Here is a 72,089-nt window from a genome sequence, read left to right on the forward strand (position 1 = left end):
AAGTCCGTATCCCGTAGGAATATCGGTATAAAAAGTGCCTATGTGTTATTTCAGTTGTCCAGCTATCTACGAAGCAAATTTCATTGCAATCGGTTCAGTAGTTTTTGCGTGAAAGAGTAACAGACGAACGCATACATATGCATCAATCCTCACAAACTTTCGCATTTATAGTATTATTATTCGCCAATAGATGTCAGGAAGAGTCATAATAAATTGGGACTACTCAAACGCCTCCTATTTGTTAAAAAAAGTAAGTTTAAGTCGATAAAACAACAATAAAACACGAAAATGACATTTTATAAAAAAATTCTAGATCGATTTATCGCCCCCGAAACCCCCTATATACTAAATTTCATGAAAATCGTTGGAGCCGATTCCGAGATTCCATTTATGTATATAGATGTATATATACAAGAATTGCTCGTTTAAAGATATAAGATATTGACTAAAATTGACAAAAATCTTATAAAATTAAATAAATTAAAATAAGTATTGCCAATATTTTATTATCGTATCGTTGTAACATTTCCTTGGCGTTCTCGATAATAGGTGATTGGTCAATCTAAAACAGATAATATAATACTATAATATCGTGGACTCCAACTCATAAAGTCCATCATTTTATTCAGTTACTAAGTTTAGGCCAGTGTGATTGTAAGCTTAAAATTTTTGAAATTGTTTCTGAATTTAGGCATGTTACACTAAACTTTTACAAATACTCTTTTATTAATTTCGTTAATGGATCAAATCTATTTAAAATTTCGTAATAGAAGGGCTAAACTTTATCTAATGATATAGATACATTGTATATAACTTAACTAGGTACATACATAGCATACTAAAGCTGGGAAGTGTCGTAAGTACATACTTACCTAAGTAAGGAATCTTACCAATTAAACATAAATTTGAAAACCACAAATTTGACAGGTACCCACATAGTTCAAAATGGTTTCTACACACCTTATTTAGTATTTACTAGTAGGTATAGTATTATGTTATATGTGGTTTTACGTTATTTGATATAATATTGATCATAACAACCTGAAACAACTTGTTACTCAACACTAAAACCTTACATCACAAATGTCAGCAGAAGCCGTATGACGCAACCTACTTATTCGGCGGCCCGAATGTATCCAATTGTAAGCCCACACGATGATGGGTGTAATCCAATTGGCATGTAGCTCATTGCTATTTTTTAAAACGTTAATATCCGCAGTAATTTGAAACTAACCTTAGCAGCTTAATAAAGCCCGTGACTTTAAGTATCTCTGTAAAACTATACTATGTTCTTATTCAGACTAGTATGTCTGTAGTCTGTACCAAATTTCATAAAGATCTTCTCACCAACTCTTGCGTGGGTAGAACAATCACCCATAATGTAGCAGAGTACTAAGATATATTCAGAGTATAATTTTCTATCTATTATTGTATATATTCCTCTAATATATTTGTCTGGACAGTATTATTGCATAAATGTTGACATTGGTCTTTCATCATAATAAATTTCGAGCAATCTATCAGTGTAGTCGATTTCAGCGAAACCGGTTCAGTATTTTTTGCGCGTTTGTTCAAACAATATCATCACAACCAAACAAACATTAGCTACTGAATTTAAAAATAATATCCGTTCTTATTAGCCTGTGCAGTACACCAAAGGTACCAAAACCAATCACGCTATAATTAATTCTAATTATTTATCAAACATACAGTGAGTCGTTCCGTTTTCAGTATTTTGCAACGATGTCCGGCTGCTTAGATCTTATTATTTCCCAACTGTGACCTAGATTTCTATTACATTTTGTTCTGAAAAAAACCTAGCGCCAATAAAGTTCAATGTCGCTGATGACCTGCGATTGCACTTTTATTTGACAATTTTGTGAGAAATAACGTGTTTATATATTTTTTACATGATCTAGGTCAGAAACGAAGAAGAAACCTGATGTATATCGTGATAATATACTTTATTTCAAAGGTCGTACACGGTTTATTTAGTTAGTATATATTTTTTTAAGAACCCGCTTATTTACAGAATTTATAACTACAAAACATTGATATTTTTATGCAAGGATAAGAAAAATGTTTATTTAGCTTGTTTGAACGCACTAATCTCGGGAACTACTGGTCCGACTTGAAAATTATTTCATTGTTAGATAGCCCGTTTATTGAGGAAGGTTATAGGCTATATATGTACTACGGGCGAAGCCGGGGCACACCGCTAGTTAATAATAAGTGATAACTCAACTTAGTGAACACACCATTTTTATTCGTTAGATTTATATATCAAAGTCATTGTTTAAAAAGTATAGGTTATTTAGTACTGTGGTAAAGGTATGTGTCTGAACGCTTTTGAACCAAATTAAAAAATATAATTATGATAAGACCCCTCTACGTTGACCATATATCAAATAAACACATACACTAAATAAGTAAAATGAAGAATATAATTTAACATACAAAATGACATTAGAGCATATATTTTTGTGTACTAAAAGGTGGCCTTTTTGATGAAAAGTAATCTTCTCCAGCGCCCCTCCAATTTATGGAACTTAACAAATGTTTGTGCGCTTTCTGTAAATTATTATCATATTTTTGACGGATAAGGGCACGTTTTAGGATTTGATGTGGTTCCTGAGATTGCGTTATCACAAATATAAATTAAATGGAATAACAAAAATACACTTGTAAGTAAATAATCTTGCTCCGACTATTAATTTCCGTAATACAAGATTTGACCTCTGACCATATTTGCGAAAAGGTTAATGAATTACTGTATTCAAAGCGGTATTGCCTTATACGATATTTTAAGGTTTCCTTCGAAACATTTATAAATACCTTAGTAGCGTTTTAGCTAAAATATGAACAAATATTTGAAATATTTAAAGGCTTATGACTGAATCTGCGCCAGGCGTTCGTTCGGTGCGTTTCAGCGTTTACTTTGTCATAACTTTTATCATTGTATATTTTTCGATTCAGATAAACATATAAAACTCCACAATTAATTATTTATAAGATGTAGATGCATTTCATATCTGATTCTGATTGTTTAATCACTTGTCCTATGTTCTGTCTATTGTGATTTTTTAAACCAACGACCAAAAAACGAAAGAATCACTTCGACTAGATGTAATTTTTGTTTTTGATTCGACAACCCCATGAGTTTTCAACTGATTGACGTGATTCATTTAGTATTTCTTAGGAAATAAGAATTTGGAGTGTTACTTCTCCTCTTCTCTAGGGACATCGGTGACCATTTTGTAGCAAAGGATTATGTCCCAATGGAGATTAAAATAATACGTTGGTTGTTCGCATCCTAGCAGGTCAAGAGGGGTCAGTTACCAAATCATATAATTATATAAAACACTCGTATTAAAGTATCCAGTACATAATCCGATGAAACTGTATTACTACGGTTGCGCAACGTGGGGTGAGTGGTCGCATAATCCCTCCCATTCGGCGAGGCTTCGCATTCTAGCTCAGGATACTGTACACCGGATCCGAGTAACTGAATACTGTGAATGTTTCATTGATCGATTTTCTCGGGCCGTATATTGAATACGATGGTGAAAGCATTACCTCACTTGGTATGTAATACTTCATAAGTATATATTTCATAGATAGTGTGCTTTCGATTGGACTATGATACAATGATGTGTAATAATATTATAATATTACAAGCCTCTACACTAGTAATAGTGTTATATTATCTGTGCCTCTAGTATTGTAAAATAAAATAAAAAAGTAGATCTTAGTCTGTGCTTGCTAAAGGAGGTCCGTTTGGCCAAAAAATGGGCACGATTTTCTGGGTAATTATTATTCTTGATTCGATCTCGGACAATATCAGCTTATATCAGACACGGAAAAATGGTCGTACGAATAATATAAAGCTGAAGAGTTTGTTTGAACGCGTTTCTCTCAGAAACAACTGGAGCGATTCTAATTTTCTCACCGTTGGATTTGTACGTAATCCCTGAGATATAATTATAGGCTGTATATGTAGGACAGGCGAAGCTGGACTGCGTATTCACGTATTTACTATGATAATTTTATATAAGAACAACTCTAGTGTAGATTTTATAGGGCTGCTTTTTCTATTATTACTTTAACAATATATATTATAATTTACTTGAAATCAGGCGACCATTCTGCGTGTCCAATACGATAAAAGAACATAATCCCACCCCACGTGCGTTTCCACGCATATTTTAAATAAAAACAATTATAAATTCCACTCAAATGACGTCGATACTTGCGTATGGCTTCTCTACTATAAGGTTGAAAAATTTAACCCAGTTGAAAGCAGCCTAGACATGACTATAAGACAATTAGAGAAGGCAATTTAGGTCTAACTATTGTCCTAGTTTTTTTTAATGCTTGAATAATATGTACATGAAAAAAAAATGTGGTTTTATGAAGATTTTTATACCCACAGATGGCGTACTGACGCCATCTGTAGGTATATTTATTTATACTGATAAATGTCTAATAATTATGTCATATTAATTACATATTTTCATTGTAAATAAGATTCATACAAGACGAGCTTGTATTATTATGTATTGATAGAAAACAAATAAAAAACCAAATCTTTTATACAAAAAAGGTCATAATAATTACTTCATTTTTCTTTATATCATAAGGCTTGCAGGTTATTAGTCTAATTAGCGACCGTAATCGTAAAAATTAAAATTTAACTGAGATGTCAATTACGATTGACACCAATGTCAATCAATAAATCAACTTCACGATCTGTATAATAATTGATTACAGCTATAAACAATAAGGTATATTTAATGTATACATTAATTATTAAAAATGTTTGTTTCATTGAACAAATAAAAAATTATGTAGAAGTAATAATGCTAAATAATTTCGAATGCATGGTTTTATCAGTGTTTACTTAGAATATTGTGTAATTCTTTAAATAAATCGTACATTTGATAAGAAATAAGAATTTACATAAAACGTATACACTTATTCCACACATATTTGCTATTTAATAGTCCTACTTGCTATATGCAGAGTGTTTATATTTTGTAATACTTATTGAATCTTACTTTAAAGTACCTTTAAAACATAAATGGACTGAAATGAACGAAGTAGCTACTTATTGCTCATAGTAAAAAATCATTCATGGAACAAGATATAGCTTTTTGCAATAGAATTTCTCATAGTATTAAACAGTTTATTATTGCTAAATTTAAAATCTACCTTGCGTTAATTCGAAGAGCTTGCTATGGCTTTAATGAATATAATATGAAATATAAAAATCCATGGAAAATTTGCCAGTAAAAAGCACAGGACAGTTATTTGGCATCATTATTGTTATAATAATATGCCGAATTAAATTAATAGCCGAATATAAAGTAATATTAGGATGATTTCAAAAAAAGGAACTGCAGTTCTTGCCGGCTATTCTTTGTAAAGTAACTGTTTTCCGGTCCAGAGAATGCAATGCAAATGGTTATAAATATTAATATGACGATGATTCAAAAGTTCTTTTAGGGACTGAGTACGCTGTAATATATTTTGTCCTTTACCCAACGTTTGTATACTAGTTTAAAGTTGCTGTTGTTAATTTTATCTCTGTTTTATAGTTTTGTAAGTGTGCAATAAAGAATAAATAAATGACTACTTTACTTTTACATATATCGATAGCGTTTTAAAGACAAGTCCAGATACTAAGTAAATCGTTTTAAAGTGATTTCCCGTGGTTGATTTATACTCATTTAGAGATTAAAGTTTACAACGACGCGTCGAATAAATCAATACTTGTAATCAGGTTTTGAAAAGGTACAAAAAATCTTCAATCGTCCAAAAAATTGGCAATAAAGTGAACAATACACCTGGATATTTTTGCTATGATCTCATAGCTCGTGAACTGAGCTGTCTATTACTCTATAGTCTATTTAAAATTCCACCATATCTCGCTGTTCTAAACGTTTGGGGTTTCATTATAGCATAAATTACTGATGTAACTAGCTGTACTATATAATTATCCTGAAAATCAGTATCATACGCACATAAAGACAAATGTTTTAAAAAATTAAAAAGTTGTCAACAGAGAGCGGAGGATTGTGAAAAAATATAAAAATACATCGGATGTGACGAAATGGTTACCGGGCAATAATTAATGCAAATTGATTAAATGACAAAACGTGAAACAATTTAAGGATAAATAACCGTATTATAAAACTGTACATTTTTTAGTATTGCAATAGAAAATTACCGATACTATTTAAACATCTTGATGAGTTACGTTTTTGGTTAACGATAACACGTTTAGAATCAAGTTCTCATTAAATATCTCTTCGCAATTGCACGATATTCGTGCACATATTCGGCTAATGATCTCAATTCGCGTGTTTATGTTTATAAATATTAGAATCTCAGGTGCGTGAGACCTCGGTTATTCAACAAAACAAACTCTGGCGGCATCGAACGCGATCCAAATCGCCAACACATGTTAAGTAATTAATGCACGCGTCGCGTAGTCTGCAATGTCATCTCACTTCTGGTTTCCGTGCGCCTTTTACCGTACATCCCTCCGATATTATAAAAGAGGCGACACCGCGCCGCGCGCCCGCAGTCCGATACGCGCTATCGAGTGAGTCACACGCTCCTCTAATGCAATAGTGGTACTTCCACGCGCTACAGAGATGGAGGGAACACCTCCTAGCCAGGGCGTGCCTGAGCCCGACGAAGGCATCGCTACCGACCGCCGTCCATCCACTGATGAAAATGCTGATCTTTCAGACTCCGCTTCAGAAGCCGGCTCCGGCGGCGGCAAAGATTCTGGCTGTGAAGTTGCTCCCGACACACAGGAACCCCCTTACACACCACCCGATGAAGAACTAGCTAACCGTATTGCCTCCCAAGTGGAATTTTATTTTTCGGATGCCAATATTACTAAGGATGCTTTCTTGTTAAAGCATGTGCGGCGGAACAAGGAAGGATACGTATCCCTAAAGTTGATATCGAGCTTCAAACGCGTCAAACATCTAACAAAGGATTGGCGAGTGGTTGCTGAAGCATTAAAGAAGTCAACAAAATTGGAAATAAATGAAGCCGGAACGAAATTACGCCGGATTGATCCTCTGCCGGCATATGATGAAACTACTCCGTCTAGGACTGTAGTAGCTGTCAGAATGCCCATAGATCGTCCCACAGTCGAAAACGTGTCAAGGTTATTTGCAAGTTGTGGTGAAATTGCATTAGTTAGAGTCTTGCGTCCCGGAAACCCAGTGCCAGCTGATGTTCGACAGTTCCTGAACAAGAATCCCAGTCTCGTGAATTGTGTGTGTGCTTTGGTGGAGTTCACCGAGTCTGAAGCGGCTAGAGGTGCTCTTAAACTTCAGAGCTCGGAAGAAGACGGTATGAAAGTTTATGAATTGAATGGAGTTCCGCGGGAACCGAAGAGAAAAACCCCGGTGCGTCGCCCGGCGCCCCGGCGTCATGAATGTGAATATTCTTCTTGCTGCAGCGGCTCGGAACCTGAATTTGAATATAGATACGCTGCACCGTTTTATAGAAGGAATTCTAGCGGATTTTTCACGCCGCGTTCCCCAGAAATTCAAACTTGGGTGCCTCGCCGGCAATCAACATGTAGCCACAGTTCTGATTCAGGAGTATCTTTGTTCTGTGGTTCGAGACGTGCGTCTCAGGCTAGCACTGGCAGTGCGAGCAGCGCTGAAGGGTGGTTAGCTCGAAGATTATCAGGGTGCTCGCTGTCGGGAACGGAATGTGGTGGTAGGAGGCTATCCTGTACTCCACGCTTTGAGCCGCGCACTCCAGTAGTTCCAGACGGTACGAGAGGATTCCACGCCGCCACTCGCCAACGTAGAATCTCGGATCTCGCGTTATACTCGCGCTAGAAAGCGCCCGCCAACCGTGACACCTTTCTAATCACGATGGATAACTACCTTTCACGTTTTGCCCACTAGGCTCAACAGGAAGTTATTCTCATTCGCGTGTTAGTTTTAAGTATAATATAAATGTATTTGTGAAGAGTTACCTACGTCGTTGTTCGACGATTGTGATCGAAGCTCATGTATATTTAAGATTAATTATAATTTTTAATTTATTAGTATTTATTACCGCGTATTTATTGCGGATAGGACGCGCGCTGTGGACGAGTTTTTCATCCATGTATGTCAGAGTTGTGAGCACAAAACCAAATAAACAAAGTCGACATCCAAGAGATGGTAGGCTCTATTGGGAATGTAAGATGCAGGGAAATAGACCGGCGCAGCATTTCGTAAACTATTGCGAGTAATGAATGCGTATTTACATAATACGTTGTAAAGATAAAATGTTGTGCCGTCTGAATTCGGTTTATTGGTGGCCACAAAGCGCATTGAACAACCGTCCATTAAAATAAGTCATTATTTAAGTCAGTCGCGCCATCATGATACTTTCATTTAATATTTTTTGTAATGTTATAAGTTTTGTTGTGATTTTATATGTAGTTATGTAATGGTAAGGGAAAGTTGTAACATTCGATACGAATTGCGAGTGAACGTAACGGACGTTATACTTTCTGCTATTTACGCTTTTTTATTTATTATCTTTTTTTGAGGAGGGTTTTTTTTATGTAAATTGGCTTTAGCACAATTTGATTTCTGGTGCTTCTTGCGTGCAGCCTCCTCTCAACTATTGTAAAATAAATAAGTTTTTTGAGAGTTGTTTTTTTATTGACCTTGCTATTGGAAAGCTGGCTCTTTCGACCCACGTTCGCCTTGACTGATCTCGATGACAAAATTTCTTGACAGATTTAATTGAGGAGTGGTCATAAGTCATGTTGCACTTTTCATTGATAAAACATAAAATTTCCTGTGCATTAAAAGAGTTCCATTATTTATATAGTAAGCAAATTGAAAATATATTTGTAAGGTTAATTGGGACATTAATGTGTTTGCAATATTCATTTCAGATTATTTACGGCAGTATTTACTGAAAGAAACAATATAAATAAAAAAAAAACAAAACAATTTTTACTATGCAAAAAAAAAAATAGTTAAGTACATTTTTATTGTAATTCAATAATAACTACATCACGTAAAGGTTTCATTATAGGTATATTAAATAGTATATTTTAGAAGGCGTATACATCATTCTTATTATTGATTAATATTTTACAACCTGTTAGGTATGAAGTGTACAATTACGCTAATTTTATATACAAATTATGCGATATAAATATTGGAACACACGTTAAACATAATATTAATTTATAATTTATTATGAGTCAATAAATTTATAATTATGAATATCGAGTAACTTTTACGACTGCTATTTTCTATTATATATTTATTGAATAAATATTGTATTTAGAATATTATAGCATACCTTCAATTCAGAAATAGATACCCATTCATAAACACTGCTTTTTTATCGCCGCGCTCACTTTTTAGAAATAATTTTTTTTTTTCACCAATTATGGTCTATATTACGAACAAAGATGTTTTGTAAGATTATCCAGCAATTATATTACAGAAATAATTAATTTAACAATCATCGGAATGAATATTTATGCGTTTAAAATTATTTGTAATTAATCTTTACTTCTTTTATGCCACTATCTGATTACTAAATTGTATTTAAAATTAATTCAAATAATTTTGCATATAGAGCATGGTTATATACTATCTATTACTTGTTTTTTCATCAAATAAACTATAAATAATATAGTTTGTATATGTATGTCTTGAAAAGTTAAAGTATCATACTTTTAATTCTTACATCGAACAATTCAGTCTTGCTTTAGTGAAAGCGTGGCAGATACACAATGTTGCGATTTTCAATGCTTATAAATTAAACTTTATAAATTACTAACGAATCAAAGGTATTGCATAGTGTTTGTTAACTTCAATAGTTTTTTGATGCTTCAACCGTGTAAATAATGCATAAATATGAATCAAAATAGTAACTAAAAATGTTTAATAGTCGCCGATGATTTGATTGTCTCTGAATTATATTGCCCGTACCGGTAAATATGATGTATTTTGAAGATTCAAACTTTTACTTGTAAGAAGACCATTTGAATGATTATGAATGTTGGAAACATACATTACATGGTTCCTAAGATAGAAATCCTGTTTTATGCCCGATCGTTTTTTATATAGAAACCAAAACGCAATTAGTCATATTTATCAGTGGCATAATTGCTGATAACAACTGACAACTGTTATCAAAGTGAATTTATGGGCTTCGTTATAGATTTTTATTTGCTAATATATTCGTGAGCTAGGGGACCTTGACATGATACTGTTTGATTAACTGCAGGTCATTAAGTGTACTTCAGGGTCTGTCACGAATTACCACTCGATTTTTTGGATACGAGTTGGTACTTAGAAGGTAGAGGTATGTAGTCGATACAATTGTCACATAGATAACTGTAAATAACACTGGACTTGACGAAGATCCTGTATTGGGTAAAGTCATAAACAAAAAGAAATAAATTAAGAAAAAGAAGATAACTGTTAAACGCTTCCTGTGGTATGACGATTCAAAGGCGCTTCTATGAAAGGTCTGAATGAATAAATAAATGTTTGAGATTGAGTTTGAGTTTAATTAACCCCTTGGACCTCGATCAGCTCAATTCTACTAATATTATAATTGCGACAGTTTGTAAGGATGTGTGTCTGTTTGTTGCTCTTTCACGCAAAAACTACAGAACCGATTGCAATGAAATTTGTTACGTAGATAGCTGGACAACTGGAATAACATAAAGGCTGATATTCCTACGGGATACCGACTTACGCGGGTGAAACCGCGGGGCGCAGCTAGTACGACATATATTTAATATGGAAGTCGACACGCTTCGAGACGAATTGGTTCAGATCGCACCGGGCAAGGTACGTACCACACCTCCACAGACCGTGAAAAAGGAGCATGCTTCTGTATTTTGTTCGGTGAGTGGAGGAGCCCGAGGTCCTTCCGTCTAATTTTTAGTTTTATATCATTGAAATGCTTTAAAATGAGAAATTTTGAAAGAATAGAAAAAATTTGCTACGGTTAGGCAAAAAATGCGGGTTCGAATCTCGCCTCGTGATCAATTTTTTTCTATCCTTTCAAAATTTCTCGTCCTTCGGTCTTTTTCCGTATCCTTCCCATTTCTTTCCTTCATGTCAATACTTTCTAAATTCCTTTCCAATTTAAAGTCATCGTCCTCTCTTTATCCCTTGCCCTTTTAAAGAGTGCAACGTTATTGCAGACGCAAATATTCACCTGCATAAAATATTACTTGATCAACGAATTAGTATAATATTAACTTTCTTTTAAAATATTATTATTTATTATTATAGAATACATGATAAATTAACACAGTAGCTAAAATAGCTTTCTAAATATAATATGTTTGCACGCAAAAAGACGAAGTATTGATAAATATTAAAGAGATACTCGTATATGTCTTGTTCGTGAAATAGAATAATTTAAGTAAATCCAATAAACAAAAGCAGCAAATGCTAGCAACTAGCCGTTAACAATTTCAAATAAATAATACAGATTATATGAAAGTTTTAAATCGCGAGGCACATTGAGCAGATAAAAGACAAATGAATGAATGAATAAATTAATATCATTTAGAACGATCAAATTATATGTTTTATTATTCTGTAATATTTACTATATACTTACCTGTACAAAATTACATAAAAGTACAAAATTATTAAGTTTTGCTCGCGGATTCGCACGCGTTAAATTCGGAATAAAACCTCTTTCCCCCTTTTTCTATTATATGAACCATCCTCTTGAATCTCTCTATCAATTAAAAATAATCCCATCGAAATATGTAGCGTAATAAATACACATAGACGGCGGACAGCGACTTTGTTTTATACTATGTAGTGATTAGTATTGGCACAGATTAGTAAATAGTTACAACGTTTGGATTTAGGTATCTATTATATTCTTTATTTACATCCAATTCTTAGTAAATTATGATTCTTTACATCTATATTCAAAACAATTTCTTTCTTCTGAATAAATCCATGAACACTGTGGGAACTGCATTGAAAGTAGGCGAATTATACAAAATAATAATAGCTGTGTATTTTCGCGTGACTGTAGCCTAGATAAAACGGTTTATTTTTAGTTTAAGAAAGACGACATTTTAGAAGTTTGTTTGAGCACTTTCTATGAAGCAAGTTTAGCTTCAACTGAAATATGTCTCAATAACTTTTGTATGACGTCATAGGCACAGTAATTAATACGTAATTTACAAAAAAAGCATGCTTATCGACGTTCGTTTAAAAGACACAGTGATGCTACCGATCTAAAATATATCAGTAGGCAAATAAAACCGAAATTTTAAATAACTTGCGAATTGTTGTTTTGGTTAGAAAAAATAAATAATCGCGTATAAAAAATCGGTTTTTCATAGGTCATACAACTCTGTTATGCCATACAAATTGTATTATTTTAATTAATTACTGCTATTCGATAAACTAACGACACGTATCGTTTCTGGTTTTGTATTTACTGAGCCGTGTCAAATTATTTAATCAACATTTTTGGAGTTACGTAAAATTTCATGTGTTATTTTCCTCACGAAGTGAATGCACTTAATTACAATAGAGCAGTTTGAATGAGTTTTGCCACAATTCAAATGCTTCTTTTTTTAGCAAACGTGTGGATTTCGTAGGCCTGATATTGCAACTAATGAGCTGATTTAGACTCTTAAAACTGTTTTAAAAGCCAGTTAACCTGCACTGCTTCGATTTACATACAGAGAAAATTGATATGGCCGTATGAATTTGCAAAAAAAGTTGATCGATCTTTATATAAAATATCATAATAAAAGGGTATAGTTACGCTTACATAAGCTTCACTTTACAAGCAACAACACTAATATTTGTAATTCTGTTCCTTGTTTACACTTTGTTAATTGTATTATATTTATATTAACGCTTAAAATCCATTCAAAATAGATAACACGGTAAAAATCAAACTTATGTTTTTATTATTTGATTATTTACAAAAAATGTTAAAAACAGATTAAATCACTCATCCAATAAATACTAAAAGGGTCGAAATACAACGGCTAATGGAGAAGTGTTCTTATTTGTAAACAACCTTTTTATTAAGGAAGCTGTATTACCTACTGATGATTACTACATTATTATAATATAAGATTGCCTTGAAAAGTATTGTTTTTTGTAAATTTTCGAATGAATGGAAACTCCTGTATTTTATTAGTTTTTGTCTCGCTGATTACACGACCAGTTTTTACGAACGTTATTTGAATAATTATCTCAATTTATACGAGATTTATTCATTCTATGTAATCTTTTAGATCATTTATGTGATGGTCTGATGTAAATTTTATAATTATAATATTTCCTGTAAAGAGTAACCATTAATAGTAAAAAAGCGTTCTTCTTGGTACGTATTACATTTTCGAAAACTTTTTTACACGAGCATTCTTAAATCGGATATTTTCTCCTCATATTATACAATTTGACTTTTAACTACATCGTAGGTTATCATTGTTATACTTATAATATTCTTAATGGTTTAACCTCGCCAAAAAAGAAGGAGGTTCTCAAATTGACCTGGAATTTTGCAACCGTATAGTTTTAATCTTTTTCTGTTTTATAGGAAATTGTTCTCATATTATCTCCCTCCCCGCTGGGTTGGTTGGTGACATCTTTTTTCTTGCTTTTCTTTTACCACGGTATGTAATAATGATCAATCCATCATATTGTGTAATTTAACGTGTTTGTTTATGTCTTTTTTAATTTTTCACGTTGCTCGTTCAAAATGTAACTCCTCATTAGTAAACAAAATTGAAATTTTCTTTGCTTTTTTAATTAACCAGATTACTGAAACAAACTGTTTCAACAGTTCTGCTTTATTGTTATTCTTAATATTTTATACTAAAACTAGCACTATAGTGTTTTCAAGTGACGAGGAAGTATTTTTAAGTCGGTCAGAGCATGTCAGATTATCTACTGATTCAGTATGCTGTGCCTTCTTTTTACACACGTCGCTTCGAAGAGATTTTTGGAGATAAACATATTTCTTAAATGAAACACGTGCTTGCCGTTTAACTCTCACTTTTGTGTGTCGTATTCAAGATTCATGCAAATGAAGTTAGAAATTTGATACAACTGGCATGTAGTAAGCATTAAATTTTCATCTAAATTTAATATCATGTGTAAGGTGGAAAGATTTCTTGTGTGTTTGTTTGTACCAAATAAGCTGTTATAGATTAACAAAGCAAATAGGTGTGACGTAAGGTGAATAAACCTCTAACTTTCAATTTATTAATATTCATCGAATTGCTTTTTAAAATTTAAGCAGTTTGAAAAAGGAACATTGTATTTTTTTGGCGCGAAGGCGTGTCATTCCAAGATTGGATGCAAATGGCGTCAAGTTAAGTAGCATTAGGTAAATAATACATAGATTGATAGATTTATGATCTTTAGGGTCCAATAGCTTTTATTAACAAGTCAAGGTTAATTCATGGTTCGGATAAGGCCATACGGAAGTGCAGAGGAAATAACAACTTGCAGTCATTATTTATTATCGTGTGTTAACTTTTAATATCTGAAAAGATTGTGTTTTATCATATGACATTAATTAAGCTTGTTTTTGATATACACAATATTTACAGATCGCTATAAGATAATAAGCAAATGTGTTATATTAATATGAAATAACTTCTTGTTTTATATTCTATCGCTCGAATTTACTAGTAAAATATAAATATGATTTGGTTTTTATAATATATTGCCACAAGAAATAATTACTGGGGTTATATTTTTATATTTACTTAATTGATAATTATAAGTTTGTTTAACAAATCTCAAAAAAAATAACCTAACTATTTTTAATATATTATTATATATTAATTCTAGGCATAAACCTCAAGTTTATAAAACAAAGGCTACACATCACAACAAGAAGCACTTTTGAATCGTCAATTTCCGCAAACTAGTTCGGAATACACTTTCTAGTGAAAAAACAACAAGAAGAAAACGTGATTGACTTACTGAATTGAATTAATTAAATAATAAATATTTTGAATGCTGTTGATAAATAGTTTAGATGCAACCTATACATTATTATCCATTATCGATTATGTACACGATATTAAGATATCTGCGGCAGAGCGGTCACGGCCGTGTCACGGACGCGTGGAGGTCAAAACGGAGGAAGTGTCGTTTAACGCATGTTGCATTTAAAATTTTCGGCAATTTATTCATTTTATTTCACTTTGTTCTTGAAGTTTTTAAGTACACTTTAATGGATGTTTAAGATTTAATTGATTTTGCAGTTGGCGTACGTAATGTTAAGCGTATTTTTTACTTACCGTACTCTTAAGGGGAAAAATAAAGCAAAAAATATTTAATGATGTCCGATTTACATGATTGTGTATTATGAATGTTAAAGAAAATGCTATATAAATAAAATGTAAATTTTTATAAATTTCATTTTTGCAACTTTTGAAGGTTTTATTTTGTAAGTAAATAGGTATAAGGTAGGTACTTTCATCGTTGTCGTAAGCAGCTGTGGTAACATACAATATAATACTATATTAACATTATTACTAGAATTTATGTCTTTATTTTTCACGTCAAAAACTATGTATCTAAAAAGCAATATGAAAATAAGAAAAAAAAAAACTCAATTATCATGGAATAAAATTACGTTTAGATAAGTATAAAGTTAATATAATAAAAGTTTTTCTTTTACTTATTTGTACACAAATAACAATTATCAGATAACAATTATAGTAAACAAATCGAATAAAAGTATCTTTAAACGACTTTGCCCTTACTGTTGACATTTAAATCCATTTAAAAGAGGATTTTCAAGCGGATTTCGTATATTGCAACAAAATTCACATTTAATAAAATGATAATTTTTTTTATAAATAGACAGTAATTGTTTATTTTACAAACCAAAACCTATTACATTTTATAATAACGCTGGCCACAATTTTTGTTTATTTATAGGAAGGACCACATTAACATTTTTGTATATAGTACCTCAGTAGGAAATTCCTGCTTGGCCAATCGATAATATTAGAAATCTATAAAAGTTGGTGCGTAGCTTCCTGTTTATTACAGACGTTTTCCTTGCAATGGCCCTCAATTTTTTCCTGAGACTTCGCGATTCGGGGTGAGCATACTAATGTTCATACATTAATATCTGACGCACGTCTATATTTACATATTTAAATAGTCATAATTTTAAAGTCAAAGAAAATACATTCATAATAGGATATAGCTTTTTTGTTCTTATCTCAAAAAATGGCGCCACTGCCAATTTTTTCTTTAGACGCTTTTTTTTTGAGATTAAAATTTCTTAGTTAAAGTCACATTTTTTTAAATAAATAAATCAAGTAAGTAGTATTTTTGCAATACCTTAGGTAACTTATACCTAAGTATTGTACTCTCTTGGTACTGTTATAATATATATAATATTTTCTGAGCATATCAAATGACCCAAAATTGTCGAAAAACATGAAAAACATTTATTTTTTTGACATTATTATATGAAATAATTCCGTAAGCCAGCTACATTGTTACTTTTTTTTTGAAATCAGCTTATTACCTCGTATCTATAATTGGGCTGATTATTGACGAATAAATGAAACATAGAATCGATTTGAGATTGTATATTACATAACCGTTATTTATAACATTCCGGTTACATAACGGTTCAACGATCTTTTTCTTTGTTGTAATGCTATTTTATTAGTATTTTAAGGCGACGTTTGATACATTTTTTTATTATTTTTGTTTGTTTTTAATTTTAGTAATGTGTAGGAACTTTCAAGTTTATAATTTACTAGCGGTCCGCCCCGGCTCACACGTGGTACATATTATAGCCTATAGCCTTCCTCAATAAATGGGTTATGTACCAGTGAAATAATTTTTCAAATCGGACCATGAGTTCCTGAGATTAGTGCGTTCAAACAAACAAACAAAACTCTTCAGCTTTATAATATTAGTATAGAGATATGAGAAATTTTTAATTTTTAGTTTTATGGCATTGAAATGCTTTATAATTATATATAATATAATATAATAGAGATATATTTAATTAAGAAAATTTTGAATATTTAACTGTTGCAAATATATATTTCTAAGTTAATCAACTTATTTCAATATATTTAACATGGAAATGAAATACAGAATTACAGAAAAATTCCTTCACATAGTTTGCAGTTATCAACGCACCACTACAAACATTAGCTGAATATTTACGATTTTATTAACTTTACTTATTGAGTACTTTATACATGCGCATGCGCATTGCTTTCACATTGATTACTACAAGGCATTCAGTCATTATGAAAGGGCATTCCGCATTCGCCTTAAGCACAGAAAGATTGGCTGTTGGGTGTTTGGTTCGAATGGTTAACTTTCACCACCAATGATCTACCCACCTATTTAAACATATTGCAGCAATTATAGAACAAGAACTTTAATAAACGGATACAAATTATTCCGATTTTTTTGTTGACTACTCCTTTTTTAAGTAAGGTAAGGATTAGGTACATTATAATGATAAGTACCTATAACCATATTGATATTAAATGGAGAATTTTCTACAAATCTGTCTGAAAAAAAAACTAATAAAGGTGAACGATTTGAATAGTTGCAATTTTTATATACAGAAGAGATATATATATAATCTGCATCTCTACTAACAATATCAATTTGAAGAGTTTATTTGTTTGAACGCGCTTATCTCAGGAACTGGGTCCATTTCATAATTTATTCCAGTGTTCGAAAATCCGTTTAAGGGAATAAATTGAAGATTATAGGCCATTCAATATCTTTTACAACTTGAGTGATAACATGGGGCGTAGCAAGTAATGGATAGGAGCTGCCTTAATCATACTTGTCTATGGTTTGCACATCCTATCCTATCCGATATTCCTTACGCGGGTGAAACCGCGGGGCGCAGGTAGTATTTTATATTACCCAAGTCGCTTTGGACTGCAAATTTATTATTATAAATTAAAATAATAGATAATGTGTCGACTAGAGTTTGATTATGATTTAGAAATTAAAGACTTTTTAGCGTATCTTTAATTTATAAATATATAATACTCGCGTAAATCAATCACAAGAAAATAATCCTAATAATAGGGGAATTTAGCTAATAAAATAAAATATATATATATATATATATAGTCTGTGTTCCCTGACGGGTGTAATGTGGGGGTCTTCAAAAGTAGAGTGAACAGGTACCTTCTAGGGAAGCGCGCTCCATCTTAGACTACATCTACGCTTACCAGCAGGTAGTCAAGCGCTTCCCTATCACAAAATCAAAGATTGAAACTGTCCGTATAAATATCGTCAGAATCGAATCTAAAACTAAAATCGGCTATATACGAAGATACAAACATACAGCTGAAGATAATACAAGCGTATTAAAGGTGCCTACTTTTTATGCAGCATATAGTAGATGAATCCGGTTCATTTATTTATAGACATGTAAATGCAGATGCATAGATTGCCCATAATATATTTTATCTTAGCTTATCTTTGTTTTCTTGACGAAGGTTTTATCAATAGTGTGTTTTGCTGCATTGTATACATGCAACGAGCATCGACGTCTCCATGCGGTCATCGCATGCATATTGATGCAAAGGAAAAGTTCATGATTACTCTATTACGATAGGTTTATAAATAAACAACTGCTTACGTATTTCTACAATCATCCATGCGTGCAAAGTGAAATTATTGTTGTAAAAGTATGTAGGTATATATACTCCACGTGTTTTTTGGCATAGCAATTAGAATACTGTAGAATTAAAAACTTATCATGACAAAGTGACAATGTATTACTTTACTTTTTAAATGATTGATTCTTAGAATCATTTAATTTAGAGCCATCTACCGTGAACTAGCAGTATTAATAAAGAATATTAGTTTTACTATTGCAATCGAGATGTCAGTGTACATATAGAAGGGGTACATATTTTTCAATCATATTGATAATGTTCTAATTTTATTAATCAATAATTATTTAGGTATACGTTATTTAAAAAAATAAGAAATACATATTTGAGAATCAACATTATTTTACTGATATTGTAATTTGCTATCTCTAAATTCTTTATCATGGTAACACGACTGTCATCTTTAGTTTATGTCGCAACCGCTGTATGACAGCTGTGCTGTGTTAGAAAAATTGGAAATTATGAAGTAGATTTATTTCTAAATTAGTGAGTTTAAATGACAGCTGGAAAAGAAACCATGGGGTAAGTTTAATGTTAATTTCACTACCAATAGTTCTAGAATAATGTACACCGTGAAATTATTGAGAAAATCGGGAAAATTGTATTTCCCTGATCCTAGATATTTTTAGGGAGGGGATGCAATTTACCCATGCAAAGGGATATTTTAGGCCCCATTTACCAAAAAATCATGAAGTTTTTCAACTTCAACCCAGCACGCTATTTTGATTTATGTTATTAACACATAACTTATAATTTTTGCAAAAATAACTTTCGCAACCCGCAATTCATACGAATGATTGCACTTTTGCATTGATTGTGTCCGATTGAGCGCTCTTACCTCGGTAATAAGGACGAGGGTGCGAGCTCTCTCGGCTATTTATAATTGTCTGGTATACTTAGAAGTTATAAGCACAGAGACTGAGAGTAAAATGCAAATGGAACAATTATTAAGTATCGCGTATATGTTGTCTAATTGAGTTGTTAAAACTATTTTGTTTGTTTATATTGATGATAAAGTAAAAAATGTCTTAGGAAAACATTACAATTGTATATAAATTTTCGAAGAGGGTTCTCTTGCCCTCAGTAAAAATATATGTATTTGAACTGTACTGGTATACAGTAGTAAATTTAGGTATAAATAATTCAGGTCATAAATATTTGTATTTGGTATGGATATACTTTTTATGACATATGGATTAAGAAACTCATTGAAGGTGTAAGTATTATAAGAAGCAAGTATGTATAGATGTTTTAACATTCTCTGTTGAAAGTTTGGGAAATCATTAAATATAAGATATTGTATCCAGGACACTAATTTGAGCCACATGAACACTACATAATATATGTTTTTAATGTTGAAAGGTTGAATACATTTTTTTGGAGAGAAAGAGTTAACAAAACTTAAATACATTTATTTATTTATGACTCCTTATTCTATTATCATATTCACAAAATTGAATATTGTTCTTAACTTCAGTATAGGCCTTAGTGCTAAAATCTCGACACTCACACAGTAAAAACATAGTAGGCTTAGTACCTAACCAGTATTATACAAAAAGTCTTAAATATTTAATTCATATAACCCATGTTTTATAGAAAAAAACATCACCGTAAATATATTGTCATTCACACATGTTACAATAATCCTAACTTATCTATTGGCTGTAATATTATTAAAAAGATGGTTAAATGCAGTGTTAGATAAAACACTTGATTCTGTCTTTGTATCATGGCAAAGACTTATCTAGTACGTGCCTCATATTTGTTTCGTAATATCTAACTATGACAGATTTATCAACATGAACTGCTCTCGACTCAACTGAATAGGATTTATCTAAGATATTTTATTTGAATTTGAGGAACTACAGTAGTGGAGTCTTGAAAAAAATATATATTAACAGTTGCATGCAATCGATCAAATCTATAACTCTATTTCAATTATATGAAACGAAAGAATTTGTTTGTTTGAATGAGGTTATCGCAGGAACAAATGGATTGATTTGTAACTGTGATTGATTGTTTGTTAGAATCGCATAAATTGTTCACCGATATTAAAAAATATATACTGCAGGTGAAGTTGGGATGGACTGCTAGTATTCATGTATTTTTTAATATTTTTAATCATTATGTCTGTATTTCTGTCTATAACTGACTCTGCATAAATGTTTTAATAAGAATAAGAGTTCTTGTCTACCACTAAGTGAAACTGGTTCAACATATAGGTTGGATGTAGATTATATATTTTGTCATATTTTTATTCAATTATTACACCTATTAGAGCTGAAGGCGGTTGGATAAAGGTCTCTTAAAAAAGAAGTTTACGCGCGTAATTAAACACGCAAAAACGCGTGAAATTCATGGTTGAAGCAGTGATGAAAAAGTTTCTGGAATAGATAATATATGATGTCTGAACCTGACTCATTAGGTGTGTTTTTTAATAATAAATAATTGTTCATTTTAATTTTTTTTTTTTGTATGAAATAATCAAACTGCGAGCAGCAAAGTTCATGAGGCTATAATATCTAAGCCATGTTTAATTTCCTGCCGGATTTCCGTAACACCATCATGCAAGTATTGTCAGATTCATATAAGTATGTATTCATATAAGCTAGCATCTTCTGTTCAGGTGTGATCCGATTTAGCTAGCACCATCAGTTAATATGGTCATTCAAACGTCTTGTCTGGTTTCCATAGCAACCGAAAAGATGACAAATGATCACCGACTTTGTACGAGGTCATATTTCATGCCAATTTGGTATTACTGAGGACATATTTTTGCACATTTGCATTCATCTACATAACGCGTGATCTGTATTGTGGGCGATAAAGTTTTAAGTTTAATTTTAATGTCTGTATGTCTGAGTGTACCTCAAAAACTTGCTATTTCATGAATTATCCGCTGCTGCGGTTAGATCCATTGAATCCTTAATAATTTATGAATAATTTTGTTTGGATTAGAATTAAATTTACGAATTATTCGCGGCTAACATCGAAACTTGTAAAATGAGATGAAATTCTTTATTGCCGTTTAAAATAAAAGCATGAAAGCAAACGATACGTTTAAAGAATGAGCAGAAGGCGGCCTTATCGCTAGGTAGCCATTTCCACTAGGTATTCCTTAATTGAAGGGAAAATACATGTAAAATAAGTACACCTACAATTTACTTTTTATAAAGCAGATTGTGGGTAAAATACATAACAACAATATAGCAACAATACTATAGTTGTTATGTATTTTTGTAACGGTGCCTGGACCTCAAAAGGTAGCAAACAACAATGCGTGTTATTGCAATTGTTTAAAACAAAGGATAAAGCATGTATAGAATTTCAACAAATGTGTGTTTTCGCGTGAAACTCATGTCATGTTAATACAGTTTAAAAGAAATCTTTATTAAAAGTATTTAACGAAATTGCATTTCAGTTGGAAACTAAATTTTTCTTCTTGTAATTAAGCAAAGCAGTTGTGATAAATAAGCAATAGACCACTTCAAGTTCCTCATCCTGAAACAATGCCATTATTTCATTCAGTTCTACGTCATATAACTTATAATCAATGTCACCAGAAGTTGCGATTCTTATAAAATTTACAAATCTCCAATCTCCAGGGAGCAGCCAATCTTCACGTGCAAAGCGCACGTGTTCCACATAGACCCGAAGACCAAACGATCGTGGATGTCGGCCAGCTCCGCGGCAGTGTCCGTCTCCTTCTTCTATGATTCATCGAGGAATCTCTACAGAATCATAAGCGTGGAGGGGACTAAGGTGAGTTATTCATCACGTCTAGTACACTTGTGTTGAGATGTCTCCACATCCGAAGACCTGTATCCCTTTTCAGTCAATTTGGTTATGTCCGTCATCAATCTTAGTCTTTTCTTATTTTCGCGTTTGCATTGGCCCTACAATTGTTTCGACTAACATTAGTAAAGTTGTACACAATTTTTTTATGAAAAAATTGTGTACAACTCTTTAGCCGAGGATGACTTTTTTTTTATATCATAGCGGACAACTGAGCTGGTGGTTCGCCTGATGGTAAACGATCACCACCGCCCATGAACATTCGCAGAGGCTTAGACCTCTGAAAATGCGCTGCCCGCTTATAAGGGATAAGGGATAAGGAAAGGATTGATGACTGGAAAGAAGGAATGGACTGGGAAGGGCTAGGAGAAGGAAATAGGCCTCCGGCTTCCCCACTCACCGTACGAAACACAATAGCAAGCTATTATTTCACGCCGGTTTTCTGTGGGGGTGTGGTACTTCCCCGGTGCGAGCTGGCCCAATTTGTGCCGAAGCGTGCTCGACTACCACATCCAGCTTACTTAAAAAGCATACCTAGAAGACGACCCACTTTTTATTAATGTGTATTATTACGACCTTATATTTCTAAAGGTTAGATTTTCTGTTGTAAACATACACGTTTTAATACACGTAAAATAAATCAAAGTATTCATATGATAAAGATATCAATAACAGGGGAAGCCGTATTTTAGGACGAATTGGGTCACATACTATCATCATCATATTTTATTCATTATTATTATTATCTCTAAGTTTCCTTCTATGTACAATCTTGTTGAAGAGTTAAATAAATAAATAAATATCATCGTATTGGTGATTAGTGTGGATTTACAATGTATCAAAAGAAGATAGGAACTGGATGTTATTAATTATATTATGTATTTATTTATTAGTTTATTGTTCATTGTTTTTTAAGTGAATTTACTTATTTTTAAAAGGCGGTAAGCCTTCTACTTATGTTCAAAATATTGTTTATTAGGACTATCTAAATGTTATACAACCCATTTATTGTTTACAAATAAACAGTACGAGCATATAAATTTACAACCATAGACGGGTATAATTTTAAGAGGAAAGTTCACCATTATTGCATCCCTACCATTTAAATACATTTTTTAAACGCACTTGATACAAGCGGTACAAAACTCTGGCGAAGGAAATCTCTATCATAATCTATCATAAAACTATGACTAGAATTGAAGTTTTTCATTTTCAAGCCAGAAGCATAAAGGAATTTCGCGCCTTTATTAAAAAACGCGTCCCCATACATCACTGGAGATGTTTGTCCTTTTCTGACACCAGAGGGGGCGACGAGCGCTCTTGGCACAATTCGTGAGTGCAGCACGTTGTTTTGTTTCCGCTGTCGGTGTTTATTCAAATAAAATATTGTCGCAAACTCTCCGGATTGTGGCATCGATGTTGTTGTACAATTTGTTCGAGTGTATTTCGAGACTTATTTCGTGGAGTCGAATTTTTTTTTTTTATGTAGTTACACGTTTGTTTTTTTTTTTTTTGATGATGAAATAAGCATTGCTTGTTTTTTTATCAATATATCAAGTATCATATCTATGGCTATAGCGTTTGTTTCGCGATTAAGGTCCCGGATATAAGTAGGTCAATATGAGTGGGTCGCTACTTAGCATAGTGTAAGCGTCATAATGAAGAAAATTAAAGGAAATAATGAGACTAGATATTGAAATTTTTTCTTTTGTATTTTCCTATAAACTAGGTATTTACAACTCTTCGTTAATGAATTTTTCTATTTGTAGTATTATTATATTAAGTACAAGTAGTGCACAGCTTTGACGCACCTTGCAGAATTTAGATTTGATTTAATATATTAGGCCCAACATGAAATGTAATTCGCTAACATAAATACACGTTCACACACACACACACACACACACACACACACACGCACGCACGCACGCACACGCACACACGCGCACACACGCGCTCGTACAAATACAAACACACCACGCCCATTTTTAATCCACCGATCGTTGACCTCGTCTAATAATTCCAATTTAACACTACATGCATACAATTTCCGCGCAATTTTCGAAAGTTCAGTTATATATATAAATAAATCTTCTATATATATAAAATTCTCGTGTCACAGTTTTCGTTGCCAAACTCCTCTGAAACGGCTTGATCGATTTTGATGAAATTTTTTGTGCGTGTCCGCTATCTATGAGAATCGGCCAACATCTATTTTTCATACCCCTAAAGGATAAGAGTAAGGCAGAACAGCGTTTGCCGGGTGCAGCTAGTATATTATAAAGGTTTAACAAGTGGTTAGCAACAAACAGATTAAGCTACGCATTTGGACTTCGGCATGTCAAACCTAAAATGGTTAAGTCTTAAGAAGCCCAATACATTTCGATCGCTATTTAATAGTTCTGTTTGATGTTGCTATCCCGATGATTATGGGCCATTTCACTTTACGTTCATCACATTATGTTTATATTATTATAGGTACATTTTAAATAAAAAGTAACACGTTTTAATTTATAAACATTGGGGTACCATGTCGTAAAGTATGACATTTAAACGTCGAAAATAAAGCCGAATTAAGAATCTTTTTTGGATTCATTAAACAATGAATACTATAAACAAATAGTTCTTTATCATCCAGTTGTCGTAGTTAAAAGATTTGTGCTTCGATACTTCCAGGCGGTGATCAACAGCACAATAACGGCGAACATGACATTCACCAAGACGTCACAGAAGTTCGGCCAGTGGAGCGACGTGCGGGCCAACACCGTCTACGGCCTGGGTTTCGCGTCCGAGGCGGAGTTGGGAAAGGTGAGCGATAAGCCGAATAGCAATGTGATGAATGAAGTTCAATGATAGGGATTAACGATATAATTTTTAAATTTTAGAGTTTTTAGAAAAATTATAATAAAATAGAGAGAATAGCAATAAGTACAGATGTACTTAATTTAAAAAATATAGATCAATCGACATGGGTAGAAGAGATTTGTCTTAATCCTTATTAGCCTAATTAATAAGTTCAATGATAATAAATAAGTTATATAAATTTAAGAGCAACTTTAAAAAAAAGTATTATAATTATTTTATATAAAGTTAATAAGCTTTACTTTGCCTTAATTTTAGTTTGTTTCGTCTAGAACTTTTCAAACACACTTGAAGGCAACTAAAAGTACGTGAGACTGTGTATGTAAACGTTGATGATAGACAAGTAACGTTATGTAACGTTATATGTCTGTTGCGTTGGCAGTTTATCGAGAAGTTCCAAGAGGTGAAGGAGGCGATCCAGGCGGCGCAGTGCGGCAAGCCCGCCAACGGCTCCGGCGCCGCCACGCCCGTCGCCTCCGCCACCGCCTCGCCGCTGCTCGCCGCGCGCGCCGCCGCCGACGAGCCGCCCGCGCAGCTCTCGCCCGCGCAGGTAATGAGCTCGCACGCCCGCGCCGCGCGCGCTGCGGGGGCGCCCGTACGCGTGCCGTACCATATCCGTATGCCGTACTGTATGTATATATACTATATATATAGTCCACAATCAACGATAAGTGCTCTCTCCATTCAGGGACGGATAGCACCATCCCTCAAGTATATCCAATCCTCTTTTTGAATGTTTTGATTTTTTTTTACAATATTAAAATTCATTTGATTTATTGTCCTTATAATAAAAATGTTTTAAGTGACTGTAAATTCTTTTCCCAATAAATAATTTATTTTTCAAGATTACTTGATTGTTGATTATTCAAAAGATATTGAAATGCTAATATAAAAAGTAATAATAATAATAAAATAATCTAATATGTTTCTCCTAAATATTTTTTGTTCATAACGAATTGACTCAAAAACTAGACTGTTTATATTTATTTGCAAATTTTTATTTATATGTCTTTGTTGCAGCCAAAAACAGATAATGACGAAATGATGGTTCATCAGCGGGCGCATTCAGTCTCATCCACTATTCAGGTATATGCATAAATATACAGTATTTATAATATAAACTGTCTTAGCAAAAAAGTACACATTTGTAAATATAGATAGCACTAATGAATAAATTTTGAACAGATTTTTTATTATACTTAATCACAAATTGTATACATTAATTGTTATTGTGAAATATTAAAACCATAAATAATAAAATGCTAATGCTTACTATTAATAAAAAGCTTCTTGTTCAGGCTCATACATGCAATTCAATAAAGCAAAATAGTTTATGTATTTTGCTTTATTGATTTGATTTACATAAAAAAATATTACGAGAAATACAATTTCAAACTTTCAAACTATCATATTCCTTTAAAAACAACAGGCAATTGCAATTAATGTTATAGTTATAAATAAAAAAAAAAACAAAAAAAAAGTAATAACTGAAGAATTATCATTTGACGGTGCATTTACACATTCGTGCGAATATTTAGGCGAATAATGAACACGCATATAAAATAGTATACCGTAAATAGTGGACTCGCTATTCGCTTTGAAATTTGCGCATTGGCGTTAAGAGCGGTATGTTGGTATGGCGGTACGGCGGTAGGGTGGTATGGCGGTATGGTGGTTTTAGTGGCTTTGAAAAGTTGTTCACGACGATACTCGCATACTAATGTTTTTGTCAAATGTATCGTTGAGTGTCGAGGTGAATCACACACACAAATGTGTGAATGCACCATGACAATTAGCGTAGAAGATATCTAATCGTTTAAACTTATCTGTAGATAACACGACACGCTATATTTAATCATTCTATACACAAAATGTCTAGTTAACATCCACACAAAGCCCAAGTAGGTTATATTTAGTGAAATGTATAAAATTTTTATCGTTGATATAACTAACAACACATCAAACAACGAAAGTTTTATTGACGAAATAGTTTGTTGAAATTGGTGAATTACTTACTTAATTACCATTTACACAAGAATAGTGTTTGTGAAAACCTTTTATTTGACTCTATATAGTGAATTTTCAGCGAATAACGTGGTTTTGTATTTGTTTAATGAAATTTTTTTGTGATAGAACACGTGACTTAAAGACTCTTTAACATTGTTTTTAGTCATAAGTTTTTCTTTTGTGAAAGAATACGAGATTTTATCGATTCTGTTGTGATTTTTGGTGAAAAAAAAAACGAAGACTTTATTTTCGATTTTTTGCTATTTCGCAAATGCAGGGCGGCTACGCGACGGTGGGGCGCGCGGGGCGCGGGGCGCTGGGCGCGGGCGGCGCGGGGGGCGCGGGCGGCGCGGGGGGCGAGCCGGCCGCGCCCGACACGGCCGACCAGCTGCGCTACGAGAACGACCGGCTCAAGCTTGCGCTTGCGCAGAGGTCAGTGGACTTTTGTACTCAACTCTGTGTTGCTACCGCTTTGCTATTTTATCTATTAGGATGGGACAGTATATATACAGAACATTAATACATAAACGTTTCATAAAACAACTGGTCTGGCACATGTACTGATTATAGCCGTTCACAACATTTTTAATATACTTAACGTTTGTCTACTTTGTTTTTACTTATAGCATAACAAATGAAAACGAGTCTGTCCAATTGACTCAGAACTTAAAACTTTTTTTTATATATCTTTAATTATTAACAATATTATATTTATAGATAACATTGATTGTGGGATCATGTTAAGTATTTTGTAGTTATATAAAATTCTCCCAAGTAACGTAAATATAGGTAACAATATATTTATATTTTTTTCTCTCCCTCTTTATTTCCCTCTTTATTTTATAATCGATACAATTTATATAATTGCAATAAATATTATTTTGGGCTTATCTTTATTTACAAACTGAGATACATACGCTTTTATATTTATAAGTATAATTGAATTCAGGTCGTCACTGGAGGAGGTGTGTCAATAAAAAGCAGAATATAAACAATAAAAAAAAGTTTATTACAAGATTTTTGTACAATACTTAATATCTACGAATTACAGTCTCATCAATCCAAGGGAATACAAAAATCACAAATAAATAACGTAACAAGAAATACTCATTTTCTACAATTGAGTCTACTCGTTCATATTTTTATCTTATAAAGAATTCATAAAATATATTCAACCGAAAGAGTAAAATAACTTTTTACTAATTTGGTCTTCGCAAACATTTTTTTTCATATTTTTGTGCTGTTTTTGGAAAACTTAACATATTAAACTTTAAGAAGAAATATAACAATTTTAACGTCGAATATCATTAACCATGAGTATAAAAATATATAAAATAAATCTGTCATTCATTTATGTGCAAGCAAACATTCTGTTTATAACGATGGTGGAAAACTTTCAGAATCGATCACGGCTACAATTAATTTCGACTTTATCATCTTATGTTAAGACTCAATATACCTTACACCCATAAGAGTGTCATATGAATGGATACTCATTTGCTTTACACTAACAACTTCTTTCTTTCTATCGTACTTCCCAATTTTCTAAAAAATTTACTCGCAATATATATGTGCCATCGCTTGTCATGCGAACAAAAGAAAGAGACAGTTAATGTAGTTACTATATTAGGAAACTTGGTTAATACAGTGTATTATGAGGTTATTTTGTTAATTTTTATCAAATGAGTTTATTATTGCTTTCCTTTCGTTCGGAAGTTCTGTAAAATAACTAAATATCTACAATATATAATATAAATGTTCAAGACTTTGATAAAAGTATTGTCGATCAAATTACGCAAATAATACTGGTTGTAATATAAGTAATCAGTTATTTCTAAAGCGTTTCAGCTTTAGCTTTATGACGCGGAAGTTGAATGGGGAGAAACAAAAGATCTTTTAATGTTCTTTGATACTAGAATGTTCTAGAATAGGTTTGTTTGACGGACACGAGTATTGGAATAAAGATGGATTAAAATGATTCCAATGTAAAAGGTATAATATTAAGAAAATCGACCTGTATACCTGTAGTAAAAAGTGATGTCCCATGTCCTCCATGTCCTTTATGGACAAGAAGGTGATCAGTCTTCTATGTCCAGCTAGACCGAGAATTTTTTTTTGTATCTACCGAGCATCGAATCCTGGGCCCCTCGGTTCTACACTCACGTGGTAACCACTTAATCAGGGAGGCGGTCCTGAATAGGTATTCAGGATTATTGGTATAGTAGAGAGATCTAAATAGATCTAGTTTTAAGATAGGTCTTTGCATTTTACCTACAAGAATATCCATTAGCTACTAACGAATATTATGTGTTACAATAATTAATAAACCAAAGTGTAAGAAGCACACATTAATAAATCTAACAGCTTTATCTTCAAGTACAGTACATTGATACTGTAAACACTTAAAGATGTAAGCAATACAATAAATCCCAACATTATAACTCATATCTATAAAAATTCAGAATGGCCAGTTTTATCTTCCTAAAGCCTACATGATCCCAACTTGTAATGCCTATCCAAGTCAACGTCCCCAGCCCACCATTCTAGTACCAAAGAACTGAGACGCAACTTAGTGTCTATGATCGTAACCGGTCATAGGGACGAACCCGCCCTCGTAGTGTTGTTGGAAATCCTCCTGATACTGCGGTTCATACACCGGCTTGGCGATGTTGAATTCTTCGTGTTCTATCTCCTGTTTGGGATGGCCAATCCTGTGGACGACTGCGTTGAAACCGTTCTTGTCGTCCGCCTCGTATTCCACTATGCGCTTCGTGCCGTCCGTCTCCATTAGTGTGTAGGAGCCTGAGGGTAGTTTGATATTTCTTATAGCCTTAATATCAAATTGGTAAACAAGTGACGAATAGACTTAATAGAATAATGAGGGTAGGGATACAATTCTTGATGCATTTATCATCAGGTGGGGGATTATCAACTAAGATTAGTTTTAAATGACATACTCCAGTTAAAGATATGGGTTTTTCTTTAATTACCTCTCACTTTGTCACCGTCTCTAGTCTCCCAATGTTCCTTTTCGTCTCCAGTGTGAGGGTCCTTGACCGAATAGTCGAACGAGTATTTTGGGTGTGCCTGGAATTATTATATACCGTATTTAGCACAGGTCTATATGTATACATTTATTATTTACAGTTCATATGTAATAACTAATGGTGGTGAAAATTTACAATGTATTTTATTGATTTGATGACAAAACCACATTCGGTAGGTCTGAGTTCGATATTAGAATAATTAATGTTTTATGTGAGACTTTGCGTAATTCTTTTGTCGAAGTGTTTTAGAATAACATTTATTATGCATTTAGCTTTATTAAACATAGAGGTAGTTATGGTTTTCTGTTATTGGTTCACTTTTAAACCAGATGGTAGTTCGGAACTAGATCGCCAAATTACCAGCAATATATCACTACATAGTGTAAAGCAAAGTGGCTTCCCCTTTCTGTCCCTATGTATGTATGCATGCATGCATGCATATGTATGCTTAGATCTTTAAAACTACACAACGGATTTTGATTGTTTTTTTTTATCTATTTAAATCAATTGTTTTATAATAACTGACACAATTACTCACATGATAATCCACATCATATTCGTCATGGTGCTCGTCTAACGCGTGGTGTACCAACGGCTTGTGGTAGTCCTCGTAGCCTTCCAGGCCGTACCCGCCGTATTGGGCGACAGCGGACGCTAGCACGGCGAATAGGGGCAATAGTTTCTGTGAAAGAATGGGTGTTTTTGTAGAATATTACGCTGCGTGTTGTGTACGAATAGGGCTCCTTGATATTTGGGAACTTAGTTAATTTAGACGATTTTATTTGCTTCACCTGTATGTATGTAGGTAACTGTTTCATTTAGACTGGATCTTGACCCACTTTATGTTTAAACGGACAGATTTAATTCAAACTTTATTAAATATACTATTTTCACGAGTTTTTTTTTTCACCTGATCAGGATTGCCAGGATGAAATAATTGAAGCATGGTTTTTATACAATAATTATGTTTTTTTTTTATCTGTATCAATTATTCAATTGAGTTGAAGTTGTGTGGACATACTTCGTTATTTTCGAGCTTTGTTTCTGTAGCAGACATTTTGGGTACAAATTATATTATTTCTAATACATTTAAAGGTATTTGCCGATTTTACAACAACAAAATTGTTTTTTTTTTCTATGCCACAGTCGGCAATGGAGCTGGTGGGACGCCTGATGGTAAGCGCTACCATCGCCCATGAACATTTAGAGAGGCATAACGTCCATGGCAGATCTTACGCCTCTACAAATGGATTGCCCACTGTAAATAGGGAAGGGTTTAAGAAAGGATCTATTGTTACTAGAAAATACATATATTTCTACGTCAATTTTTTTTTTCTTAATTTCATATTATTTTCATTAAGCAACCATCTAGTGTAACAGTAAGGCGAATTAGTATTTTAATATAAACAATTATAATTTATATTTATCATCATATAAAATACACACGGTATTTTCAACCGACGACGCAGAAACGAAGGAGTTTCTCACTTAGACTGTATTTTTTTGGCACTCAATAACGTGGGGTTTTGGCTGAAAGGGTTTTAATCGATCAACGTGATAATTTGTGATAGGGAAGTATCATGACTTGTTTTCATTTTAGCTTCGGTTGGTGCTCCTAAAATACTATTTATTAACTAAGGTTGAAGATCTTTTTTCGGTAAATGAAAAAAAAAAAAAAAGCAAATGAAAATCAGTACCGGAATTAATTTAATTGTAGCTCGATTAATTTTAATCGACTTGTCGTGACTCTCCTTTATGTCTCGATCATGTTCAATTAATTCCAAGCGAATTACTGTCATTACGCGCGTAACTGCCGTGACAAATATTCTGCGTTGATCTCGATTACATACGGTATTATTAGATTAATGAAATGTGTATAATGCTTTCGTGAATGCATATGATAATTGTTTTGATTCGTGTGCTATCATATTGTTTAATTAACCTGTTAATTAAATCATAATGGACTAAAAAGCTTTATGTATAATTCTAGCGGTCTTCGAGACATAATTATTGAACGACAATTGCTGTTTCTTTAGCAGTAGACCGTATAGATTTGACCATAAAAATGTGGCGACGATAATATAGATTTGATGATTTGCCGTGCTTGTCGAATGATCGAGCAATATTCATTATGACTGCGCAATTAAGCGTCGCACGAAAGTTAACGATTATACGCGAAATGAAATATGACATAATGCTGTTTGACGGTTACGTCTTTAATATTATGGCATGTGAAACGCCACATCATTGCGTGAACGCGACGCGTTCGCATAGATATAGGAATTTCATAAGAATTTCGATAAAATGCAATGGTAATTGGCGCGTTTTACGTATGAATGCGATATAGTTGGGATTGTTGAACTCATTGTGGCGTTTTAAACGTGCGTGGCTTTGTTTAGGTTTTAGCTATTGTTATTAGAAAATACGAATATTAAGGTTTAGGAAGGTATGTTTTTTTCCAGTTTTCAATTTGCAAAATATGATTTTTGTCAAAGCGTGTTTTTTAGTTTTTTAAACTATTATATTTTATTACACGCTTTTTATTAGCTTCACCTGTATGTTTGTTTGTAACCGACTTCTTTGGGCGCGATTTTGACCCACTTTAAACGGCCAGATTTCGTTCAAACTTTGTAGATTTATTGAGGACCGATGACAATACACTAATTTGATAAAATTATTGAGGGTGAAAGTCGACGCTTCGCCACGAATTAGGCCAGCTCGCACCGGGGAAGGTACCATATCCCCGTAGAAGGTCGGCGTGAAATAGTAGCATGCTGCTGTGTTTCGTTCGGTGCGTGGGGGAGCTTGAGCCCCGTATCCGTTTCTTCACCCTTCATAGGCCATATCTTTATTCCCGTCGCCGATCCTTTCCTTCTCCTCTACCCCTTTTACTCTTTAAGCGCCATCTTGCCTCTGCAAATGTTCTTAGGCTACACTTGTGGTCGCTTATTATCAGATGATTCTCTCCGTCTGTCTCTTCTTCACTTCTAAATCGCTGAACCGATTTGGATGAAGTTTGACTTTTAAATTTACAGACATCTTAAAAGTTTGAGAATTATTTTAAATGTTGTTTTTTGAATGCCAATTGCGTTTATTGTGCTAAAAGAAATGATATAAAATAACTTTAGAGAAAGAATCATAACTTTTAACAGAGTCCTGACTATTATAAAGCTATTACGCACAATTAAATTAAAAGCTTATTTCCTAATTCATTTAGGAAACATGTCTTGTCGATATAATATGGATCCTGCCGCAATGTCGTCGCGCTTAAATATAATTTAATAGCTTCCTCGATCGAAATGAACTGTATTTCCTATAAATCGCGTGCGGGGCTGTGTCTGTTACGCCTCGGCAAATAGAATTTCACTTGACATCTTTTAATTCGTCCGTTACATGTGATGTTATATCATGACGCGGTTTGCGATTAAATAATAAAATTGTTAATGCAACTAACTCTATACTGTTAATCGTTTGGTATGTCAATATGCGCTGTTTTGCATCCGCACCTACGTTTGCGGTCGTAAATAGTGATTGGTATTGTGTTTTGTTTTAGGTGCGATTCTGTTGTTTCAAAATTGTTAAGACGTACTTTGCGTAGTATATTCTTCTGTTTTTATGTTATGCCTTTTCTCTTTCAAAATTAGTCCAGCATGTGTAATTCTATGTAAGAGTCTTACTACTTATTTCAGGATCTATTTAGATACTAATAATTGTCCTAACCAAATTATGGCTGTTGGAGTCAATCAATATTGCGGATTAGCAAATTAGCGTGGTTGATCTATACATTATAGAGCACAAATCTTAATATATTTTATTAATTACGTGTCACGTTGTTTGTCCGCGATGGACTCCCCAAAACTACTCAACCGATTTTAATCAAATTTACGCACCATGTGCAGTTTGATCCACCTTAAAATATAGGATAGTTTATATTATTTCAATTGCGATAAGTGACTACCCGGGCGGAGCCAAGGTGTGCAGCTAGCTTTAAAAACAGTTTTTTCCGGGATCTAATGCGAAATAATTATTTTAAAGTCAGCAACAGCTCCACAAAAGCTACAACAGCTTTGTGAATGCTCATGGGCGGTGGCGTTGCCTCATGTGATCCACTAGCTCTGTCGCCCGCTCTGCTATAAAAGAAATGTTTAGAACGTAGCTTTTCTCGTTGTAATATCGGAAACACTTTATGCGCGTTTTGCACAAATTGGCGCGTCGTAGCGTGACCGACCGCCGGAATAAAGCGATTAATTTGCACGATCCATTGCCTGACATATTTATCTTGCTTCCGGCTATTGGTCATCATTTAGAATTCTTTTTTCTAAATATGTATCGATATGTAACACATAGGAATTTTCATAAAAGCGGTCTCGGCATTGAAATCCATACATCCATCCATTGATTTGTATTTTGACGAAAGATTAAAAATGTATGAATAATTTGTTCAGTTGGATTAAAATAGTTAATTGTTTAAAAAAATATTAATACGGCTAACAGTAACAAAATGCGGAAAATATACGTATGCAAATAAAAAAATTGTTCTTATTTTACGATCAGTGGATGTCTTGTGAGTTTAAACATTAATTTTATGAAACGAAAATAATTAGCTATTTTGTAATGATTTATTTCTACAAAAAACTCGCTAACGTCGCTGGGGGGGGCGGGAGGTTCCACTCCAAATTCTAAAATGGGCATGCCAACAATTCCCCATAAAACTCAAAAATAATCACGTAAATCAGAAGAAAACCCACGGAGTTATCAAGTAACGAATCCCAAAAACTGGTATTGAGAACCTCCTTTGTTTTTGTGACATCGGATGAAAATACTCCTGAGGAGACTTCCTCACCGACTAACCGACTCGTTAAATTATTAAAACAGTGTTAACACTTTTCGTAGCAGTTGCTGTAGTTTCTTTAGTACGATTTATTGTTTATGTTTATGTATAAACAATATATTTTATGTCAAATGTTTATTAATTTGCAGTCTACACTCTGATTGATTCACACGGACACACAAACAAAAGATTAGCGTTTTTTTTTTCAAATTTTCTAAAGTAGAAATCGTGTCTATTCAGTTTATAGAATTTCTCATATGACACGAATAAGATAACTAAATTTCTATGTCAGTAGAGATTCGCAGTGAGTTGACATTAGTTTCACATTATTCAGATATTCACTACATAATGACATCATTATGGTGTTCGGAATCCGAGTGAAATTTGTTTTCATTTACGTTTTTTTGGTAGCTATAAGAAACTATTTAAAAGTGCTTTATAGCGAAGTGTAGGTAGCAATTGGTTTGTATAATGAATTAATACAAGCAATTGACAAGAATTAATGAGGTTATACTAACTTATATTGAACAATTATCTATCTAGTGAAATTTACACAACTTTCAGATGATAGCTCTAATTTTAATTTTAATAAGGTAAATATTTTTGCGAGATACCATACACTTATAAAAAGTATAAATTGCTTAAAAATGTTGTTAAATAATTTCAAAAAGAATGAGTTTTCTCATTGTGTTTTGAATTCATTTATGTATCGTTGTTTTTCAGTGGCTTTTTGTCTTTATCAAAATTTGAGAATGGAAAAGCTTTTTGTATTGTAATATTCTAAATTGATTAAAGAATTACTCACATGAAACTCCATTGTTTTTGCACACACACTAATAAAGCACTTCTCAATATAATTTCACTAACGAAAGTAAATTATTTTCAACCCACTATCAACTTATACGCATGTATATGCTATCCCTACTTTTTATATGCGTTCTGGGGATTGATACTTGTAAATGTGTATAATCGACTCTACGCCCAATGGAATAGAAGTTAATTTTCATCGTTTATTCTCACGTGGCCATGTTTTGTGTTTTATTGATAAGGATTTCGCGATATTAGAACGGGGAAAGGATTGATGTATTGGTAAATGGCCGTGAATTTTATTGCTAACCCTTTTTCGGGAGGAAATTGAAAATCAATCTTGAATAATTGTCAACGTCATCAATCTTTGGAAGAGCCTATGGTTTTAAGTAGTAAGAGTATTTAGGATAGTGGAGGAATATCTATGGATCTTCTTTAAAAATAGTCAAAATATGGTTGGTAATGGTTAAAAAAATATTTTTCGAGGTATTAACGCGCTGTTTTGAATTTTAACCTGTAATAAGGTTTATGTCATTCACATATTCAATAGATTAATTACTGTATTTTTTTACCACATGACTCTCTAAATTTTTTTTCACATGATTATTTTTTATTTTTACTGGTAGTCAAAGTTAAATATAGACAGTTCGGGGTTTCCCCCGCAGAGTTCCATGCCCATTCACAGATCTCAAACTATCTCTGAACCAAATTAAAAATAATCGGTTTAGTGGTTAAGGTGTGAAGAACAGACATACAGACACACAAAGTTGCTTTCGCATTTCTAATATATGACAGATAATAGAAACGTCTGTTTTCTTCGCTATTATTTTATAATACAGCTTATTTTTACATTAATCAGGGTTGTTTGGCCATTCCTCAGCTTATTGCAATGTTATTGCGTAATATAGAGAATTTATTGTTCATCAACGTATAACGATCAACAAAGAAATATTATTTATAATAAAAACATTACAAAAAAAACGCATATAAAACAGTGCAACTATCACAACAATCAGATGTATCAATAACTAGACTATAAAGTTTTATAACTCGACCACAATGCGCGTTTATATTAATTGCACGAATTGCGAAAACTGCAAAGTATAGACTCGCGGTGCGCTTTGTTGGACGTTTTGCTATTGTAAGTCAGCAGGAAGCTGTAAATATTTAATTAACGACGATTGTGCGACATTAAAAAGCATCGATGTGTTTAATATGGCTGTGAAACTGTTAAACGCTTGTTGCGTCGCTGGTAACGGACTGCGATTGCCTATGTATTGGACGTTGTAGTGAACTACATGGCGAGTTTCGATATCGTAGCGATGTCATGGATGTATGCATATAGAAAGAAAGAAAGAAAGAAAGAAAAATAAATATTTTGACACAGATATACACACACAACAGATCACATATGTATAGTATAGGTTATTGTGTGAGGTCGTGATGGGGCAGCTTATTTAATACACACAAACGTATCGACTTCGATTATTTTGTTTTTATACAGTGTTATTGTCATTAACAAATCATTGCAAAGAATCATCATTAGCGCATACATTACCGGTCACTGAGAAATATATTTATTTATTTGTTTATGTTAGGTTCACCGACAGGTATTACATTAAGTGAATATAACAATTAAGTAAGACCTAAATGCACACATGGTAAACACAACATGCATATATATGGAAGAGCTTCTTAAAACTAGAAGAACATCTTAAAACTAAATTGTAAAAACAACATTGCAAATCTATATCATCCTATATAATCCTACTAATCCTACTATTCTACTAATATTATTAATGCGAAAGTTGTAAGGATGTGTGTGTGTTTTTAGCTCTTTCACGCAAAAACTACTGAACCGATTGCAATGAAATTTGGTACGTAGACAGATTGACAACTGGAATAAAATAAAGGCAACTTTTTCTAGCTTTTGCCCGCGGCTTCGCACGCGTTAAATTTGAAGTAGTTTAATAGATGTTATACATATAAACCTTAATATTGAACCACTCTATCTATTAAAAAAAACTTCATCAAATCCGCTGCTTAGTTTTAAATATTTAAGCATAAATAGTGACATAGGGACAGAGAAAGCGACTTTGTTGTATACTATGTAGATAAACCTCTGAGTTTATAATTAAACAACAATTGATTTATTTCGTGTGATCAAATTAGTGTAATATGTTTGTATCTTTTGCGACAACAATGAAGTAATTAATTTATTAAACAGCGTACATGTAGTACTTAATTTTTACATATATAAAAATGCGAAATTTGCTCTGTCTGTCTGTCTATCTCACCTCCACGGGTTCTAAAATTGTAAAGATAAGAAAACCACACGGAGCGTCGAGACACTCGCTGTTATTTCTTCATCTGAACAATAAATTATCGCACGAAATCCGACCGAAGAGAACATAAAGCAATTATCGCTAACTCCCCCTAATATTATTACAATCGCATGACCGCGTTCCTCGCTACGCATAATCCGTATACTAATTACATCCATAACATAGTGGGTGAGGAAATATTCCGGCATTATAATTTAATCGCTTCATCCATCATGACCGGTGCATGTAAGTTGGACTGGTGTTATGTGATATGGTTAAAGGATTACTCATTTGGAGTTTGCGCTGAACAGGCTGGGGTACTATTGGGGTTGTATATCTTACTGCGCTCAATGCTCTCATGAAGGATAACCCAGAATGTGATCTGTTTGCGGATAGATGGAGATCTTTGTTGTCGGCATGTCTGAGCTTCTGTGAAAGCTACATCTAATCGAATGTCTTTATTTTATATTGTTACTTGTAGCTGAATGTCATTAAAAAAAATATATACTTTTTTATAATTTTAATTAAAACGGTTTTACACTAATAACATTAATTATTAACTATAATTTTTTACATTATATAACATCTCATTTAAATTTATAAATAATATATATGAGACAATTACAATTAAATACATTACATAATTACAATTAATGACACACAGACAGACTTATTTCTTGTTTTCTCAAATGGTTCATTATCCATTTACCGAATTTCTTTTGTATCGCCTGTAGTCCAGACGCAGAATTTATTTTAATCATTTATATTATGTTAAGACGTACTTTTTGGTAGAGGGGAACGCTCTTTGTGGAAGTCTACCTGAAATAATACTTTTGCTAATAAAGATACAAATGTCTACAAAACAATGAAAATGAATATAGTCATATTACTTTCATAGATATGCGAAACGCGTAATGAAATATAATGTCGGGCATTCATTATTTCGTTTATAATTATTATGTGCTCTTTGGTAACTTGAAGCGTTCGAAAGTAATTAAAAAGTTTATGGGTATATTCGAATTTCGAACTTTATGGGACTGTAATACAAGATTGTTCTGCAGTTGCCATGGCAACGGAAATAATTAAGTAGGTACTGACGGAAGTTGTTCTTAATTACTGCTACATGTCTATTATCTATGCATTTGATATTATATTATTATTTTATTCGTTGTTGAGAGTTGTGTCCGACTTGTTACATAAAAACCCTTACAAATATATATGTTATACGTTAATTTTAAGTTCTCTCTTTATATTTACATGTACGAATAAATGTTTTATCTTCCTGTCTTTCTTTATCTTCATTATCGTAAAGGATATTAAATCGATCGGATTAGAAATTTGTTAAATAATAATCACTTACACATGGATAAATATTTGAATTCGCCACACGTCGTACTCCATAATAATTTACGTAATAGCACGCATAATGCCGCCGGGAAACTGTTCCATCTTCACGCTGGCTATTAAAATATCCGGAAAATTCGATCGTTTCGTTATGTCAGCCGTGCAATTATATTGTTTCATGTAACGCAAGTGTGTAATAATTCGTGCTATCAGTAATAGTTTATAACATGTGAGAGAATCGCTCTTATAAAATGCCAACTGCCCGGCCCCGGTTCCGCTCGGGTAGGCATTTTTTGGGGGTTTTAAAAATTTTCGTTATCCTGGCGGAGGCAAATCACACGAGCCAAAATTATTGAAAAGTCTTTCAGTTGTTCTTGAGTTAAGAGTGGGGTAATAAACACTACTTTCTTGTACACATTTAGAACCTAGCTGTACGCCCCGTCTTCGCCCGTGGTACATATAGTATTCAAATATCACGTATATACGTATGCACAGTCCAACAGTTTTTGCGTAAAAACATTACAAACATAAAAATACAAAAGTTTCTTCCCTATAATAATAGTGTAGATATAGAAATATGGATAGAACTTCATCATATGGCTTCGCTTTCGTAGTTTTGATATGTATGGTGGAACTCGTACATGAACCTTTTTATACCCACCAATCTGAAATGTCGCTTGTGTCTACCTGGAAAAATTGACAATCGTCGTGATTGATGTATTTGGTATGTGATCTATTGTAGGATATTCTGGTGAGTGAAATGTTTCACGGTATATATAAGCGTACAGATTTCAGATTGCATATAAAACGTAATAAGATCTAAGAACGATTATATTCAAGAAGGTATCTTGCTCAGATACACTTTGCACGTATGCATTTTATAAAAGTACGTATCTTTATAGTGAAATACAATTAAAAATTAATGTATGCTAACTTATTGTATTATGTAATATTCGTTTTTAAACATTTATAATTCAGTTACGTTTGTTGATTATAGAAGACATATTTGATAAAAAACCACGATGCGGAAATATTAAAAAATTTAACGAAATTTTATTTATATGCAATTTGAACTCAATTAACTGGGTTTATAATCTAGGTTGAGTTGCCTTCGCCACTTGTAAATGATAAAGTTGTTTAAACATAAGAGCCTTAGTACATTTTATTTTAATTCAAGGGTTGCTAATGGGTCATTCTTAAACGTATGGTGCCTTAAGTTATCACAGGAGACATAATATATCTAATAACGACTGATGTAGCTTAGCTTTTATTAGCTTCACCTGTGTGTTTCTACGTTTAGGTACATGTTTGTACGTAATTGACTTGATTTTGACAATTACAACGTACGTACGTACAAAGTACGATAATTTTATAGGGGTCATCTCATTATTCTGATTAGGATCGCCAAGATTCAATTCAAACTTCCCTACGTTTACTCTGTATAAGTCGGTCAGACAGTTTAGTTCTTTCTTCGTTTTTTTATCTAAATTTTCTTTCAGACCATCAGAACAAGATATATAATATTGTTATTTATATATATATATATATATATATATATATATATATATATATATATATATATATATATATGTTTTAAAACCGATGCAATATGAATGGCCGTATCAATTGCACGTACAGAGCAATTAGAGCAAATAGCGGGAATAATTCGAGATGTGCGCACACGCACTCGGCTCGAGTGAGCGATCGATGGCGTCATCACCTATTGATGTATCTATAGCCTGACTGTGATCATTCTTGTTGAGTGATGAAATACGAAGCGAAAGTCAATTTTGTTAAGTTTTGATGTTAGTAATAATATGGCGTAGAAATTGTCATTTTTGTTTCTTTGATACCTTTTTAGAGGCGCCTACGGTCAATTTTAATATTGGTGATAATTTTAATATACTCAATATAACATTTCGTCGGTATTTTTTTGGGGGCGTTAAAGAATAGTATTGTTAGATAATTAAAAAAAAATATGTTTCGTTCATAATACTGTTTCAAATAAATGTGACCGTATACGAGCGATGGAATTACGTCATGAGTATTGCGTTATAAATTAACTCAGATAATTTTAATATTTTCTACAATTATCATTTTAATAAAACGGAAGACAATTGAAAATGCCGTATATTCGCATAACATTAGACTCCATCTTGAATATGATTCGACATGGAGGAATTAATTAATTAGTTAATTCGGTCATCTAATGGTATCGTATGTTCTTTATACAATTATCAGATAAATAACTATGCAAAAGAAGATCGTAATTTAAAACTGACTATCGGTCCGCCTCGGCTTTGCCCGTGGTATATATATAGCCTGTGGCCTTCCTCAATAAATGGACTTTCTAACACTGAAACGATTTTTCAAATAGGAGCAGTAGTTCCTGAGATAAGTGCGTTCAAACATACATACAAACTCTTTATAACATTAGTATAGATGAATAACCAACCACTTTATGTTTTCTATAGCAGTCTAAAAAAGTCATACTTTTAATTCATGTTAAAATTAATAACAAACAGAGAGGGATTGATATATTTAAGGGTTCATAGAATTCCGTGTTTTATTGTGACTTTTTTTCTTTCACCAAGTATTTATGTTTAATATGAAACTGTTGCAATAAATACTTTAAAGTGTTCAAAGCACTTAGCAATGTTTAAATTTTAATTATCTATTTCCACAATGTAGGTACTTATTTTGCAATACATTACGCGTTTTAATAGCTCTTAAGTAATTAAGAATATTATAAAAGTAATGTAATTGTATGGTATAATGTAAAATAAGAAATATTTCGAACAAAATTTTATTCGTCGTTTTTATAGTGTGTATATTTTGAGAATTTAAATTTGTAGTAAGATTAAAAAAATTACGGTAAAAGTGCTATGTTTGTTACAATTATGTAATCTATATGTGTACCAAAGCAGAATCTAAATCGGTTTAGCTGTTTTGTGCTACATGGAGGCACAAAGCTTACGTATACAACATAAGTAAAATTTATCTCTATATTATTCACATATATTTTGTTCTCAAAACATCAATAATGGTTCCGCGCAATTCGCTTACGGTCCACAAACAAACATAGCTCAACTTGATACTTGCCAATCTAATATATAAAATTCTCGTGTCACAGTTTTCGTTGCCATACTCCTCCGAAACGGCTTGACCGATTTTGATGAAATTTTTTGTGCCTATTTTTCATACCCTTAAATGATAAGAGTAAGGCAGAACTGCGTTTGCCGGGTGCAGCTAGTTTTCTTTATAAACACTGCCGTATTTCCTTTCGGTAATTTATATAATAACACAACGTAATGACGTTTTAATTAAGCGTTTGTAGCCTATAATTTACTTCGAAATTCCTTGTGTAATTGATGAGACGGAAAACTGTCGTTAATAGCTCTATAAATGAGTAAGGATGTACTATATGCTTTATGGAATATATTAATATTGTCGGACCAATCGTTTTATACCACCTTTTGATACAATGTTCCCAAAAATTTAACTGTTTATTGTTTTAGTTTTGTTAGTCGACAACTGGGTGGGTTTTCAACGGAATCGATAGTACGCTTGGTTCTTTTTGTTAGAATTGGTCTTGTTTCTTTTTGTTAGAAGTGGTGCTATATGTGGTCCCATTTTAGAATCTGGAGGCTGGGGAGTAACTGAACTTTTTCTAAAGAATTTAAGTTTTAAAAATTATTTTTTTTCTATCGTATAAAATTTGTGGCATCCTATTTTCAACAGACTTTCAAATTAGCATATTTCCTGAAGTATATAGCACACTTTTCTATTATTTTAACTGCATTGTAAGATATACTTGATATGAGTTTGGTGTAATAACGAAATAAAAAAAAGACTTATTCGTTTGAAGGTCTATTAATCTATTAATGAAATATATTTCAAAGTAGAAATGTAAATATCGATGAAACACTTTCAGTACAAGCGATCAATCTTCAGTGCGCTGATAGTTCTCGTCTTTTTATTAGTCCCAATGGACATCCCCTCGTTTCCAATATCTCATTGAGAATTGGCTCTGTGTATTCGTTTATTGTTCCATTGGTTAATGTTATATATTAATGTGTGATGCTTTAATGTTAATGAAGTATTGATGAAATAAAAACACTGTTTATTTTTATTATAATCTAACTGTTTAATAACAAATCTGTGCTTTGTTATTTCGTTACCAGTTTCTAAAATGTCGATCAATTCAAAATTCAACCAAACAATTATCGAAAGTCTTGTTAAATATCAATTAAGTACACGTCGTTAGTTTGTCAATATTAACAATGAATATCCGACTGTTTATTAATTTCATTGATTAAATAAACTGCCCATTCACGAATTTAAATAGAATGACGGAAGAGTTTTTTTTTTCTTTTACGATGACAACCAACGTTATGGTTACGTGCAAAATAGCGCGAAGATTTGTTACGCAACGATAAGTATTGCCGCGCAATGAAAGTGTTCGCCGCTCACACTTGACCGTTTACATGTGTCCGTCATTGAGTTTTTATTTATGAAAAAAAAAAAAAAAGTAATAGTGATAATATAATAATGAGTTATAGAAAGTACATAATGAGAAAACTATTTTGTCTAAAATCATTATAAGCTATATTATATGCGGAAAATAGACAATACTTAACTAATTTTCTATTCGAAGCGCCTTCGTTTTTCAACCGACTTCAAAGAGGAGGTTCTTATTTCCACTTTATTTTTGTGTTTGTTACCTCAGAACTTTCGACGAGGTTACTGCATATTGATGATTATTTATTTTATTTTATTTGAATGCTAGTGCCTTACGTGTGGTCTCATTTAATTTTGGCCTAATTCTGACAATATGAGTTCGATTTAGATTTTTGTAAGTAAACTAAAAAGTTGCATATTTAATTCATAATAATATAAATATGTTACAACTGTAACACTTATTTATCCGGGGCTCATTTAAAAGAAAACAAACTGCATTATTCATTGTAATTTGTATGTAATATCTTTATAACCGATATTATAGGTATAAAGTGATAAGCCTATATCTTATTAATTAAGTATATAAAGGGAATAAAGATTGAAATACGCAGATGTATTGTAACACTGTGCTGACTGCATTTTCAGTTCTGCGAACGCGAAGAAGTGGGAGGTCGAACTGGCGACCCTCAAGAGCAACAACCTCCGGCTGACTGCTGCCCTGCAGGAGAGTACTGCCAACGTGGACGAGTGGAAGCGGCAGCTGCACCAGTATAGGGAGGAGGTGGCTCGCGCGAGACATTATGCTGGGAAGGGTGAGTCGCTAGTTTATAATGATTTGAGGATATAATCAACTAAGCAATAGAACTAAGAACAGCAACGTCAATGACCTTTATGTGTCAAATGTCATTTGAAAAATACTAAATATTTTATAATTGCCTTTGGTTTCTTGATGTATAGGAAACTTAGTTTTTTCTGCAAAGTAACAATCGTCACTAATATTATAAAGAGGAAACTTTCGTATTTTTGTATGTTTGTAACGTTTTCACGCAAAAACTGCTAGGCCGATTTCCAACATTTTTTCAACATTGGACAGCTGCAACTTCTTGGAGTTATGTAGTAAAGAGAGTAGTCGTCTGTTTGAGTATAATACTCGTAAAGTATCTGAATAAAAAGTCAATCACTGCATACCAAATTTAAGGCGAATTTCGTTCAGAAGGGGAGTGGCATGACATCTTAAAGCAGTACTAATTCCAGTGTCGGAAAGTGATGCCGATACATGACCTACTACGACTATAGCTCTGTCTTTCTCCCACATAAGAAATAGTTATGCTTTGCGTGAAGGAGTAGCAAACCATCCATTCCATTTCATTCCAACCATCGATTTAAACCTCACATTTATTATCGCTTTCAAAAGTAGTAGGACTTTGCGAAGATATACGTTTTCTTCTATCTCGGTCTTTTTCCTTTCTATTATATATTCATCGATAGGTGGTGACGCCAATGAAGTGGAACAACTGCGACAGCGCGTCGCCCAACTCGAGGCAGAGCTAGCGCAGAAGAACGAGGAATTGGCGCAAATCACCAAGTCCAAGAAGAGTGAACAGGTGAATTAATTCGTTGGTAAATAGGCGGTGGTGATAGCTTATCATCAGGTGAACCACCAGCTCATCTGCCAGCTTCGTGTGTCGAGAGTTTATTTGATTTAGTTTGTAAATTATTTTTCATTTATTTTCAAATATTATTAAAGATCCAGTGCTTTATACGTATTGATTCCCCGATCCCGAAGTGTAAATAGAAAATTTGTTGTATTTGCGAACTAAAGAAATATTTTTCTCTCTTAAGAGTAAACAAAGAAGGTCTCAATTTTATCATTTGGACGCGAAGTTCGAAAATTGCGCTGTATCCAGCTGTATCATATATGTAATGAATTTTCATACAATATCCAACCTTATCACCAGGACGCAGAGGCGAAAATGGCGCAGAGCCAGCTGGAGCTCGCGCTGGCGGCGCAGGACGGGCAGCGGCAGGTCATACAGGCGCTCAACGACCAGCTGGCGCGGCAGATCGATGAGCTGGTGAGCGAGGGTTTATGTTAATGTTTATATTAGATACTAGCTGTGCCCCGCGGTTTCAGCCGCGTAAGTCCGTATCCCGTAGGAATATCGGAATAAAAATGCCTTTTGCCTTTATGTTATTCCAGTTATCCAGCTGTCTACGTACCAAATTTCATGGCAATTGGTTCAGTAGTTTTTACGTGAAAGAGTCACAAACATCCATACATCCATACAAACTCTCGCATTTATAATATTAATAGGATTATTATATTTGATCTGAATTGAATCAGACCGGATCTGCACCAATTTTGTCATAAAATTGTTCAGTTCCTATATATCTCAATTATCTACTATTTTCCTATAAACATCACCTAAAGGCTTCTGCAATACCATTACTAGTGTTGAACGCTTAACGTCAGATAGTCCACAATCTCTGTCGCAAAGAAAAATGTATATATAGATATTGTAATTATATTATCATTAGTGTAGGTTTATAATATGTGCGTGTGTCCGCAGTCGACGATCCACCGCGAGATCAGCACGGCGCTGGCGACATGAGGCGCGGGGCGCGCGGGCGCGGGCGCGCTGCCGCTGCTGCTGCGCGCGCCGCTCGGCGCCCCCGCCGCGCCCGCGCCCGCGCCCGCCGCGCCCGAGCCGCACTACGTCGCGCTGCCGCCGCACTACTGAACTGAGCTATCGGTATTTCGCGTGCAGGACATGTTCTGAGTGACGTTCGAATTTTGAATTTTCGAATTGGAGCCGCTTTCTTTTTTCTTTTTTTTTTTAATTCCGTTGCGCGCGTCGTGCGTGGAGGTTTGGAGTGAGGAGGTTGGTGTTTTTTTTTTTTTTTTGGTGAGCTTGGGATGGTTGCGATTTGCGAGTTTTGTATGAAAAGGCGTTGTTCGTATCGTTTTAGGGACGTGGTTGCGTGGGTGTGATTGGGAATAATTTTGTTTGGCTTGAAAAATATATCACATTAAATTAATGTGATACATTTTTGGGAATGTTTTTAAGTAGGTTCAGAGAACGCGTTGTTACATATTTGGTGGTTGTTATGAGCTCTTATCATTTTATTATGCATTAAACGTGACTCGCTTAAAGAAATAACATTGAGGAAATCGCAATTGTTCCAATGCCCATGATTTTTATTTATAACACATATTTGTTTGAAAGTATTAAAAAGACATTTCTATACTTATATTCACTCAATCTAGTGAACTAACCGTGACAATTTAGACTTTCTCTTTATTAGATTTATATAGTTTTTTTTCTGATGTTTTTAATTATTCCTTGTAGATGTTTAATAATTTAGTTTCATAAGCTAAATTTAATTCTGAAATATGAACACTAATTTCTCTTTATAATTGTTTTATACTATCGATCAAAATAAGGAATTTCAATAACGATGGGCGACATTTTATTGCCTTTAAGTTTTCCATATTTGCACTGGTATTTTTATTTTTAAAAGGTGTTGCCATACGATATTGTCGTTCCTTATTTACATCAAGAATTTTAAGCAAACTGATGTTAAAAAGTGGTATGAATTTTAACATCTAAAAGTAAAGAAAAAATACATAAAAAAAGGATAATAAAATAATTTTATTGTCCTTTAAAAGTTATTGAAAAATAACTCTTCTATCTGAAGTTTAATCTTTATATTTCAGTTTTAGAATTAGATTTATTAAAGTTTTTCGTCAAAAAGTTTATATTGTATATTGTAGTGTTCTAGAGAATTTTTAATACGTATTTTTTTCTTATATTAGAAATGTTTAAATGTTTTACAACGTTGTAACCCACCTCTGTATTTGTAAATAGATTATTATTTTTTTTATTTATTCTTATCGTTATTTAAAATAATTGTAAGTTTTTTTTTTATGTAGGTATGTTACATGGAACCTGCATAGCGAAATATCGATATAACACTCCTATCCTTAGCAATTTATTAGTAACTTAAGTACTGTTAGCAAAATAACGAATTTAATTATCATAGGAAAATTAAAAGTAATGATTTATTTTTTGCACACAGTACACGCCAGATGCTTTGACGGCTCGGTATAGGGTATTTTCTTTGTTTTTATTTTAAACAATTTATAACTTGTGAACACTCTCGAAAAATGTTATGAAGCTTAGTTATTTTGCTAACTGTACATATTATCCTAAATTTATTGTCTTTATATTTCGCGATTGTGTTATTTGTTTTTTTTTTTTTAGTGCATCAGTTTATTTGAGTTTTCTTTATGTGAAGTTATTTTTTTCAATCGCGTATATAAATCAATAATATAAAATGTAATTTAATTTGACTTTATAGTTATTGTACCGTATGAAGTTTTAATGTAGATAATGAATGTAGATGATGTGACGAACATACTGTAAGATTATTATATATATTATTATACATTGCATATAGCTATTCCTCGAACTTTGATCTGTTTCAAGTTTCCTTGTAATGTTAAGTATCTGTTGATAATTATAGTGTACCTATTGAAATCTAACTCGAAATGTCTTAGTGAATTTAGCTATTTTTACGTATTTGGGACTATTTAAATTTATCCTTGTGGTATTAGATTGGATGTGAATAATGTTGGATGGAAAATTGGATGTTGAAAGAAGTTTGGGCGTTTTTTATGCATTCGAATTGTAGGATTAAAATGTTCTCTTGTTTATTCGAAATATTATGATACTGCTTTCGGTATCTTGGGAATTGCTATAATTGCAATGGTATGGTATGGTATTTAAAGAAATCTTGTCTGAAAAATAATAGTTTCGTTCTGAAACTTCTCAAACTTTCGGTCCGCGTGGATACATTTAAAGAGTCCTCGAATTTCCAATTCCTAGTCGTAAGTTAAAATGTCATCTGTATCCGTCTACCAGAGAAGATTATTTCTTACTTTGTTATGTTTTACTTTCTTTACAAGACCCTGTATCGAATAGATCCCTAGCAAATTAGAGTTTCGTACAGATAACACACGGCAGACAGCAGATAAAAAATGGCGCACGTTTTCCCGCCATATATTGTCTATGGTTAATCTCTATATTCTATGCGTCGATGCGTATGTTATCTGTGGCGGAGTGAATAATAACGAAAACAAACGATATCATTGAAAAAGGCTGAGGACAACAATTTTTTAAAATAAATAATATACAATGTCTTCTAAACAGGGTATTTCGTTTACTGTTTGTGCGTTTGATGAGACACGTTGTTATTCGATTATGAACTTGCACTAAAATTAACTTCCCTTCGCGCTTTGTGCTCGAGTCGTGGCCGGGTTGCGATACGATTTGTCGTTATCGTGTCTTTGAATAAAAATCTTTTGTTTCAACGTAAAATTTATAAATTTTTTTTTTTTTTATATTTTGAAATAATAACGATGAGACGGTAAGATTTAAAGAGATTCAATTCAATTCAATTTATTTCATACATACATACATACATTTTTGACATTTTTAAAATTACAATTTATAGCAATTACAATTTAGTTTATATAAACGGTTTGTCTTACATATATTTTTAAAGTTTACATATATCAAGCCGATGTTTCCCTAGCTAGATTGCAGGGCAACCTGTATTTAGGAGAAACAGCTTGCTTCTAAAAGATTTTATTTCTGTTTCTGATAAATTTATCCACATCTTTCTGTTTCTAACTTCGAACTCATAAAATATTGATTTCATTTATGACAAATACCATAACATTTTATTCTAAAAGATGTCTATAAAACCCGTACTCACGACTCGCGTCACAGCCCTACCGTTTAGGCGCTTCCTTCCACAGAGATTCGTATTGAAAGCTAAGTGCGTGTGTCGATTTCCTTAGTGCATCTTGTAGGTGTAAGTTTTGGTGCGGATGTGCGCGGTTGTTAAGTGCATAGATGTTACGGTGTATGCGAAGTGCGACAATTTAAATATAGTTAGTAAAAATCACTACATGTTCAAACGGAAAATAAAGAATTGTTATTTCCCTTCTGTTTTAAAGAAATAGTGACATCACTTGCAAGTGAGTAAATGTGTGAGTAAACGTCGTTCATAAATTTCTATAATGAAGGAAGAAAGGAAGGAAGGAAATATACGTTTGATAAATTTATTATAGCCCATATAGCCCAATTGAGCAGTGGCAATTTTGAATATATGCGTCTTTGTTGTCAGATAATTTTGAAAAGAGTTCCGCGATTAATAGCTTATCCATTGCATACTCTTTTAACATTATCAATTTTATAAAGAAATAAATGTAGAATCTATCATCTTGGGCTATAATACCATATATATAATCATGAATGAATGAAAGATCCATATATCCATACCTTATTTTGAATCTTGAAGAACATCCGTTTTCTTTAACTCGCTAAATAAACTTATTATGCTTCACTTACACATTCATGGCGAGGTTAAAAATGAACTCGCACATGTAAACAGCACACTCGCTATTCGTTTTGAGATTCGCGTATTCATGTTAAGAGCGGTTTTTCGGACGTAATCAAAGGGCATGAATATGCGGAAATGCATCATTATGAATATAATGTAGTGATAAATAAAACTAGTATTGTTTTTAAATTGCACGCACTTCAGTCTGACATCGTAACATAGTCACAAATAATTTAGTTGTGAAAAGTTTGTTGTTGGATTCGTATGTGTTGAGATTATAATATCGTGTCTGTTTGTATATTTGTACCTACTATTAAATTATATCACTTTGTTAAAGACAAGATTGTTTTTTGAGTATATGATGCCAATAAGCATTAGGTATTTATTGTATTTTAACCGCTTAGATTGATAAGGGAATAATGAACAGATCATCAGGTTTTTTTGAACTTAATTGGCAGCAAAACACACAAAAAATGTAAAACTGAAGTACGTGTCACGAATCCAACAATAAACAGTACTTTAAGATGGTGTACACTTATTTTTTCAATACTTTTAGTGGATATTTTATAACTCAATATAGAAAGTCAAATTTATCTCCAGACTCAAATCATTTTTTTCCCGTTACAAAGTGAAGGAAAGATAAACAAACGAACTCATTGCAAAAACATGTTAAATAAACATGTGACTTCTGAGATAATAGAAAAGTATTAAACAAATAAAGAATAAGTGGACACCCTCCTATAAAACACTTAGCTTAGAAAAATATATGTTCTTTATGTATTTCACTATTTATTTGTAAATGTATAACGTTTAACACATATTATTATTGATATAGCGAAGAAATTATGTAGACACGATTGATCTGTTGCTAATTGAAAGTGTATTTAATGTAATTTCGTAGTGTTTAAGTGTTGTTTTCGCACTTATGAAGGAGTGACGTAGTGAGAGGGTTTTTATGGGACTTAGTATGTTTAAATTGGTTCAGGAACGGTGCCGTTGCGTCTTAAAAAGGTGCCAATGCCAGTGTGAGAAAGAGACAGAGCTATACACACGTTGTATATTGCTGTCGCTTTCCCACACTGGAATTAGTAAACTGTGTGTAAGTATATGAGAAGAATGCAGAAATTTGTCGATTTGCAATAAAATTGCTTTGTTTTATGATGTAAGTATGTAACAGGAGTTAGATATATAATTTTCCGTATTAGTTCTTTTTTTTGTCTGACTGTTTTTTTAATGTTTTTCCAGAAGAATAATGTAGATAAATTTTATGTACACTCCAATAATATAAAATTAAATAAACCTTTCACTTACGTCACTGTTTCATAAAGGAGGTACGTAGTTTGAAAAATGTAATCTGGCTGGGAGATGACATTTTTGTTATCGAGAATGATGAAATGAAAATTTAAACGATAAAGTTAATTGTGTACCAAAAGTATCGGCCCGTGGCCACCCACCGACGTGTATGTTTGCCTGTGCCAATACCGAAAACCGATAGCCCGGGTCGATGTTAACGGTGATTAGGATAAAATTTGTTGTATTGTAATCGCATTAGGGTATAATTCAATATTGTATTATGTGGTCTGCGTTGTTTAAAATAATATTAATAAATAACATCAAATAAACAAGTTCTGAATGTATTTATTTATATATAAACGTCTAGAAAGTATATAGATATGTGTTTTAAATTCAACACTTCCTATTTTAAATGTAGGTGATGTAAGAAGGTTGTAAGAACGCAATGCAGACTGTGTTTTACGTTAACTTCCATTAGATGCGTAGTCGCTGTGAGCTACCATGTGCGTATTAACAATAAATAAATGAATTAATATCAAATTATTGTGTGTAGTCTTATTTGAACCATATTTACTAAAATAGAAGAAATTCGTTCAGTGATTTCCCATGAGATATGCATTTTCCTCCGTATACCTTACTAGCTTAGAACCGCGGTTCCATTCGTGTTGTACTCGGGTAAAAAACGTATGGATAGTCTATGTGACCATCCACATTATGTCTAATCTATCTTTGTGCTAAACTTCAATATCATATTATTGTGTATAGTTTTATTTATACCGTCCATGTTGGTCCCTATTTATTATAAATGTGAAAGTAACCCTGTCTGTCTCTTCTTAACGCTTAAACCGATCTGGATGAAATTTGGCACATACATAGTTTGACACCTTAGAAAGGACAGGATAGTTCTTATATGAGAAATCTTAAGAGAACGGAAACTGCGTAGAAAACCCTGACTCTATCCATCTTAGATCTTTCTTCACTACGGGGCTGGAAAGCAATTTTCATCAAAGCTTAACTGATTTGAATGAAATTTGGATCGAAATTAGTTCTAGAAAAAGGGTCGATTATGGAATACCATTTCTTGGTATACCGTCTTCAAAAAACTACCCCTAAATGATGCCAGTTATGAAAGGTTTTGTCCGAACTGCAGGGCACAGCTATGTAGTTCGTTAACCCAGTCTCTAACCTGAATCCTCGATTTTTGCAGACCAAAACGTCTCTGTCAAGTTTGTTTGATAAAACATGACATTAGCTATGTCAAAAAATAACCCCTACTTTTTGTTAAGTCTGTATCATACGATATAAGCGAATATTAAAGCCTTGATACACTAATATTTTTAACCGACTTCCAAAAACCAAAAATAAAACCACCCCAAAACGCTACGTTTTGGGGCGGTTTTATTTATCAATAGCAATTCGAGGATTATTCGAGTTATTTATAAACAATTTTCCTATAGAATACAACTCTATACACAAATTTTGGACTTCGATATATTTTAAGTTCAGTGCTAATGACCAACGTGTATTTTCGCACACATGAACAATGATTGCCCATATCGTATCCCATACACATCCACATAGTTACATATATACGACACTTGATAAAAATCGTTCATTGTTTTACCTTGTGTCTGACTCATTGACGTCAAGTCCAAAATAATGGACCAATATGAACCTTATTTACTGACATAGAAAAACTTCGTTCTCTGATTTCCTATGAGATATGCGTTATCCTCCATATTTCTTACTAGCTCAGAACCGTAGTTTAACTAGAGTTGTAACCGGGTAAAAATAATATGGATAGTCTATGTGCTTTTCCATATTATAATTTACCTTTGTGCCAAGTTTCATACAGATAAGCTGTTTTTTTTCGCGAAAGAGTAACATCTATCCATCCTCATAAACTTTCGCGTAAATATGTACGTAAAAATATCACTTCTACTTTTATCATTATAATTTACGTATAACATATTTAGGTTTTACTTTATTTACAAAATACTTTATTTTTTAAATAATATGCCGTTAATAGCATATTATTTTTCCCAAAATAAAGTTAAACGTAGGTACAAAACTTATTGTTCATTCATATACAATGATTTTGTATCGAATGACGTCACAAATTCAAATAAGTATCTTATTTATACAATTTGTGTCATCGGCTCGTTAGCTCAGCGGTTAGAGCATCCGTTTAATTGAAAATAGAGAAGGTCGGGGGTTCAAATTCCTCTTTTTTATTTTTACATTTGAGATGTCAATCATGCTGTTAATATTTTTGTAAAAGTTAAATACATCATAGCCTGAATCACCAGATAGGCTATCTTTGTCGTAAGAGTCACGCGAGTGAAGCTGCGAACTCCAGCTAGCTTAAAAAATGCTTATCATCTCCTTGAGGTCGTCGTCGTTTTAAATCGAGGCGAATATTCCTAAATCAAAGTGATATATTATGATAAATATACCTAGTTAAAAAACTAATAAATCACGCTATGGTAGAATCAACTAAATTATCTTACTTGCTCTTTTTCATTGTTTGTTTTATATTTAAGTAAGTTATTTATCCTGGTCAGGACAAAAAGATAAAGTCATCAAATTAATAATACTACTAATATTATAAATGCGAAAGCTTGTAAGGATGTGTGTGTGTTTGTTGCTCATTCACGCAAAAGCTACTGAACCGATAGCAATGAAATTTGGTACGTAGACAGCTGGACAACTGGAATAACATATAGGCAACTTTTTATCCCGATATTCCTACGGGACACGGACATACGCGGGTGAAACCGCGGGGCGCAGTTAGTATTATTATAATTGTATTTTCACCGATCCTTGATAAACGTACAAAGTTTGAACTAAATCTGTCCGTTTAAAGTCCAAATGCACTCTAAAGAGTCAGTCGCATATAAACATACAGCTACTCAAGTGTGTAAAGAGTCCATCTAGTTAAATTTTGCAATACCGTGCTACAGCCGGGTGCAAGCTTTAAAAAATGCAATAAAAGTTTCCCAACGTAATTCACAGATGGCAGTGTAAAATAAACAGGTTATGAGTGACGTGCATGTGGTCACAAAGTGCATAATATGGTCCCTCAAATGTGCACGAGAGGCATCGGCTCGTTAGCTCAGCGGTTAGAGCATCCGTTTAAATGATAACAGAGAAGGTCGGGGGTAGTGTTGCCCAAATGCAAGAACAAGACGAGACTTAGCCAGTCTTGGTCTTGGTCTTGCGCCAATACACCTGATCTTGGTCTTGGTCTTGGTCTTGCGCTCCCAGTCTTGGTCTTGGTCTTGGTCTTGCAGCAAGAGTCTTGCAAGTCTTGCAATTACCTATTAGTCTATTACTATTTATTAAAGTTTATTTTAAATCTTAGAAAAACGTATTAGAATTGGAACATTGTGAGCTTGAATTAACATAGCCATAGTAAAGATCAAGCAGATTAATAAATAACTGAAGATTTGATAAGAAATTCGAAAAATCAACTGACCTATATGTCGTTTTCCATGGAAGTAACTGTTTCTTAATAAACATTTATGATTTATAAGCTTACATTTGCTAAAACATGTAAAAAAACAAATTAATTACAATGACTTGACTGTATTTTAAAGAACAATACTTATCTGTCTAGAAAGAGGCAGGCTTTTTATTTTATTAGTAGGTAAGTACCTACGCTTTTTATATTATTTTATTAGTTTTGTAGATTTTTTTAATTTTAATTTGTAGAATTTTTTAAAGTAATTAGTTTAAAACCATATAAGTAATGAATATTATAATATATACTTACTAGAATGAATTAATATGACATCTACTACCTATCCTTACCATTTTATCCCAATCATAATACTACTTGCGTGATCAGTATAATGTATTCATTTTCATTCTAAGCACTCTGAAACTTATTTATTCTTTGGAACACCTGTAGGTACTCTTAAAATTCGAAATTATTTTGCATGAGTATACCTACGCCCTATGGCGGCAATCAAATAGTGTCAAATGTTATGATTTCGGCGTGGCGGCAACGATTGTTTTAGATTTCAAAAGAAGCCGCCGGCGCGTGTATCATAACCATGTACTTCCGAAAAGCGGCAAATTTCTATGAGAAGTAAGTACAAAACCTTTGATGCCGCATTATCAAAGTGCCGATGGTTAAAACATAACTATGCATGCACTCAGTTTGTTTTTAATACATATTTTTTTATTCGCTATGTTTATGGTATTAGTCGTAATGCGCATAGGTCCAGTTTTTCATATTCTTTGATACAGTTTTTTGCGTCTCATAGAATTCCTAAGCGTACCTACCTATACACCGAACTGTTACACCTAACTACTCAGTGAAATAGCGCTAAGTCCTAGCTGCAAGACGCAAGAGTCTTGCAGGCTATGTCTTGTTCTTGCTCAAGTCTTGCACGGTCAGTCTTGGTCTTGGTCTTGCTAAAAATACGCGGTCTTGTTCTTGGTCTTGGTCTTGCAAAAACGCGAGAACAAGACCAAGACTGCAAGACCAAGACTGAATTTGGGCAACACTAGTCGGGGGTTCAATTCCCTCACGAGCTGTTGTTTTTTTTTTATTTTTCACTGTAACATAGCTAATTGTTTAAGTTGTATCAATTGTTATGTACTGGTAAATAGGAAAAGGTATTTGATAAAGTTACATAGACTCCCTCACGAGATACTGTTTTTTTTTTATTTATATTAGAATTATTATTGTTAAAACGTTGGTAGGTAGCTACTATTTAATAAAACTACTATATATGTACCTACTGTTAAATATATAATAAATCACTGTTTCAAAATCGTAAAATTCCGATTTATGATTGTGTTTGTTAATTATTTCATTTGTTGATTGTTCGTTATTTATGTTCATTCAGATTTTCAATTTAAAATACCCACCATATAAAAATGTATTATACGCAAACAATAGGATATTTAGAACTTCCAACACATGGCTCGTTAGCTCAGCGGTTAGAGCATCCATTTATTTATAATAGAGGTGGTCGGGGGTTCAAATCCCTCACGAGCTGATCTTAATTTTATGAAATTATATTTTTCGCTCCTCAAGACTATTCGACAAATATATTTTAAGTTGGTAACAAGAACTTTGTATGCAATGTATGAAAAAAATGTCTTAATTGAATATAAAATAAAAATTTTATTTTCATATCATTAATTACCCTTCACCTCGTCCTATTAGTGGGTGCAGTGACCTGAAAAACCAGTTAACAATTTTGTTGTAGATAATTCACAAAAACGTGGTTTAAGGAGTAGTAAGTGAGTCTATAGTTACGTAGACAAAAGTTCGTGAAGGCACAGATAACATAATAATATAGTAATGCAGATTTGAGCCTTCCAACCTCTCTTTGATTCAATTTTAATCAAAAAATGAGCAATGTGTCTATAAAATTTAATATCACATTGTAATTATAAAAATGTTTTCAAAAGTATGATCAAAAGACATATTTGTTATAATTTAATGAAATCGCTGTATAGATAAATTGTATATAATTATGCTTATAAAATACTTTACAGATAATAATCAAAATCAAACGAAAACAATGTTTGTGAGCTCTCTAAGCGAATATCATGCCTTCGGTCGAAAGTTGGACGAACCTCAAATTTCATTCTGTGGCTTCCATACGCATTCCATTGCACGTATCACGATTAAAAAATGTAGGTATGACAAATTTATGTAATTGGAAAAGTATATCATTAGCATTAAACTACACATTTATGTTTGTTACATCCTTAGAGTAAATTTTATTTTGTTGAGGTTTCATCATATTTTGATCAAAACTAATAAAAGAATGAACGGAGGATGACTTAGCCTTCTGCATTGGATATTCTAAGTAAATTTACATCGAAAAAAAGCTAGCTCGTGAAGGACTTGAACCTCCGACCTCCTCTTATTTTTGATTTTAATTGGATGCTCTAACCGCTGAGCTAACGAGCCGTGTTCATATTGTCCGAATAATCCATATGATTTTAAAACTTACGTCACGCAATAGGCGATAGCCAAATATAGAATTGCGATACAGATAATTCAACTAATTTGTGCGATCGGCGCCATGTGAGTGTGCGTTGGTAACTATATTGCTTTTATTTGTGTGGTAGTGGCGCGACAGTCAATGTCCAAATAAAACTTATATAAACAGAAATCGCCCAATGGGTTGCTAACTCGAGAACGACTCGATCAAGAGGTCAGTTAATTTTTCTTTTCGCGGTTTGTTATGTCAAATGGAACGGTTCTTATTGAGAGAAAAAACGGGTGAAGCCGGAGCGGACCGCTAGTTATAATCAGGAGTCTAAAGGGAGGTGCGTTTCTTTTCCTCACGCCTGTGAGTCCATTCCTTCTTTGCATTGTAAATCCTATTGGTGACCATTTTCTTTGCAGTTGCTCTGACGCGTCTGTATTCATGTATATAGGCGTCAACCCTATGGATGTCCCACTTTTTAAAATAGCTTTATAATTACTATACGCTTTTCATAGAAAATTCAGCGTGGTCAAAGGAAATCGGTCGAGTACGAGAAGGACACGTGACACTGTGGGTTTCAACCACCCATCCAAATTATGACTCTGACCGCCAATGCTCAGCCTAAAATCTTAATATTTCATAAAATATATCGTTTATTGGTCATATTAAATACAACAAATGTACGATATTTTCATCCCCAAACTACAAGATACAATTATATATATTAGTGGATACAATTAGTTACTGGTTACTGACGATTACATATTAATGGGTTAAGCTTGTGCGTGCTATACACTCGTAGAGATAAAAACACGCACAAATTTAAACCATTAATCTATTGTATATTCGGGGAATAAGATGAGGAGCATGTGCGCTTTTTTTGGACTTTAAATACGCCATACGATTTTGGGATAATTGGTTTTTTGAAAATGGGGCATCTATCCCGGATTTTTATTTTTCGGATTTTTGAGGAAGGTTTATATGTATAATAACATCTATCAAACTTTATTAATTAACGCTTGCGAAGCCGCGGGCAAAAGATAGTTTTTAATAAACTAAAAATATGAACAGCTCGTGAAGGTTTGACCTATCGTTTGCACTACACGAAGGTAAAAAAAAATAAAGCAATAATCGGCCAGTTATAATTTTAAAATAATCACTGTGGAATTGATAGTCATATAGACGTGTGAGATATGGAGTTTCTATTTTTATTTCCTCACAAATTGTTTTAATAACAAAGTAATAATGGTACCGATGCTTATTTGTGCCTCTTTTGAGTGCAATTAGTTTTGTTTCAGTTGATATAACTTTGTTGGTGAAAATGTATAAAAAACTTAAATGTAAAAATTCTCATTTAAGCTATTTATATAACATTTTTAAAAATGTATCGTCATAATACATTGGGTTATCAAATGAGTAAGCAGACTTCTAGAAATATTTATTGATGCCTGATTTTCTTTTTCGCTTTCTATAACTATCTCATAATTGTTGAAAAATCGAATTCAGTAATTTTTGGTCTATAATATATATCTAGAACTGACTCCACAAGACATTTAACTATCTCATTTCTTTAATTACACGTAAGTAGAAGCTGAAATATATATCTCTAATCTCAGAGCTAAGGGAGTCACGTTTCAAGCTATTATTATTTGGTATGTATAGTACTTTCTTTCACTCGAAAAAATTCAGCTCGTGAAGGACTTGAACCTCCGACCTCCTCTTATTATCAATTTTAATTGGATGCTCTAACCGCTGAGCTAACGAGCCGTGTTCATATGGTGCGAATAATCCATATGATTTTAGAAGCGACGTCACAATAGGTGATAAGTAATCAAGAGATAAATTTATATTCAATAAATACACAGATAAAATACTTCCATAATAATTTTGCAGTTTGTATTTACCAGCTCTATATGTGTGGATCACGGTTAGATAATCTTTGATTAAACCAAGTATACATAATAATCGACAGAAAAAATTGAAATCTTCGGCACATTCGCAGATATTAAAAATTTATAGTTTTCATAATTGCCATACATAGTTTGGTAACAAGACAATTAATTTACATAATTTGTTAATTCTATTTTTATAAAAATACGTGTTTTGCTGACTCGAAGCTTCTTTAAATGGGGCGCGTTTTTAAATGAATTCTCTCATCGATTTCCCAAAGCGCATGTCACATTTCCCGCCATTTCGGTTATTCGGTAGTACCGCGACGCCATTGTTGTAAGGCGAACGTCACGCGCCCATTCAGCCAAAGATAAGACAAAATACAAATTACTAAAATAAAAGCACAAGATAAATTTTACAAATATAAAAAAATTACATTAATTATCACGAACAGGTATAATATTTTTATCATGATTTTTCGATATTTGATATCGGTATAGGATGACTGTTACGTAGAGGTTATGAGTTCGTAATTTGAATATTGGATAAAATCCTAATATTTATTTAAAAAGTGACTTTTTTTAGTTTTTTCGCATACTCTCTAGATTGGTTTCGATATCTCTTTTGTAATTTTAATTTTATTTCCGTTCTAAAAATATAAATCAGTGCTTTTCAAACAAAATTTCCTTGTATTATGTCTATTTTTACAAAACATTTGATATTATCTACTTTGTGTTGTAAAATTCCTTTTGCGTAAAATTATTGGCATGGAGATAATACTTTGGAATATGTAAGCACATTTCTAAATATTTCTTTCAAGATTTCATTCGCTGTTAGATGTTTACGAATCGATAGTACGAAGGTATCAGTTTGGCAACTTAATGTTATCTACCATAGACGAATCTAAGACATCGATTAAATACTTTTTAGGTGTAAATGAAGATAAGTACATAGAGACTAATTGTTTACGTACAAGTAATCGATATTTAGATAAGACGAGCACTGATCTCGCGGATATTTGATAAACACTATGCGTATTATCATATCAAAGGGCATTTTCGGAAAGCTTTAAGCGATTTTTTTCATGTTAATGAATATGAATCGGAAACAGCGTAATTTTTATAGCTTATATTGTTCTGTTTACTTTTATGATGATTTAAGTTGGTAACATCCATAATTTTAAAAATGTCTTTAAATTAATGGTGCCTGGCAATAACTATTTTTACCAATAACAAAAAAAAAAAAAAAAATGGGTGCAGTATTAATAGTACATGAAAATATGATTAGACCTATTATAAGAATTATTTCTAATGAATATTATTTCATCGATTGTTTTAAACTAAGGAATTAGGGCGTTACAAGTTTACTTCTACTGATGGCATTATACAGATTATAAAAAATATTTGAAATTGATGATAACAATATTTAAGTTTTTTTACATAATTAAGTAATTTTAATCTGCCTGAAAAATCATTATAAAAATTATAACGAGAAGAAATATTGATTTTCTCTCCGATTTATAATTCTTCCTCCATGCTAACATAACGATATTTGACTTAATATATTGGCATTTTACCACAGATTAAGCAATAGTTACAATTCAAATTTTAGTCGGTAATTTGGTAATTAAAAAAAAGGTCGGTAGATGGTAATTTGAACATTATAATTCTGTGATAGTCCTAAATAGGTACTTATGTGTTCTGTTTGTATATATTTGTTTGGGGAAATTTTATGTATTATTTTCATTTTGTATCTTTCATATTAAGAATTTATTTAATATGAATTATTAGTTGATAATGGTCATATCGTAGCTTAATAAACAAATTAATGAAGACGGGTAGATAGTAATATAGTATAATTAAAAGAGCATAAATACGAAATAGAAATATTTTCATTTGGTATTTGGTTATCTGGGGCACAGATTAATTAATGACAAAAAGCTAATCTTGACTGAGACTTATAATCATCTCAATATAAAGGGAATTCAGGTGGGCATTTAATTACTCTGTGGCCGCGTAAGAATGTCGTTCATTTCTAGTTTAAAATTACGGAATTCTCTTATTGGCTGAATGAAGGAAAATTTAGGCTTGAATCAAAACCTTTGCTGTGGTTTGGTTAATGAGTTTTAGAGATGAGGCAGCGGCTTTAAGTACGATTTTCCATCAATCGGAATTATTTTAACCGACTTCAAAAAAGGAGGAACTTATCAATTTGGCTTTATTTTTTTACTTTCCTACCTCAGACCTTTTGACTGGGTACATAAGATATAGACCGAACATACATAAGATAAAGGCCAAAGGAAATTGACTAGGTACTTACACATAATATTGCCATAAATTAATAACATTATTAATTGGCTGGTATCACTAATACTTTGTATCTTAGGAAACCTAATCTTATACTGGTAATCAACAAATTTAAAACAGTACCTACCACAGATAACATAATTCTATAATATTATGTTATCTGTTGTAATAGTAACTGTTATTATTTAAACATTCTTCATCATATTTCAATATAACAAATATTTACTATAATAGAATTCCTGTATCGAAAAAATTGACTACAATAGAACAGGACTCCCAATATCGTTAACTCAATACGAAATATATAAAGGCAATGTATCATATACGTAGGAAAACATAGATTAACATGTCTTGCGCCCAGCCTGCACGCGTGATGAAATTTTAATGGTAAATAATGGATTCCGATCAGGTAACTGTTTTAGGTTATTCGGCGACCTTAGGTCTACATTGAATACTAAATGTATTGAACTATTATTATACGGTAACTCGACAGTTATATTGTCATTGTAAATAATAGAGGCGATTAGGGCTTGTTAGATGCTTATGGATTTTCTTGAAATAGGATGATTTTTCATTAATTGTAATGATACGAAAATTCTAATATTATTGCTGTGAAAATATTGATATTTATTTATTAATTAACAATTTAGTGGCGGATAAAACAGATAAAATCTTAAATTAAAACCAACACAAAGAGCAGCTTTCTCACTTAAGAGTGATGTCTTCCAGCCAACCCATTATGTAGCGCTTGTAAGTTGTAGACAATAAAAATACTGATAGGAAGAAAATTTTGTGCTATTTGTATTAGGTGTTTTGAATTATTCGGTTGTTATTTTTTTTACAAATTATAAACATTCCATTTAAGATTCGTTTATTATAAAGGGGTATTACTTATATATTCAGACGCTGTGGTAGCGCTGGTTTATCTGAATTAACGCCAGGACATTGCGATATGTCAAGTTACCACTATGAAATATTATGACGTATACTTCGATATCGGTTTGACACGTTCCTTGTGAAAATATGGTCCAAATTCAAACGCCTGTGAGACGTTTATTGTATTACTTGTGCTTTTAATCCGAAAAAAAAATTATTTGAACGGATGAAATGTTAACATGTTTTTACATTTAATCATATTAATTTAATGTTTACCGATTTATTATGTACTGATTAGACTTAGACTATGTATGGATGTATTATGTACTAGCTGCGCCCCGCAGTTTCACACGCGTATGGCCGTATCCCGTTGGAATATCGGGATAAAAAGTTGCCTATATGTTATTCCAGTTGTCCAACTGTCTACGTACCAAATTTCATTGCAATCGGTTCAGTAGTTTTTGCGTCATAGAACAACAGACGCACACACATCCTTACAAACTTTCGTATTTATAATATTAGTCCGACTTTTCGTAAAATCCTTACTTTAACATAAATTTGAAAGTAAATCTATCTGTCTGTTTCTTCTAAACGCCGAAACCACTAAACTGATTACAAAATTTTAAATTTCAAAGTGATATTTAGAGACCCGAAAAAGTACATAGAATGGTTTTTATTCCGGAAAGCCCACGGAAACGGGAACTATGCGGCTAAAGCGAAAAGCTAATGACTATATAATATAATACAAAGTCGCTTTCTCTGTCCCTATGTCCTTATAAATGCTTAAATCTTTAAAACTACGCAACGGTTTTTTATGGATGGCTTTTGTTTCTATGTTTATATCTATTAAACTACTCCGAATTTAACGCGTGCGAAACTGCGGAAAGCCAATCAAACATATATTAAAGTAACATCTAACACGATTTAGCCGAAAAAGTTCGTATTTACAAGTACGATGGCGTATCATTTGCATATATCAATATCGTAAGAAGGTAAGGTACTTGATCAAGATATAAAACTTTTTATATGAAAGCACAGTTTTACTGCTTTCCTATGAAGCAAGCTTGAATATCTAAGTCATTAGGCCTGAACTGCTTACAGAGGCGAGCGGTATTGATTTCAACTTGTGATGTAGAATTATCTCTTGAGATCTATGTATTATACCCTGAGGAAGTTGCTGAGTATAATTATACTTACACTAGCTCTTACCCGTGGTGTCGCGCGCGTAGAAGGTTACGTTATATAGTTTAATATATCTTTGCTATTATCATGGCTATTAATTTTTTGGTACCTTATTAGTTTGATTTGTTTTTCCTTAGTAGGTACATAATTTATTAAGGTTTATTAAGGTTATTGCAATAACACCTAGTTATTTAGTTAAGTTAAGAAGTAGTATATATATTAGAAGTTTTATACATGTGTTTGTGTTGCGAATAAAAAAAAAATATCCTTTTCGGAAAATAATTACCAAATTACTCCATGTACTTACACTTTAGAATACCCATAGTTGAATACTAGTTATGTGTAAAAAACAAATCTGAATTGGCTAAAATGTTGTCAGCAGAATTAAATTTAGATATGTAATGTATCCTAGCAGGATATACAAAGCAGTATGCACCTTATAATAACATAACGAAATGTAATAGAAAATTTTAACCTTTTCACCTAGAAATTGCATCTGCTTATTATATATCTATCAGTAAATATATAATGTTAAATTTAAGTGATCGCAGAACGCAGGCCCCCATTGCAGTATTGTAATGGAACCATGTGGTAATCGATAGATAATGATTACCTATTGTTAATGGATGAACACATTATGTGAAAATAGCAGCTTGTTGTACGTTATTTATTACGATAAATATTAATATCTCGTTTCTACATAATACGGTGTACATTTTGATATGATTTGATTCATTCGTTCCAAAATCCGTAAACAAACGGTATCAATATAATAATAATCAAAGATGTTAAAAGTTTATAATAATTATGCTATTTAATTAATCGCAACACAAAATACCAGTGAATATAAATTTGAGAAGCACGTAAATCTTAACCAAAAAAAAGAACAATATGTTTATCTTCTATTCGAATTGCGAACTTTAATTTATTTCCACATTCCAAAAATAATATAGCTAACTGATTTAAATACCAACACTAAAAGTGCTTTTATTCCAGCCAACCAAAATGTTCCCAAAAAAATCGGTAGCGTTTGAGCGAAAGTTCTAGTGCGCAATTCAAAAGTGTATTTTAGTGCAAGTGAGAACCAGTGACATGGAGAAGGTTAGCTGATCGAAGGGCCAGCCGCGCTCGCCCAGGAAACGTTTGATTCGACGCATCATGGTGAATATATTTCAAAGTACTAGAAATCGAAGCTTCTATTTCAGTTATTATAAAGAGGAGAGATTTGTTTGTATGTTACGATTGAACTGAAAACTATTCGATCGATTTTAAAATATCATTTAGTATTATGGGAAGTTACATTTATTTAACGAGTAACAAAGTCTATTTTTATATTTAACTCGAGCGAAGCCAAGTTTAGCGGCTAGTTTACAAAAAATATATATCGAATACTGACTTCGTCTGCTCTCAATAGTGATATTTTTTCGCCATTTTTCTGCAAAGGAAATATCCTAATAAGATAAGAAGCTTATCCAGCGCTGAATGATTTTTGGAATAGAGAAGGACAGTTTATATAAAAAGCATACGAATAAAAGAGTATATGTAATAAGTAAAAATTATGTTAGAAACTATTATGTTCGAGTTAAAATGTTTGTATGACAACGTCGGTAATATTTTAATAGTAAAAATTATCCTATACTGTATTCCATCGTATACCTATCATGAGTAATGTCACTAAAATGTCAATGAGAAATGTATTTTATAAGCCACAGAAGTATTTTACGTATGCATTGTTGGTCTATGATATCATATTTAGTCATACTGGTTTTCTGGGTTATCTAAATTTAAAAGAAGCTATTTAATCATAGTGTACAACGGTATCAAATTAAAACCAAACAAAATCATATCTCGTAGACCATACGACAATACCCTTTCGCAATTCTCAGACAAAGAGACCCCTTTTTATGATCTCTAGAGTAAACAACCGCTATATGAAATAAACAGAACATAAAAAAAAACTTGGCTAACCAAACGTAACGGTTTACAGCTTTGCTGGGATAACAAATGATATATTTTGAAAGCAATTTTTACGTAATAAATAAAGTAAGGCTGATGTAACCAGGGTTATGAATACAGCTTTTAAAGGGAATACACGTGGATCGTAATTCCTCGACAATCGTTGGCTCAGATAAAGAGGTCAAAGTCCATTTGGATACTAGAATATTCAGTATTGTAAATCCTACTTAGTTTCAGTATAGATATGGACGTTAGAATTTAAACTACGCCAAACAATTTTATTCTGGTACTTCGGTAGTTCGGTAAATGTTCATTAATTTTTATTGACCATGAATTAATGTCTTACATAAATGATTGAAGAACAAGCCTTCAAAATATATCAATAATTATTTAAGTACTATATGTAATTAAAACAGACTAAGTTCCAACGCTACTTAATTTTTATGTAACTGCAGAGTTATCTTTAAAAGCAGATTTATTCCCCAGCAAGTGTTCGGCGAGTGGGCCCAAGTAGAGGTGGTGGAGTTGGTGAACGATGGTTCAGGCCTTGCGTTTGGGATCGTTGGCGGGCGGTCGTCGGGCGTCGTGGTCAAGAGCGTGCTGCCGGGCGGCGTGGCTGACAGGGTGAGGCCCAATCCTATTTTTATTTTTTTTTTCTTTTTATGTGAGGAAATCTTATATTAACCCACGGCTCCCGGGACAAGGACTAAGGCAAGGGACTAAGACCCCCTTTCTCCCTTAAACATCTCATTAATAAGTTAATATTCAGCCTGTGACTGCTGATAAGCATTAATTTTTTCTTTGCAGTAATATCTGGAGTTGTAAAGAATAATTAATATTGCTATATTTTAATACTTGAATGTTATATAAATGTTTTTTGTCTAGTGTTATTAAAGTCTTACACTTTAATAATTCTAATTAACTTAGCACTAATTTCCTGAAATAATATCATAAGATTGGCAACTTATACAAAGCTTTATATTTTATTGTGGCTGATTACGAGTATTATCTAGGCCATTAGAAGGCGAAACGTTTTATATTGTATCATGTGCCTATGCATCATTGTTTATTAGTAATATATAATAAAACAATGATCAACGTCAAGTATGATAAAGTACAATTTGATATTTGTTCCACATACCAATTCTTGGCAAAACGACGGAACTTTTTTCATTACCACTGGGCAACGTACCAACGATATTTCGCTTGTAATGTTAACGTTTTCCTCTTGTATAGCTACCGCTCCAAACAACAGTTTTATCGATGCAGTAACTATTGAATTCTCACTCAATTCAAAGCTTTAGGCAGCAACGAAACGTGAAATATCGAGAACACTGGGTAAACGACAAATGTAACAGTTGCAGCAACCTAAATATTTCACAAAAAAAGAAACTATTTCAAAGCGTTTCATCCATCACAGAGGTTAAACCGTTCCACAATGGACGTCCTAGATATTTGAGCTAGACGGACTCGAACGAAAACTTATTTGATCTAGCACGTTTTGACTTGATCTTCGTTCTTCGTTCGGATTTTGTAAATTGAAATTAAAGTAAAAGAATATGGATTCAATTTAGATTTTTTTTTATTAACCATATAATGGTACATATATACTGAAATGAATACGGCATAACTTCATCCCAGCGCAGCATAGGAAAACTATAGTAACGGTTAATTTCGCATTTACATTATAAGTCATGCTTAAATTTATCTACTTTACAAACCGCACTATGTTAATATTGTCTTAATATAAGGAATAAAGCGTAGACTAATTTAAAGTTCTACAATCAGACCGTATGCTGAGGTAAGAGGGTAACAACTAGGGTTGATGCTTCGCTATAAATTGAACGAAGTTTCTTTACAAGTTTGCTTATGTAATAAATACGAAAGGGGTAAAAACTTATGTAAGCGATATGCGGCAACATATTACATATTATCTAAAACGGTTTAGTGTTTCACATTCTGTTAAATCTACTCTTCCGGAGGCCCATTCCGTCCCAGTCCATTCCTTCTTTCCAGTCGTTAATCCATTCCTTTTCCCTTACCCCAAAAAAGCGGGCAGCGCATTCGCAGAGGCCCTACCTTTGCGAATGTTCATGGGCGGTGGTGATCGCTTACCATCAGGCGAACCAGTAGCTCAGTTGCCCGCTATGACATAAAAAAAAACTCTTTTTATCATAATTCTTTAAAAAAAAACAATAGTGCGAACAAATAGTCAACAGACAAAAAATAAATGAAACCAAACGGATGGCACCAGGTCTCAAATAAAAAAAGGATCATACAAAAACGCTTCACCCAGTCGAAGGTTCAGAGACAACATATCCAAAAAAATACAGTCGAAGTGAACCTCAACCAAAACAAATAATTACGACAAAACAGAAATAAAAAATGTCACGTCTATCGATTGAAAACCCACGAAGTAAGAAAGCAAAAAAGTCCAAAAAAAACCTTCATTTTTGGGACATCCGTTGAAAACGGTTGTGAAAATCGAAACCCAAAAGGCAAAACAAGTGAAAATATTATACTAGGCGCATTACTTATTTTAACCAAAGTCTATATAAAATTATTGTCACGAATATTGAGGAGAGGAAAATATGGATATAATAACAATCCACCATGAGTTTCTAAATTATATTTATGAATAATTACATTGAAAATCTTGAAGACACATAAACAGAAAATTTGCCTGAGTAAACTGTAATATAAAACAGCTTATCGCTTTATCCTAGTCCTACTAATATTATAAATGCGACAGTTTGTAAGGATGTGTGTGTGTTTGTTGCTCTTTCACGCAAAATCTACTCAACCGATTGCAACGCAATTTGGTACATAAACAACTGGACAACTGGAATAACATATAGGCAACATATAATCCCGATATTCCTACGGGATATGAACTTACGCGGGTGAAACCGCGGGGCGCAGCTAGTTTTTTAATAATTCTGGAATAAAGCACGATTTTATTTAATACCTTACATAGTCTCTGCAATTTTAATTTGAAGTTCGTCGCGACTTATAAGTTATTAACCTTGTTAGAACGTCTCTTCCTAAAGAAAACTTTTAAACGCGATAATACTCGTATAGTCGGAGACATTAAATTTAGCAACTTTTTGTTGCGTCAGAAATTGGAAATGAGGTTTATATATGTATTATGTTATCTGTGGTATAGTATTCCTCATTTTCATCGTATGTATGATAATGAGGAACGCTATATACATATATTATGATAAGTCTAATTTGTAATTAGAAAACTGCCCTTATTTTTAGTCGACTTACATACAAGGTTAGATGAATAATATAGATAGTGTTTGTTTTAACGGTAATAAATATTAGCAAAAATAAAACGCACGGATTAACCGTTTAACGGATTTTAAACTTGATTTATTTATTATATTATTAAAACGTCAGGATAAATAATATAACAATAAAATCTGTGATCATCGTCTTTATTTTCTATTAACAGTTCAAGGAAACATACAGTTAAGTCGAACCACGAGTTTCGCATTTTTTTTTTAAATATAATATACTAGCTTCGCGTCGCGGTTTCATTCGCGTAAGTCCGTATCCCGTAGGAATATCGGGACAAAAAGTTGCCTATATGTTATTCCAGTTGGCCAGCTGTCTACGTACCAAATTTCATTGCGATCGGTTCAGTTGTTTTTGCGTGAAAGAGCAACAAACACACACACATCATTATAAACTTTCGCATTTATAATATTAGTAGGATTTAAAAAGGAGTTTCATAATTATTCATTACTTGAATAATTATGAAACTGAAGATAGCAAAATAGAGGTAGCCTAACTGTATTAAAAGCAATTATGTAAAGTGACGACGCTCCCATTCCACATACGATAATAGCCCGTATTGTTTCAATTTATCATAATAAATGTGTTTATTGTTCCACGAAGCAATAACCTTTAGAAAGCGTTCAATAAGGGATGCTCGGTGGATATTATGTGTCGCTGTTGGGTTTTTATTGTCTTGTATTCTTTCTTAAACGATTTATTAAGCTATGCGGTATGCATAAACATACGTTATTAAAAACCTTCTGTTGGCTGAATACTATTACACTAATACTGAATGAATAAGCTATTTATAAAAAAAAACCCCATTTACAAGATTTTACAAATAACTAGCTGTTGCCTGCAGCTGCGCCCGCGTGTCTGAAGAAAATTTAAATGGAAATGATAATTTTTACCAACGTAATAAGTAGCCTATATTACTCTCTTCTTTACTATCTCTCAACAGAAAAATCTGACGATATTCGCTCGAAGTAATAAAAAAGACAAGCAACCACACATTTATATTTTATAGCTACTCCCCGCGGTTTCACCCGCGTAAGTCCGTATACCGTAAGAATATCGGGATAAAGAGCTTTGCTTATTTGCTATTATGTCCAGTTGTCCAGCTATCTACGTACTAACGTATTTCATTGCAATCGGTTCAGTAGTTTTTGTATGAAAGAGTAACAAACACACACATCCTTACAACTTTTCGCATTTATAATATTAGTAGGATAGGATTAGTAACATACCCATAAATAAACATCGATCAGTGTAACAGGTGTGAAATTTACTTCATATACCACGAGGGAGTTAGGAACTTTCTCTAAAAAGAGGCAATGTTTTACATAAATCTAGATACGTATCTCTGTTGTGTTTTAAGGCTCTTTTCACGGCTAATTCAGTTGTACTGTATTTTATCAATTAGATACTCTTTTATTTTCAGATAAATAACCATATTTTGTATCGCATGCATGCGCATGCATTAGTTAATACAAGGGCGGACTCTGAGCTAGTGAATCACCACCGCCCGTAAACATTTGCAGCGGTAGGACCTCAGCAAATGTGTTGGCCGTTTTTAAGGGTTAAGGGATAAGTTTGGATAAGATTGGTATAAGGAAATAGACTGGGAATGGTGAGAAAATTACATTATTCACCGAACGAAACATAGTATTATGCTACTAGTTCAGGGCGATCTTCTGTGATGTGTTCCAAGGCACGAGCTAGCCCAAATCTAAGTGTGCTCCACTCTCACATTCAAATCCTTGACAATTGTTTCAAAGAAGTCTGTTTTTTTGAGTATCGTTAAAAGTAATTGTAGCACAGAACCAAACAATCAATCAAGCCCACAATTAAAGTCCTACATGATACATTGCGTTGTAAATCTAACGCAGATGGTTAACAAAGCTGTAACGAAACGAATTTATAAACAAATCCCGAGGTAAGGGAAGTAGGTAATTGTGTAAGCCATGTTAAAATTGGACACTTGTTTTTACGTTACTTTTATAAATAGATAATGTGTATCGATATTTGGGAAACTGAGCTTGTTATCTTATACTTGTATTTTATGTGGAAATTAAAATAATTATGTCGTTGAGTTGTTTGTGTCGTTATTTTTGAATATATAAAATAGAGTTGTAGCTATTACAGCATGGATGCATGCTTGAGTTGTTGAGCTGTATGGATTTTAATGATTTTTCGATGAGGTTGGATTTTAACTCGCGCCATAATGATAGGTGAGGCCCTTCAGTGGCTGAAGGGCCTCCACGATCTAGTCACGCCATGATCCACGTGTGCAATCGAATGTCTGATCTTTCAGGGTACGAGCCTAAGCCTTAAGGCATATTATTCGCTCTCATGTAACTCGGAGCCGGAGACTCATTTCCTTACCCTTCCCAGTCCATTCCTTCTCTCCAGACGTCAAATCTTTCATTATTTTTTACCCTATAAAAGCAAGCAAAGCAACATTCACAGAGATGCTACCTCTGTGTTTGATGGCGATCGCTTACCATCAGGCGAACCACCAGCTTAATTGCCCACTATGTCATAATAAAAAAGGTAATCAAATTAACGATTAAATCCTCAGGATGGGCGTCTACGCAGCGGCGATATGTTACTGCGCATCGGCGCGGTGTCAGTGGTGGGGATGTGCGCGCGGCAGGCGGCGGCCGTGCTGCGGCAGTGCGGCGCGTGCGTGCGCTTGCTGGTTGCTCGGCCGGCGCATAGTAATATGCAGGTGTGTTGTTTT

The 72,089-nt window shown here is 33.0% G+C and overlaps 4 protein-coding genes across 4 annotated transcripts in view; 3 read left to right on the plus strand and 1 right to left on the minus strand.

The window, feature by feature from the left end:
- The first annotated feature begins 6,556 nt into the window (after positions 1 to 6,556).
- LOC119836635 (la-related protein 6) lies at positions 6,557 to 8,681 on the plus strand. The gene has a single exon (XM_038362017.1). The coding sequence runs from the start codon at positions 6,660 to 6,662 to the stop codon at positions 7,872 to 7,874; it is 1,215 nt and encodes a 404-aa protein (XP_038217945.1). The 5' UTR covers positions 6,557 to 6,659; the 3' UTR covers positions 7,875 to 8,681.
- Positions 8,682 to 19,098: 10,417 nt separating this feature from the next.
- On the plus strand, positions 19,099 to 47,876 carry LOC119836638 (homer protein homolog 1). The gene is made up of 10 exons (XM_038362022.1): positions 19,099 to 19,231; positions 22,315 to 22,471; positions 25,181 to 25,312; positions 25,749 to 25,916; positions 26,387 to 26,452; positions 27,651 to 27,805; positions 44,833 to 44,999; positions 45,676 to 45,791; positions 46,146 to 46,262; positions 46,758 to 47,876. The coding sequence occupies exons 1-10, from the start codon at positions 19,206 to 19,208 to the stop codon at positions 46,797 to 46,799; spliced, it is 1,146 nt and encodes a 381-aa protein (XP_038217950.1). The 5' UTR covers positions 19,099 to 19,205; the 3' UTR covers positions 46,800 to 47,876.
- LOC119836639 (adult-specific cuticular protein ACP-22-like) lies at positions 28,362 to 36,156 on the minus strand. Its single transcript, XM_038362023.1, has 4 exons — positions 36,057 to 36,156; positions 30,959 to 31,102; positions 30,364 to 30,460; positions 28,362 to 30,175 (listed from the first exon to the last, which is right to left on the minus strand). The coding sequence occupies exons 1-4, from the start codon at positions 36,066 to 36,068 to the stop codon at positions 29,943 to 29,945; spliced, it is 486 nt and encodes a 161-aa protein (XP_038217951.1). The 5' UTR covers positions 36,069 to 36,156; the 3' UTR covers positions 28,362 to 29,942.
- A 12,204-nt stretch (positions 47,877 to 60,080) lies between the features above and the next one.
- LOC119836666 overlaps positions 60,081 to 72,089 on the plus strand; it is a 121,244-nt gene continuing 109,235 nt past the window's right edge. The window contains exons 1-4 of the mRNA XM_038362059.1: positions 60,081 to 60,195; positions 65,102 to 65,266; positions 66,548 to 66,685; positions 71,928 to 72,077. Of these exons, the coding sequence (XP_038217987.1) occupies positions 65,264 to 65,266; positions 66,548 to 66,685; positions 71,928 to 72,077 (291 nt within the window). The 5' untranslated portion in view covers positions 60,081 to 60,195; positions 65,102 to 65,263. The remainder of the gene's footprint in view (positions 60,196 to 65,101; positions 65,267 to 66,547; positions 66,686 to 71,927; positions 72,078 to 72,089) is intronic.

Source organism: Zerene cesonia, chromosome 25 (assembly GCF_012273895.1).
Source record: "Zerene cesonia ecotype Mississippi chromosome 25, Zerene_cesonia_1.1, whole genome shotgun sequence".
In the NCBI taxonomy this organism is placed as follows: domain Eukaryota; kingdom Metazoa; phylum Arthropoda; class Insecta; order Lepidoptera; family Pieridae; genus Zerene; species Zerene cesonia.

Coding starts and splice junctions, on each gene's coding strand:
- LOC119836635 (XM_038362017.1), top strand. CDS start 6,660: ATGGAGGGAACACCTCCTAGCCAGGGCGTGCCTGAGCCCGACGAAGGC.
- LOC119836638 (XM_038362022.1), top strand. CDS start 19,206: ATGACAGCTGGAAAAGAAACCATGGG. Junction 19,232..22,314: donor GCTGGAAAAGAAACCATGGG/GTAAGTTTAATG, acceptor TCCAATCTCCAG/GGAGCAGCCAATCTTCACGT. Junction 46,263..46,757: donor CGCGGCAGATCGATGAGCTG/GTGAGCGAGGGT, acceptor GTGTGTCCGCAG/TCGACGATCCACCGCGAGAT.
- LOC119836639 (XM_038362023.1), bottom strand. Junction 30,461..30,958: donor AATATGATGTGGATTATCAT/GTGAGTAATTGT, acceptor TAATAATTCCAG/GCACACCCAAAATACTCGTT. Junction 30,176..30,363: donor AGACGGTGACAAAGTGAGAG/GTAATTAAAGAA, acceptor AACTACCCTCAG/GCTCCTACACACTAATGGAG.